Genomic DNA, 72,089 nt, shown 5'->3' with positions numbered 1-72,089 from the left:
CTTTTACACATTCCTGCTTTTCATTCTTTTACCAGATAAAATGTTAGAAATATGCACAAGCTATGTATGTTAGGTTATAGGGTAGGGGTACTTCAGCAGTTGTACAGTTTCCACAAGACTATATTTTAGTATATAACTTTGTAAATTGCAAAAAAACACTCTAAACACCCTAGACTCTAAACACTAAAGGGATTAGCTCAATCTCTTGTTGTTTTCATTTTTTTTCTCTCCATAGGGCATCATTCCTCATCATGTTACTTTCAGTCAAATGGAGTTTATATGAATATATTTCAACCGATGTTTTTCATGTTTATGTAATAGACATGTGAAAACAGTATGAAGCAGCTTTCTCTCAGCATATCAGTAGTAGACAGACAAGGCAATACAACATCCAGGGGCATCACTAGACCTAGCACACTCCAGTGAGGCCCCAGCAAAAAATTGCTGTGCCCCACTGTAATCACAGGAAAAAATGACTACCTAAGCTATAAAGTGTCCTGTTTGACTGGCTAAATTACAGGACATTACATTAACAAACATATTCACTAGACCACATTTCCCGTATCACCCCCAAATTTTTCCTTTGAGCACTTTTATTTTCCATAGTCAGTCTTCTCAATGTGGAGCTAGCAGAAGGACATGGACGTACACAAGTATTTAAAAGTAGATAATAATGTCAACATTTGACAGCGAATAAATGCTAACACTCATCTGAATTCATAACATTTATAGTCTATCAAAAATTCATATTTAAACTGAAAATCAGTGTCATCAGGTTATGCTTGTTACCTTTCATTTCAAAAATATATGTGTAGTTGTTATGTAGGTATATAGTGTGTACCTCCTCTGAGGAGACTGAGTGTACAGACACCTGAACATGGTCAGGGCTGGAATCTGAGAGGGTTTGAAAGAGAGAACAAAGATTTCACATTTGTGTAACAGAGAGCCATATAAGCAGCATATGCCTTTACACATCATGATATCTTCTGTTGTTTTTCCTGCTGTTGCGCTCTGTCTTCACTGATAAGACTAATATAATGCTTACAAAGGTAATACATGTCTGTGTAGGAATGAAATGAATACATCTGTAAGGTAGTATTATTGACATGTAGAACCAGTAGGTGGCAGTATACGCCCTAAAGTCAAAGTACTGTTTTGTTTAATGAGGGTGAGCCATGCCGAGTTCGCCTCTGTTAACAATCTGTTTTGCACATATTAGAGATGTACTAAATGTCTATCACTGGTTTGGTGTAAATTAATAATTATTTGTGCTTTACCGTTGGGACTTTACATCTTAACAGCTGACAGCTAATCAATCTGCATGTGGGTTTTATGGTTCAGGAGTTCAAGTTCAAGAGTTTTACTGTCATGTGCACAGCAGAACAGGCAGCTGCAATGTACAATGAAATTCTTACTTTGCTGTTCCTCCATTCACAGAATATAATCTTAAGAGAATAATAATAAAAAAAAACTCTAAAAACAGTAGTAAAAAAGTAAAAGTACAAGTAAAAATGTACAGTATGTGCAAAGTTGAAATAAAATTAAAGTTAAAGTGTGGCAAATTATGGCATCATCTGTTCACTTTATGCAGTGTCTGTTATCTCTAAGAATGCTGTTATATTATTATAAGCATGTTATTTCTTTAGGATGTAGGTTATTCAAATGTATAGAGGTTGAAATATTTCTAAGCATTTCGTATTTTTTGTGAATTTCAGCACAGGATGTGTTACCTAGTGCAAGACAGTGTAAATCAAAGAGACTAGTAATGCTAGCTATGTAACTCATTTAATCCAAAACAGTTTTTGGTGGAAGCCTAACTCATTTAACACAGCACTGTTTTGTTTTATGAAGATAGAATCTGCTGCCTGTTACGGTGCAAATAAGAGAATTCTGCTAATAAAGCAGCGCCACCAGCTGATTCACCACAGCTTTGTGCTCACTGGTTCCCTTTATTCCATCAGTTCACAACACAGTGCTTTGCTGCAGACCATTTTTCTTGCATAGTATATTTAAGATGTGCTGATGTTTAAATTTAGGGGCCTATGTGGGCTTCAGCTCATGTTTCTTAAAGTAGTTGATGTTGGATTTTGAGGTACATGTATTGGATCATTGTCCTGTTGTAGAAGCCAGGCTTTTTTCAGGCTCAGTTTTGTCACATTTACTTACAGCATTTGTTGATATATATGAGGTTCCATTTTTCCATCTACTCATGCAGTGTTTCCAGTGCCACTGGCTGCTGCCCAACTCTAAAGCATAATGGATCCAACATCATGCTTGTCGGCAGTTGGCAAGGTGTTCTTTTCTGATACGTTTTTCTATTATATCTAATTATATATTAGGTGATTGTGGCCAAATTGTTTTTACCTGATTAGTCCACAGCATTTGTTTCCAAAATGCCTCTGGCTAATCTAGAAGTTCTTTTGCATCCCAACAGACACTGGGCCTCATTTACCAATATCTTCTCAAAACTGCTCCTGAGAAAGTTCCTTGGAAAAAGTGTATCAGATGAATGATGTGCTCTCAAACTGCAGAACTGTTCACAACTTTGTGCTTTTGAATCTGCCGATTCAGTTTTTTTACCTAAGAACAAGTCCCAAATAAGAAAACACTGGTGAAAGTCAGTATCTTTTCTTTTAGTAGGTACCTTTTCACTATACAGCTTCTTTTCTAACTGCTTTCAAACGCTTTCTCTTTGTTTCTTTTTTGTCTTTTTTGCTTACATGATACTGTTTCTCTCTCTTTTCCTCTTTGTTTCATACAGATACAGGCTACTCCTATTCAGAGGTGCAGCAGTTTCCTCCTTCGGCTGAGCAGCATTAATGCAATCAACCCAGAGCTTTCTGGGCATTGAAGTCCCTTATGGAAGTTGCCCTAGACGAGCGCCGCTACTGCCCTCTGCCGGCAGCAGGCGGAACTGATCACCCCTTTACAGTTACGTTAGTTAAGTATGTTTTTCCTCCTGCTGTAAAGCTAGTATTTTGGAGATACTATTTATTCATTATTTTATTTTTTTCATATTCTTGTTACGTTACTTAGGTACTCACAGCAAACTGCCATTGAGTTACCCTCTACTGCAAATCCTTAAAAATATGTAATACTGAAATTCATACTTTTCTATTGAAATTCCATGTATTCTGTCAAAGAGCATGTCACTGTTGTTTCAGCTTTCTTTGTATATTCAATACAAAGAATAATATAATATATTATTATATTGTATCTCTTGCATCTACTTTGCACAAAGGCATGCATGGTCACCCCATGTGAACTATATATAAGTCGCTGTTGTCAGAACAAAATCTTGTATCTCCAGAACGGTAACTTTAGAGGAGAAGGAAAAAAAACCTACTTTACTTTTAATGTAAGTCAATGGAACCAAACTTTTTCCCCAAGTCATTTTAAACTTTCTTTTGGTCCATTCATTGTGAAATTTACAAACAATGTAAAGAGTAATAGATACTTTTAAATTAGGTCAAAAACTGAAAAATGACAAAAAAGGAAATAATTTGTTCCGACAACAGCTTTATGTATAGAGAGAGTTTTAATGTGGAGGTGCTGAGAGTCATAATTAGAATCTAAGTTAACAAGCATGTAAGCATGTACATGTTCAAACAAAGGAGAGGCTATACAGACTTGAACAAGGTAAATGGTGAAACAAACCAAGAACTTAACTACTTACAGAGACCTCACAAGGAGTGGTTACATGCACAGGTACATATGTGAGAGGTAATTAGTCCAACAAATGAACTGCATGTGTAAGGGAGTGGGTGGAGCTGCTGAGCAGGTCCAGGACGAGGGGAGTTTGTGTCAGTTGAAGACAAAATTAGAGTTGTCAAAGTATTGTCAAAGAGATAAATGTAATGAAAAATATTCTTTCCCACCAAAGTGTTTAATGCTACCTCTGTTAAAAACGACTGGAATGTGGAAAACCGTCTGCCACTGGTTGCTTAAACTTGAGTATATTGAGCAAAACCAACCGCACTTTCAATACCTCCCCCCTTTTTTGCATGACCTGCCTATTCTGCATATCCTGTAATGTATATTAGTATGACACATTCTAACTGAATTACTTAGATAAGATCTGATAAAAATGCTTTGAATTTAAAGAAAAAACCCATGGATTCATACATGGATTCATTGCAATTTCAAAAATGTTATTGCCAAAAGAGAAGTATCCGCTCCCGGAATATTGACTGTCCAACACCCAAGTTAATGTTTGTCCCAAAAGAGTACAACGTAATAACAGTGCAAATGATATGTGCTTTTGAGTCAAAATCTGCACTAGCAAGATGATAAGCAATATCATCAATTATTAGCCAGACTGAGCAGAGAAAGTAAAGGAGAATCTGTACGATTCCTGTGATGGTCACCCTCATCTGTGACTGAAGATGTGGAGAGGATCTGCTGCTGTCCTCCATGTTCTTCATGTGTCTCCACAGGTAGAGAACAGTCGCACAGCTTGATGTCAACATCACACAAAGACTGAACAAGAAATAAACTAATCTTGACCAAAAATCAACTCCAACTGCATGTTTTACTGCGTTCTTTTCTTCATATGTGGTTGTGTATGGGGTAATTATCAAGTAACGCACAACAGAAGTAGCGACCCCATACAAAAAGATGAACTTATCAAAGATTAAAGCAGAATATACAAAAAGTCTGATATTTTTTCTCAGCAAGATGAGCAAAGAATGTTTAGCTGGAACAATCTGACAGTAGTAGAACACATTCAGCCAGAGGTACGAGGTGACACTGGTCCTCATGGTAAACAGCAAACACTCTGCTGTAAAATAATACAAACCAACACTGTCAAAGTATGCTGACAATGAGTAGGTAAAGCCACTGATGACAAACAACAGAACGCAAAAATGAAGAGCAGTATTGCACCCAACAAGAGATCCCACTAAAACATTAAGCGGTTGTTTCATTTGTGGTTGTCCCTGCTGTGGAAAGACCATACAGAAGACAAAAAAGATGTCCATAAGAATGCTGACCACAGAAAGAGGCACATTCACTAAGTGGAAAGCTTCAAGACTCATCGAAATAGAACAATTCCAAATTAAAATGTCCATTTTGCTTATTCTGTCTTTCCCAAAGTTGAAAAACTCCTTCCCTCAAATGGGAATAGATAACACTAATAAGAAAACCTTGTCTCTTTGTTATGTCCACTTCAAATATCAGCTGATAGAATGCAAAGCAGTGACATATCACCTGGCTTATAAATGAGTGATACATACTCACTGTATTTTTCCATACAGTGATTAAGACAGATTACTCATCTATAATTATGTGATTAGGATTTTGTGATTTATGGCCTTTTTCTTGGTTACTGAATCATCTAGTGTTTTGATTTAGGAGAAAATGGGCATCTTAGTTGGAAAACCTAAATTTGTGACCTATGAGTCACAGTGTGAAAGGACAAATCCAGGTCTAGATGACAAAAATAACCAGGTATGTGGAGAAAGGGAGCTGACATTCTCCAATTCACTTCAATTCAGCAGTAAACCAAATCAAAGCACAACCCATTACAATCTTTACCTTCTAGTCATTACAGTATATGGATCTGGTCATAATAGGCCTTTATACAGCCTTCCAGTCTACAGCTGATAAAACCAGTCACAGAATTATGGTTATTCTTTCATGTGTTTCTGCCATTTTACTATTTGTAAACTTGTCTCTGCCCCGGCTCCAGCCTTGAATCACTAAAATCACCTGTGTCTTTTAAACCATATCTTATGTTTCCCAGCCTTGTTCTTAGTTTTCTTTTTCCCTGGCTTGGTGTTTCCCTAGCTTTACTGGTTAGGTTTGTGCATTTGTTGTTGTTACAAAAAAACGCCAAAGAACAAACTATTCAATAATCAAATTGATGTACAACAATGAGTACTTTATAATAGAAAAAGAAATGAGCAATTAGCATTTAGTCTTACCTTAAAAATGCAGAACACAGTATATTAGCAATTGTGGTTGACATGTTAACCCTACCACATTCTGCCATACACATGTCATGGCAGATGTCATATGCTGTCAAACTGTCATGAAAGATTATGTCAGGTATTACTGGTAATTGTCATGACACATGTCATAACAGTTAATTAGAGTACACAACAAAAAGTTGGGAAAGGGGCAACAAAAGGATGGAAAAGTAAATGGTACTAATAAAAAACAGCTTAAGGAGCAATTTGTACCTAATTCACATGACCGGGTATAAAAAGAGTGTTTTAGAGAGGCAGAGTCTCTCAGAAGCAAAGATGGGGAGAGGTTGTAAAAAACTACTCTAAATATTTTGAACCAATTTTAGAAAATGTTCCTCAACGTACAATTGTACAAGACGTTGGACATCCCCCCATCTACAGTACTATCATATCAATAATATTATCGATAATATAATACTATCAATAATGTCTTCAAAAGATTCAGAGAATCTGGAGAAATCCCTGTACGCAAGGGACAAGGCTAACAGTCAGTATACAGAAACACCACTAATTACTCTGGGTCCAATCTCATTTAGGATGGACTGAGGCGAAGTGGAGAAGTGTCCTGTGGTTAAATGAATCAAAATTTGAAATTCTTTTTGGAAATAATGGACACTGTATCATCCAGACTAAAGACCTCCCAGTCTGTTAACAACGCACAGCATTCCATACCAATGGTATGGAGTTGCATTAGGGCAGCTAACATATCCAGAAAGGCACAACATATAGTCCCATCCAGACAACATCTCTTTCAGGGAAGGCTTTGCATATTCCAGCAAGACAAAGCTAAACCACAGTGTACTGTATCCATCACAACAGCACGGCTTTGCAGAAGAAGAGTCAGGATGTTGAACTGGCCTGCCTGGAGTACAAACCTTTCACCAATAGAAAACATTTGCCGCATCATGAAACCAAAAGTCTGGCAAAGAGAACCCAGGACTGTTGAGCGGCTAGAATCCTACATCAGACAAGAATGGGACAACAGTGGGTCAGCAATAGGTCTCCTCACTTCCCAGACATTTACAGACTGTTGTTAAAAGAACAGGGATGCTACACAAAGGTAGACACAGCCTTGTCCCAACTTTTTTGAGATGCATTGTTACCAACAAGTTCATGTTTTTCATGAAATGGTAAAATGTCACTTTCAACATCTGATATGTGTTCTGTGTTATATTGTGAATAAAATATGAGTCTATGAGATTTGCAAATCATTGCATTCTGTTTTTATTTAATTTATTTACATTTTACACAGCACCTGAACTTTTTTGGAAGGGGAATTCTTTTAAATAAACAGATTAAAGATCTGAAAATATCAGCTTGGGTGGCTGAAGAAGTAATAATTGTATTTACCAGACTTTACCTTTCCTGTTGTTTTTATTGTTACTGATATGCAGTGACAAATGATATAGTGATGATGTTTCAACATATAACCCCAATAATAATAGTTCAGAAATATAATCGAACACAGGCTACCATGGCTAGGATTTCTATTTATACAGCCTTAGAACCATAACAAACACATATTAAAATGTGAAATGGCAAGGAGTTGTGCTTTAAAAAGCTAACACTGTGAACTACCCATCATGTCATAACTTTGGCTCTTGCTCTCAGAGAATTATAAACTTCCACTTTGTTCAACTTAACTCACATGTAAAAATACATGTTTATACAATCTACAGATCGAACAGATGTACATTTTGTGTACTTTAGCACCTTTCTCACCTGTAAACAGGGTGGAAAAGATGAGACATGAGGCAGTGTGGCTCGTCTGTGCAACAGCTTCTCGAATCTGAGAAGCAGAGTTGCGAGCAGCTGTAATTACCCAACGCCACAGCGCACCCTACAGGGCATCTGCGCAACAGCAATATGGTTTGAGCTATACCAGCAGAAGTTCATAATTTAGTAAAACGAAATATACAAAACCAATCACAAATGTGACCAACACTTTGTGGGTGTCACACATGCACTGCTTCAAAAATGCACCCTCTGAAAAAGACTTAGACGCGCGAGCGATTTCTTCAGCTACACTAAAGCTTTCACAGCTGCTTCGTTTTGAGCCGTAGCTCATATCGTGAACATATTCTGCTGCGATCGCAGTTTGCCTTTAAATTCTTGTACAATTTGTTGCTTTTCTTGAAAGCTAACTTTGGCATACTTAGCTCTGTGTTTGGTATCAAAGTGCCGATGTAAATTGCACTCCTTGACAACTGCCACCGCCTCACAACACAAAAGACATACCGGTTTTTCTCCTTGAAACACAAACATGTATTCGCCTTCCCATCTCTCTTGAAACTGTCTTCCATCGCCATCAATTTTTTCTTTTCCTGGACATTTTGGGATCAATATCTGTAGCTATTTCTTAATTCCACTTGTTGAAAAAAATCACATCGAAGAGTACACACTAATCTAGTGGCTTAATGCCGTCGCTTCACGGGTAACTATTCCGCCACTAATTCTAAAGCGTGCATTGACCTTAAACTACATTTCCCACAATTCATGCCGATTATGTTACCCGTGAAGCGATGGCATTAAGCCACTAGATTGCAGTCAATCAGATCTTTTAAGCTCTTGCGGGCCACGTTTGGCCTTGAGTTTGACACATGTGGTCTATACAAAGCTGTTATTGCCCACTAGCATGTAACTTAAAACACAGGTAAATATGAGAGATTTATGTAGTTTAATTTATGTAGTTAACACTACATAATGCAATCCCATCAAACAATAAACTTTCATAAGACTACATAAGACTACATAAGCTTATTTAGTTTCTGGCAATGAGGAGAGGTGAAGGAGCTGCTTCTCTCTTGCATGTTCCTCAAATGTCTCCACAGATAGACAACTGTCATACAACTTGATACCAGCATTTTTGCCTATGTGGTATTCTCATAATTACTATATATTCATGCAAGTGCAAAGGGTACACTCAGTCCGAACAAATACAAGATTGTGTTGATGATTATAGCAGAATATATGATCATTTTTATGTTTCTCTTTAACCAGACGAAGAACAGATGTTGCACAGAAATAATCTGACAGCAGTAGAAGACGTTCAGCCAGTGGGAGGAAGTGACGCGGCTAATCATGGTATACATCGCAATAAGTGAAGTACAACTTCACACAATACTTGATTTAAAAAAAAAATCACAAGGATGCAGATGTGAGCAGTAATATTTTTGAAAACAAGTGATCCCAGTAAAACTTTGAGAAACTTTGTCAGTCGGCTGTGTTTTTTTCTGTGGAAAAAACATGCAAAAAACAAAAATGATGTTCATAAAAATGCTAAAAACAGTTACAGGGACATTGAATGAAATCCAGCCGAGATCCGAGTCTTGTTTCCTGGGATTGTGAATGAACAAGATTTATATTATATGTTCACCTTATAACTAAAGTTTCTCCCTCCAAAAAAACATCATAGGATGCAAACTGAGTGTAACGTGAAGCGAGGAGGCTGACGCATACGCTGAGATAAGCGAGATTTATTAAGGGCAAATCCAGGGTCATGGTCAGAACAGTCCAGGTTCATATAGCCAACACGTAAAGATCGCGGGACAGACATGACAACAAAGAACACAGAACCTCTAACAAGAATCAAACACTACAAACAACAAAGATCAGCACAGACAAGGGGCAAACACAGGGCTTAAATGCACATGGAAAACGAGGGACAGGTGGAAAACAGGTGGAGATAATCAGAAGAGGAGTAACCAAACAAGGGGCAGGACTAGAAAACCAAAACAAATGCACATGGAAGATCAAAACAAAGGAGCACATGGAGTAGTGGGTGGAGCCAATCATGACACTGAGTGTTGCTCAATCCTAATCCTTTCTTGTATTGGTTGTTGTCTAGCGTCGGTCATATAGGAGAACTAGACAATTGCCTACAGCTGTGCTTGAGTAAGGATGGCCAAATATACCACAATATTTGGTCACATATGAAGGATGTGGAGTATATAATTTTACCAATGTCTGTAAGCACAACAATGGCTGAGGAATGTGTCAGTCATTTTTCAGGCTGATCCTAACTCTGCCATCACCGTTCACTAAAACCCAAGCCTAAGTGACTAATTATATCTTAACAACTGCAAGTAAGCATGGACACACATGACAAGCTTTCAAACTTTACTCTTTATGCTGCCCCTGCCCCTTTTGTCTCAAAATTATTTTGTGTTCATATTTTTTTAGAGTCTGTTATACTAGACTTACTTACTTAAATTTTTTAAAACACCATATTTTTCTCATCTCTGTGTACTGCTACAAGTTCTGCCCCCAGAGTGCTGTAACTATTCTTACAATGGTTTGGGTTCTGCTGTATCAGTTTGAGCTAGAGTCCGATCCTGAAGATCAGGTTGAAGAAGTTGGTAGATCCGCCTTCACAAACTAGACTAGAGCAGGATGTTTCAGAGTGCTATGTTTATACTTTTTTTGCTTACTGTGCATTGTGTGAGAGCGTACTCAGATTCCAAGTAGGTGGGCAATAAGGATTGTGTTACAAGCTGACATCACCTTGCAGAGAAAAGGGCTGGAATTCCAAGTTGGAGTTATTCGCTATGGTGTGTACTTTGAGCTTACTATCTTTACAGACCACTTACATGCACAAAAAGCTGTAAAACACATTAAGGGAAAGGCAAACACCAGAAAAGCATAATGGGTCTCTTTTAATAGGCTCAAATGCTTAATATGCTGCTGTGCAAAACCTCTATAAAGGTTTGTCTGTGTCTGGAATTTTATGAAAGGGCTTCAAATTACCATCCTGCTGTCTTTTTTAACCATAACTGCATAATGTATTACATTGCTCTTAATATGTGTGCTATTGTAATTGGCTGTGTATGATATAATTACTGTTACCACATTATACTGAAGGTGAACAATGAACCCAAATAAAAAAGACTTGTATCAAGGATTAAAGCGACACTGATCCTCATGGTAAACAGTAAACACTCTGTTGTAAGATAATGAAAACCACTACTGTCTAACTTTGACAGAGTGTAGGTAAAATGACTGATAACACCCTCCTAAAAGTAAGTAAGTAAGTGATAATTTTTTTGATCCCACAACCGGGGAAATTCCACCTCCGTATTAACCCATCCGTGAAGTGAAACACCACATACACACCAGTGAACACACACACTAGGGGGGCAGTGAGCACACTTGCCCGGAGCGGTGGGCAGCCCTATCCACGGCGCCCGGGGAGCAGTTGGGGGTTAGGTGTCTTGCTCATGGATAACTCAGTCATGGACTGTCGGCCCTGGGGATCGAACCAGCAACTGTCCGGTCACAGGGCCAGAATAGTTGGTAAAGGAGGTCAATTGCCATGAGGTCCATAGTCATCCAGTAGTTTCTCCACTCCTTTGTCTGCCCATCTTTTAACATCAGTGTCTTATGTATCAGGTGGGAAACTATCACTACAATATATTGTGCTGAAGGCTCAGATTTTTTTTTCTTCTGACTATTTCCAGACTACATACCAAAAATCATCATAAATTCATCAATATCTTTAAAAATCTTTTCTTAAATTTGTTCTTGAGAACGGACCTAATAAAAGGTCTTTATCAGATTCATGGTGTTCTTAAACCACACAACTTGTTCTTACCTTAGAACAAATCTCAAATAAGAAAACACTAGTGAATGTCAGAATCTTCCTAAAAGAGTAAGCGTGTTTTGAGAAGAAATTTCTTCTTAAAAATGGTTGGTGAATGAGGCCCACTAATCTTGTTCAGTAATAATAACTTTTTAGGAGCCATAAGGTGCTTGTTCTAACAAAGGACCATTAACCTTCTTGTTAAAATAACATTTAAACACCAGGCTATTAGCAGTGTTGCAGCTTTGTGTCCTTGAATTTGGGACGTCATTAGTAAGTAGGCCTGAATCTTCAATAAGCCCCTGGGCACAAAGGTCTGGTGGGCCCCTACTTGGCTACCTTATAATAATAATAATAATAATAATAATCTTTATTTGTATAGCACCTTTCATACATACATGCAACTCAAAGTGCTTTACAGAATAAATAAAAAGAAAACAAAGATAAGCAAAACACATTAAAAGAAATAAAGTAATGAAATACAAAATAAAATAATGAAATAAACTGAAAAAGATAAAATGGTGGCCAGGGAATACATTTTTTTATGGTATCTCAATGGCAAAACTAACCACAGTGCTGGGCAAACAAACCTCTTGAATTGTGTTAATGTAAATTTGAATTGTAAAATGTGTTAATGTTGAATATGTTTTCCAAATGTGCTGTGTTAGCACAGTCATCTTTCAATAAGCTACTGTGCTGAAAAACAAAACAAGGTTCTACTCACACTAACAAGAACAGGCTTAACATAAACACAACAACCACAGCAACACTTGCTAAAGCATGCATCCACTTTTCACTAACATTTAAAGACTCAATTAAAATTGGATAGCTGAGAGATGTGCAAAATAAAATTTAAAGAAAAGAACACTGGCAAAAAATAACAAAAAAACAACTATCATAAACTGAAACATATGGGCCAGAAGAAGTGAGAAATTGAAGTAGACACAGTAAGTTTTTTCTTCAATTCAGGCTGACATTTTATTTGTGTTCATGTTAGGTAAATAGGAAACAGATAGGAAAGCTAGTTCAATTAAAAAAAAAACAATAAAAACCCTGAAACCAGTGAATGGAATAGAAAATGAAGCTGATGTTTAGGGAAAATGAGATGAACATCAGGATTATGATAATCTGTAAGGTTGAAATTAGTTTAGTTTTTCCTGCTGTGAGTCAAAACAGCAGTTTAAATTTTGTAAAAATGACTTGCCTCCTAGGCCCCTGGGACAGGTCACCTGGGCCTAGTAATTAGTAATGTTCATGTCAAACTAATAACTGTAGAGGTGTCTCAAATTCACCCAGAAATATATGAAACTGTATAATCCCATCCATACTATGAATTAAACATTTACAAAGAACAATATGTTTAACCAGACAAAACATCAGATGAAACAGTATGGACAAATCTTGATAAACTGTGAGGTTGGAGGATTGTTTGCCAAACATGAACTACTCGCTCTCGGAACACTGACTGAGTAAAACCCATATTAATGGTTGTCCCAAAAAAGTACAATGAGACAATCATACAAGTGATATTACTATTACAGTCAAAATTCCAATGTAAGACTTTAATTAAGTTTTCATTTATTATAACTGCAAATGAGCAGATGACATGAAGGAGAGCCTGTAGTATGATGCCTCTGATGGTTGACTTTATCGGTCTCTGGCGATGAGGAGAGGTGAAGGAGCTGCTGCTCTCCTGCATGTTCCTCAAATGTCTCCATAGATAGACAACTGACAGACAACTTGATATCAGCATCACAGAAAGGCTGAAGGAAAAAAAGCTCAAGCCCATCCACAGTACTCCTTGTGTTGTATCGCTGAGCCCTAACCAGTCTATTTTTGTCACTGTGGTATTCTCATAATTATTTAATATTGACATTGCTGTAAGTGTCGCACTTAGTCCAAACAAACACAAGACTGTGTTGACAATCAAAGCAAAGTATATGACCGTTTTAATGTTCCTCTTCAACCAGATGAAGAATGGATGTTGCACAGAAATAATCTGGCAGCAGTAGAAGACGTTTAGCAAGTGGGAGGAAGTGATGCTGGCCATCATGGTATAAACCACAATGTAGAAAACAAAGTCTTTCACAAAGGTTGACAGGAAAACTGTCAGAGAAATGCAGACATGAGCAGCGATATTGCTTCCAACAAGTATTCCCAGTAAAATTTTAAGAGGTTGTTTTAGTCTCTCTGTTCCTTTCTGTGGAAAGAGCATGCAAAAAACAAAAACAATGCTCAGGATGAAGCTGGAAATAGAAACAGGTACATTCACTGAAGCAAATGCTTCATTACTCATTTCAACACATTCTTCAGATAAAATAGAAGAATCACTGAGAGCCATCTTAGCTATCTTGTCTTCCTGGATTGCCCCTGACCAGTTGTATTTATGTGCTACTGAAAACCAAAGTACCTCCCGGTTAGCAAATTGAGTGGTTCTCTACCACCTCTTTAGTATAAGCTCACAACAGAATCAACCATTACACACTCACAGTGTCTGTGCTCCTGCTTAAACTTTTTGGATTTCCCTGCCATGTTTGTTGATTTATTCTGTTTCTAGTTTCTCTCTATGAATACCCATGTACTCTCTCTTCCTTTTGTGCTCTTTCCATGTACTACATTTCATCTTAAATGAACGACCTATACATGGGCACACAAGTAGTGCAAGCAGCTAACAAAGACCTTTCATCTTTGTATGTAACCTCTTATTTCACTAATTCATCTAAACTTTACTTGATTATTATTATAGCTACACACAGTATTGGCTTTACTGTTAGGCCTGAGTACTGTATGTCAATGTGTTGTTTATGCCATTCATAGAATAGAATATGCCATTCATATGCCATGTTGTTTATGCCTTTGTTCATAGAACTCCAATCATAGTCAGCCTTATTAATATACAGGCATTGAAAGGTGATCTGATCTTAGTTTACTTTATCAACAAACCCGATATGTTACAGTTCTGTGTCTTTACTAAAAAATGGTTTAATATAGTGGTGCACCAACACCACTTTTTCACTTCTGATATGATACTAATGCCTGATCACTGAGTACAGGCCAATATTTCTCAATTTTCTCTAACATTAGCTCAGACTGTAAACACACACTGCTACACAATGATATATGAGTGATTATTGAAAGAAGCCTGGCTTGAGGAGGCTGTTGAGGAAAGTGGCTCCTGTTAGCGTATTTTACATTGTTTTATGATGTGTTATCTGGTGTACTTGTGATATATCAGTGAAACCAGAAGAATTCCAACTGGTATATCGTCTACTATTACTGCCTTTCCAAGAAATACAGGTGTTGCAGATTTTTCTGTGAGCATTTTTACTGGTGCTTGTCAATCCACACCGTCGTTGTGTTGTTAAGTTCCTTCCACTGGCATGCATGCACACATCAGAGCATGTGACCCTCAGAAATTAGTTCATATTTCGAAAGAAGTACTGGTATCCCCATCACCAATACTGTGTTTAAGTACCTGTATCAATGCTATTATGGATACCTTTTAAAGTGGTACGCACCAACTTTATCCAAAAAGGGCCTATATGTAGCTTATACTGGTTAGAATGCAAACTTTCAGCCAAAGCAGCAGAGAATAAGTTTGGTTACTCCTGGTTTAATCAATAAAGGTCACTGATGGAAAACATTTGTGAACTCTTATGTGTGGTGAGTAGTGGAGCCTCCTTTCTCAGCAGTACGCTCCACCTCATTTTCCAAACAAGACTTCTGACTGTTGTACTTCATTGTCAGAGAGATAGGTTTCACTGCCCAATGTGGCCAAGAACTGCCTAATTTGACATTTTGTTGCCTTTTGACTGACATGAAAACTGTCCAAGCATGGACTGTTACTTTTGCTCAGAACAGGCAGTTGTTTTTTTACAAATTTTCAAAGTATGACAAAACAGACTGGCAGGAAACAAAGTAATATGCTCACAGGTAAGCACGCAACATACTACAACTAACAGCAGCAAACAAATGTTATATACAAAAAGTTGGTAAAAAAGATGAGATTCCATTTTTTTTATAAAATGACAATGTCTTGCTTTGAAGGGCTAATTGTAGTCATTGTGCACAGAGCAGGCAACTGTTTGCTACTAGCTAACATAGTCAGACTGATTAAGTAAAAACACGTTCAATTGTTTGCACAGCTTGTACAATCTCCATAGAAAAGCTCTATCAATTGAATAGAATAGGAGCAAAGCTTAAGGACACCATGCCCAATGGTAAGCATCAGCTAGAAGCTCCTCAACACTGGGCAATAGAACCGCATCCTTTGGAGGGAAGGAGCACCACTGAATACCTTTGAGATGAGTTCGAATGGCGTTTTGTAACCCAGACCTACTTATTCAGGTACTTATTCAACATCAGTACCTGACCTCATTAATGCTCATGTGGCTGAATGCAATCAAACCACATGACCTCCTGAAGCACCCATCAGCAGGTCCAGACTTCGCTTTATGACTGAAATATGTATAAGTCTCATCAAAGTTATTGAATAACTTGTTGTATTTGCTGAATAATAAGGCTGTTATCAGCTTAAGTCTTTTAACTTGTAAAGTGAATAATGACATAGTTGTTGTATTTAAATTTATTCACTTTTATTAAACTTCCCTAATCTGCCATTCTGAAATATAGTGTTTAGTGTGTTACAAGCATCCGAGTGTGCTATTATTGTGCTTCTACAATATTCCAATACATCAATACATCCTCTGCAGGGGGTGATGAATGAAACTTAATTCTGTTATGAAAATCCATAACTCATAATAGGCTAAGTGTAATTTTCCATCTGACCTGCATTTCCAATGCAAATTGCTCATGCAAGGCAATGATTAGAAATGGTTGAGATCATTTGAAAGGGCATTTTAGAAAGTTAACACCAGCAAATCAAGACCTTATTATATCCTAAGACTTATTATATAGTAATTGCATATAATGCATTTATGCATTTGGCAGATGCCTTTAAACAGAGTAATTTACAATTTAAACATGTTACAGATGCAGGTGAATATATTATTAGACACCCTAAGACTTGGTGTAATGTAATGTGCTTGCCTGGGCAGGGAATCGGACTCCAAAGGCAAAAAAACTGATTTGTGCCACTTAAGCCTAGTAAAGAAAAAAAAGCCAATAAAAATACACCAGTGTTCCATATGTAATTTTATTCATGTTCAATAATAATCACAATGAGAAATTATCCCAGTAATAATAAGAGTAATAGCAATAATAATAGGCATACAATACAATACAATAGCAACAATAATCGTCATCAGCATCATAAGTTTATTTATATAGCTCCACAGAACAGGAACAGTTCAAAATGCTGTCCAACCCTAAAAATAATATATGCGTAATTGAAGCAAATATGGTGAAAAATAAAGCCCCGTGGTTAAATGTCACCAGACTAATCAGTAAAGAAATAAATAAAAAAAAATAATATAGTCTGGAAGAAAGCAGAGCAGATAAAAATAAATAAATAATTTGGCTGAGAATTGTTTTCTTTGACGGTCACCTATAGTTGTTAAACAATGGCTAAAGTTTAAAGTTTAAAGGTTAATTTATCAATAAAACATTCAATTGATGTGTGAGGTTATATTGATGTATGTTACAGAGGTTTTGAATAGCTCAACCAATCAGATTTCTGAACAGAGCTATGGTTTCTATAAAATTTGGTTTGTTAGACATTCTTTTGATTCTAGTAAATGCATAATGTTCTCTGTGTAATGACTGAAGTAGCTCACAGTTAGAAGCCACTGAGTTATTGTCCTTATTTGCTTGAATAAAATAATTTAGTTAGTAATTTAGTTTATTTAGTAATAAAATAATAAAACAGTTGTATTGTTTGTTGTGTCCATTAGTTATTTTATGTGTAATTGAATATGGCTGTTTATCTTGAACTGGTGTGAAATAAGTAACGTTTGTTCATGCAACCGTGTTGTGGAAATTTGCACCTGTGCTTAAAGTCAGGAAATATCATAGAGTGGTTCCTGGGAGGCAGTACTACAAGTGCAATTTTGGACTGAAGTAGGTATAAAAAGTAAGCTGCATTGTGGATGTGAACAGCCCTGCGACCCTGAGAGAGAAGTGGCTTAGAAAGTGTGTGTGTGGATTTTGAGCACAACTTCCATTGTTGCACCACTCTAACCAGTTTTCTGTCCCCTTTGCTATGGTAACAGTTCCTATTCTTCTGGGAAAGCTTTACTAGAACATTGCTGTGAGGATTTTGCATTCAGCCACAAGAGCATTTGTGAGCATTAGGCAGTGATGTTGAATGATCATTTCTAGATCACAGTGCCGTTCCATCTTATCCGAAAACTCCATTGGTCCAGAGAACACAGTTCCACTGCTCCACACTACATTGCTGGGGTTCTTTATGGCCATCACATGGCCAAAGCTTAACATTTATAATGCTGATTTTAGGCTCAGGCGTGGCTGTTCCGGACCATTATGTTCTGTCAGCAGTGCATTTCTATGGAGAGTCTACAAGCCATGTGTGCACAATCGAATGTCTGTGTTAGCAGTGGGTGCACATTAAAGTTGTTGAATTCACTTCACTTATCACAAAGGGTGTCTGCACAGGTTTGAAAACATAATATTTCTTATATTAAGAGAATAATGACATTGTGACTACCATATTCATTTTTCAGCCTTGTCCATAACCAACTTGCAATTCATCTATTCAGAGCATATGGCTTTTACACACACTCTGAATAGATGTATGATATCTCAGACCTGCTCTCATTACACATGCATACAATTGGTATGTGCCACTAAATCAACACCTCCTCTGCAGGTGCAGTGCTGGTGAGAAACAATTGGTGAAAAAATAACTTTGTGTTTACAATTCAAATTGCTTATGCAACATATCGCGGTACATGAAAATGCTTATCACATGAAAAAGGACTACTGAATCCTGCCCAAGTGAAACTGGAGGAGGATACAAATCTTGGAGTTGTGGTGTCTACAAGGCCTTTCCTGGACATTGATGACACATGGCTTCCGCTGTGCATTGTACAGTCGTAACTTGCATTTGTGGATGTAACTGGTACTTACTGGAACTGAGTCAACTTTAAAAAGAAGCCTCATCATCAGGTAGTCAGTGTATCAAGGTTATTAATGAAATGCATGGATAATTTATTTTATTTTCTGTTGAAAGAGTAATACAATAAATCTTGAGCCAGGGCACAGCATATTTAGGTAGCTTTCCCGTTCTGGCCCTCCATCTCTAGGCTCCTCCTGCATTCTCATTAGTGTTCTCCATTCATACTTTCTTTACACTGTACATTCTAAATTGTCTCTGAAATTGCTCCTAAAATCTTCCTCTGGAAGTTGCAATTTCTACGCTAATACTATATGACTGAAATGTATTTTCTGTCTCTACTCTTGCCAGCTTTTGTCACTTGAGATTTAAAAATGTCTACATGACAACTTGCATATGTTTCAATAAAAATTTGTACAAAACATGTAGAGCTTATGGTTGGCTGAAAAAGCACTACGAATTTAGTGCCATACTGAAAACAGTATCTAGTTTAGAATTTAAATATGTAAATGGAGAATAATTATATCTGTTTTATCACTCAATTATTTTTAAGATTGATTCAGATGGTGTTGTTCAGGAACTTCAAGTAAAATCAGGTTCTTTATTGTAACTTATACAGAGATATACAGTGAGTTCACTACAAAGGGGCAAAATGGCTGCCTATATCCACACTCATGATAAAAGGTGCAGTGGAACACTGGAGCCATTAAAATATATTATTTTGATAACTACTGCATTCTGTCTGGTTTTAGGAAACCCATGCAAAACCAGCCTCCACTAGCTGCTCAAATTTCAGTGAGTGGAATATGCAAACAACAACCACACTTTTAATGTCTCCACTATGGTAGCCTGCTGAGTGAAATCACAACAACATTTTACGAAGCAAACAATACCCAAGAACACGACAACATTAAGGGAGAATGCAAATGCATAAAGGGAGAATGTTAATACATACAAGAGAACAACCAACTCAAACACTCACAGGACTGACCCACTAGGCCACAACACAACAGAATAAACTGAAACAAAACATTTCAAAACTCACTGTGCTCACAGCAGCTCCAGGCCACTTGGTTTTCAGATGGGAGTAGTACTGTTACATTTTTTCAGCCAATGAAACATTAATTTCTGATGTTATTGATCGTCACTGGTGTTACACATAAGAAAGAGACAGAAACAGTCATTTTCATTAATAGCAAATGCATTTGATACAATGGCTCCTGCAGAGCATCAAACTACATGTTGTCAATCATGGAATATCCACTAAAATATGTAATTTAATCCATTTGTATTCTATTTTTTCCACAATTACCTAGAAATAAAGTAGGTCATACCAGTGACTTCAACTAAAAGCTTAATAAAAAATCATGAGCTAAATGAGAAAATTTCTAACAACTGAAAAGACACAGTGGACTTACCCTGTGCTTTTCTTCATATATCCTCAGAAAAAAGGGAAGAAGAAGTCAAGTGATGTCATCAGTGTGCTTTTTATTTCAAAATAAGTAACACCAGTGAAATGACTCCTGGGAACTTTCATTACGTATTTTAGAATATTTATTTGGCATTTGTTTTCTTTATGTCATTTAAATCATATATTTCATCATCATGCATACATTATTGCAGTTAAGTGTAGAAAATATGGCACTAACCCTTTACACATGACTGTGAGGATGAGCACTTCAGTGGTACTTGGAATTCTATATGATTCATTCAAAAAACAATATTGCTAAATTGATGGTTTAAAAAAGTGTAATTGTTAAAATAACTTATTTTTTTATTTTAAAATATAAATAAATTGTAACCCTAACATGTTTTTCAAGTATAATATATCTGTTAATGCTAGGGTCCAAAAATGGACGTTTCCATAGAATGACTCATATACCACTGTCATCATGAAAAAAAGCTATTCCTTTAGAAAAATAAAAATGTGCTTCCCATTGTAAATCTGCTATTATTTAAAAAGCATTTTGGAATGAAAACACTTCTGTTTCTGCATCTGGCAATTACAGCTATTTTTCTTTGCCAGTAGCTGGCAGTAATTGTCACTAATTGTCCAGCATCCATTCAATCTTGTGAGAACATCCCTATGAAATCTTTGGAGTGAAAAACAATTTTGTCCAGCCTAAAAGCATTTTTTTTATTTGTACAGGCGAGTTGGTAAAATTATGCATACATGTACTGAATAATATACACAATTTTCATTGCATAAGAAATGTTTACATGTATTGCCTAGTTGTCTGATTGTTGTGAGTGTTATGCTCGTAGAAACACACATAAGGTCATGCTAGTGTGTATTTTCACGCCTCATGTCTTTTCATGCTAAAATGTAAAACACGCAGCTGCATCAGTGGTGAAACAGAACAGATTTTCAGTTGCTGTTATTACTGATATCGTAAAGTATATTAAATGTTTGGTTTGGTGCTTGACTTACTTGCAGTAACCTTTTTGGTTTTAAGAGTAGTAAGACGTTTGTGTTTATCAGGAGCATCATGTGGTTCTATTAATACTTTGGCATCAGGCACGTCTGTTCTGTTTGTTTTAAAAATGAAATAGGTGTACATGTTGGTTTTAGGCCGTTTGGTTCATTTGTTGTTTCTCCTTTAAAGTGATTCTTATTCCGAAGGGCTGAGTGTGCACGGTGGCAGTGAATCACAGTCATAGATGCACAAAGCTAGGTGTCACATTGTCTGTTCTTGAGGGGATACGTCTGTGCTTCTGCCATGTTATGTGAACAAATTCACTTGTATTGAGAGATAACATTCAATATTCAGAGTACAATATTCTTGAAATAGTAGAATTTTGGACAGTATGTTTTTTTAAACTGCCGCTCTGTTATGGCACTGAATGCAGTCCAACAGCAATGTTGACTGCCCCCAAATGGCTGTACCCAAGGTGGCATCTAGTTATGCATATTCATGGTTGCAGTGTTTAACTTTATAGTAAAAAGACTAAACCAGAACAGTGAGAGGGTGTGTTAACTACACACATCTGAGCACTAGATTGGCATTGTATTCTCCCCTTTTCTGGATAGAGGTTCGTCTCTCTTCTCCTCATGCTTTGCACAGGGTGAGAGGCACCGGGCAGGTGTGGGGATACTCATGAGTCCTTGGCTGGTGGCCGTGCAGTTGGAGTTTGTACCGGTGGACAAGAGGGTCGCCTTAACACAACTTAAAATTGCAGAGAGGAAAACTCTGACTATTGTGTGTGCTTATAATATATATATATATATATATATAATATATACTATATTATAAGAGATACTATATATATGTGTGTGTGTGTGTGTGTGTGTGTGTGTGTACATGTGTGTGTGTGTGTGTGTGTGTGTGTGTGTGTGCGTGTATACATACATAGATACATATACATGATGAATTCCAGTGCACTTTGGGTTTTGTATTAGAAAATGTTTAGGGCTGTTACTGCTAGTAACGTTTGTTATATTCTTTCAAATATTTTAACAATAACTTCTCAAGGCAAAAGCTTTTTTAATATTTTAGAATATTTAATGCTTTATTGCCATGAGGTTATTAAAGACAATACTTTAGCTGCTCAACTTTCTTCTAACTTGAATCAGTGCAACTAGGCATATTCAGGATAGTGGTGGGCAATGTATACTATCATATTTACAAACAGTCTAATGACAATAATGATAAATAAATTCAATGTGTTGATAAATTCTGCCAAGGTGTAATTCTACTTCAGTTAAAGAGAAGTGTTTGAATCTGGAAAACAATGACATGGATTGCAATCACACATTGTGGCCCCATCAAGACATCTCACACATGTACATACTTTACAGAGAGTGGCTCACTTTTACACCTGTTTTTTAAAAAAGATGAAATAATGAAATAATGAAAAATTTAAATAACAGTGCAAATGATATAGCTATCCAGATCAAAATCTAGACTGGAAAAAGTTTTTATCATGTAAACAATATCAATTATTAGCCAAACTGAGCAGAGAAAGTTTGTACAATTCCTGCGATGGTCACTCTCATCTGTGAGTGAAGATGTGGATAGGATCTGCTGCTGTCCTCCACGTTCTTAATGTGTCTCCACAGGTAGAAAAGTCGCACTGCTTAATGTCAACATCACACAAAGACTGGGGAATAAATAAACTAATCTTGACCAAAAATCTAATTGAACTGCATAATCTACAGCACTGTTGTTTATGTATGTGGCCTTGTAAATGTCTTTGCATGGTTTAATTGTTATCATGTAATCCACAACATAAATAAAGAACCCGTACAAAAAGATGAACCTGTCAAGGATTAAAGCAGAATATACGAAAAGTTTGATATTCTTTCTCAGCAAGATGAGCAAAGGATGTTTAGGAACAAGCTGACAGTAGTAGAACACATTCAGACAGAGGTAAGAGGTGACACTGGTCCTCATGGAAAACAGCAAACATTGTGCTGTAAGATAATAAAAACCAGTACAGTCTAACTTTGTCAAAGAATACCTAAAAATACCTAAAAACAAACAAAAGAATGCAAAACTGAAGAGCAGTATTGCAGTCAGAGAAAGAAAATGGAGTGGTTCTCTACCACCTTCTCAGCATGGATTAGTTGATTTCGCAAGCGGTGGCATATGTATCTTACACAGTGTGATGTGGTAAGGCAGGGCATACCCCATCACCAATAAACAACATCCCTTAGATCTTAAAATACATGCCCTTGTGTGTGTGTGTGTGTATATATATATATATATATATATATATATATATATATATATATATATATAGGCTGACTGTATATAGCACTATTGTTTGTTTTTAAATGTAAATCATGCTGGTCAGACCACATGGTGGGGAATGGGATCCCCAAGGGCGGAGCGTATTATATAAAACCTGGGGGTTCCTTGGAAAGAAGGAAGGCTACTTCTCCCCATGACTGCCATCGGAAAACACTAGCTGCCAGTAGTGTTTAGAGAATAGAGTGGGTGAAGTTGTAAGGTGAGATGGGACCCAGCCTCGCGTCTGCTTCTCATGCCGAGACTAAGCCTGACACTTGGTATTCAATGTAAATACTTCATTTTACATTTATTTTCCTTTGTAAAGTTTTTGTTTCATGTTTCACGTTGTGTAAATAAACTACCTGCTAGTGCACTCCACTTTTGGTCCCGTCCATCCTATTGGTCTCCTCACCCCTCGCAGACCTGACCATTAAGCCATACCTAAACCCAAAATCCTCTATTCGAGGGGTAACAACATCACACACAGATTATGGCCAATTATATTTGAGAGGTTTACGCTAAGGCAAAAGAGCCACATTGAGGAAAATATTCCATATGCACTAACATGAATTTTTTTACTAAAATCTTAAGGTTACTGGTTTTCCATTAACAGCTATTTGATGGAAAATGCATTTTATTACCTCATCTTCTGTCCATTTTGTGAGTTTGGACTGTGCCTTTAACAATGGTGGTAGTGTGAGGAAAGACTAAATGAGGGAGGGGAAAGACTCTTGAGAACTTGTGCTGGAGTGAAAAACTATGTTTTCTCATAGTTTTATTACTCAAACAAAATATGACACACCACTTTACTACACATTGGGTGAATTCTGCATTAATGTATTTGGCCAACCTTTATTTTTATGGTTTCCTATAGATAACCTACAGATACATTAATTATTAAGAAACTCTCTGGTGATACTGTTAGCTCTTGTGATCTACCAAGGGTGATACTGATATTCTATGTAACATGAAAAACTTGTCTCATTTTTCTGTTATTTTTTGGTGCTAACACGACTGCTTTTGTTGTTGCTCAGAGATGCCCATCCAACCACATACAAGTGTGTTCCCACCAGGTGAAAAAAGCCTGCCTGTTACTTTTGTTTCCCTGTTTCTGTAAGAAGTACGTAAAATTCAGCTTATATTTGACCTCTCGGTTTTTTGACTTATGACAAAATAACCCGCTTTTCTTAGTATTTTGACTTAGCACGTTAACACTTCTCTAAAAGTGCCTCCAGCTAAATATTTGGAGTCGTGTTTGTGATCCAGAACTAATCATAGAACGTCAGTACCTGGCCTCACTAATGCGCCGACGACATTGCAAAAACATTTGTTTATCCTGGAAGTATAACATTTTAAGTATACACACACACACACACTCTTCTTGAAAAGGTCAATGTGTATAAGCCTCAAATTCTGTCCTGTTACCTCCAACAATTATCTGTAAATAGTCAATGAAAATGACTTCATGTATACATGAATGTATAAGAGACACTGGTTAGGGAAGTTCTATGTCAGAATGACCAATAATTGAGAACCTCTTAAGTGAACTGTAAAGCAAAAAGGAGGGAGCCGATTTTCCTTCTGGGTCGCAGGGGATTACAAACCACTGAAACAAAATTGTCTACAAAAAGACTAAAAAACTGTTATATTCTTAGACAAAATTATGTGTATGGAAGGTGGTCATGAGATATCCTCCAGCCCCAGCAGTGTCTCCATGGCCCCCATACATCCAGCAGTATCTCCAATGATCCATGTGCCTCTAGCAGTGTCTCCAGCTCCCCTCAAGTGCCTGCCACTTTTTTCAGTGCTTCAAGTGCCTCCCAGTATCTCAAGTGTCAGCTGCAATATTTCTAGTGCCCCATGTCTTTTCAGCAATGTTTTGAGTGTCCCAGTAGCCTTCCACAACATCCCCAGTGCCTCATGTATCTCCAGCAGAGGGACCAAAGAAGGATTACATTGTCATGCAATGCAGCACAGCCCTTACAATGAGACAGACTTTTCTGGCTACCATTGGAGTCTCCTGCAGCTCAATTGTGTTCTTCATTACAGAACTACCTACAATATGTACACCATTATAGTGTTTCCTCTGCTTTCAAGGGATAAGGATTGTTATTAACCCATGTATGTGAACAGGTCCTGCCTGGTTTCTCAAGGAAAGTGTCTCAAAAACTGTGCCCAAGTCAGCATATATATATATATATATATATATATATTTGTGCCACTTAAATTTGGTATTGTAGAAGTAGCCTGTGAATAAACATAAATAGATTATAAATAAATAATTCAATTTATTTTTAATTTCAATAATAATCACAGTGAACAATTAACATCCAAGTAATAATAGCACTAATAGCAATAAAAAAAAACATATTCATTGTATCATAATTGTATTTATATAGCACTTTAGATCAGGAACAGGTCAAACTCAAACTCACAGCCTGCCTTGTCTCAGGCAATTAGCTGCCTGGAGGATATTTATAGTTGGATGGAAATTTTCTGCAATTGTATAATAGTAAATGTGAGGTTATGCTCTTGACTGAAGCTCATCACTAAAGTAACTGAAGCAAATGCAGAAAAAAATAATAAAGTAGATAAAATAAATACACTTTTGGCCAAGTGTTGTTTCTTTAAAGAGTAGCCTTCGGTTGTCAAAACAGTGGCCAAAGATAAATCTATTAATATAGAAATAACTTAAAGTGTATAGCAATACTGGTGTATTTTATAGAGGCTTTGGCTCAGCCAGTCAGATTTTAGAGTGGAGTTGTCATTTCTTAAAAACATAGCTTTGTTAGACATTCTTTTGATTCTAAATAATTATATAGTGTTTAGTGTGTAATGATTGAGGTAGTTCACAGTCAGAAGCCACTGAAATGTTTGTCCTTATTTGTTCTGAATAAAATATCAGTCCGTTGTATTGTCTGTTTTGTGCATTAGTTGTGTATGTGTAGCTAAACTTGCCTGTTTATCTTGAACTGCTGTGATATAAAGTGTTTGTACACAAAATCTTGTTGTGGAGATTTGCATCTGTGCTTAAAGTAAAAAGTAAAATGTCATTTTGTGTTTGTGTCTGCATGAAGAATGGATTCTGTGAGGCATGAAAGTGCAATTTTGGACTGAAGTAGGGGGGGGGGGGTTTGAGTGCAACTCCCTTTTTCCTCTTTTTGCTGAAGTAACAGTTTCTACTCTTCTAGTAAAGCTTTACTGGAACATTGCTGTGAGGATTTGACTTGGATTTTGACACGCTGTGAATAGATGTATGATACTTAGATGAATAGATGATATATCTCAGATTTGCTCTCATTATATATGCACACACTTGACCTGTATCACTAAATCAACAGCTCCTCTGCAGGTGCAATGCTGTTGAGAAACAATTGGTGAAAAAAATAACTCTGTGTTTACAATTCAAATTGCTATGTAATGGATCAATTTATGAAAATATTTGCTGTCACATGAAAAAGCACAACTAAATCCAGTCCAAGTGAAACTAGGGGAAGGACACAAATCCTGGAGTTTTGTGGCAACTACAGGGCATTTGCAGTGTTGCAACAGAAATCCGATATTACACCAAGAAAAATTCCCTTTTAAATTGAATACAAGTTATTTTAAAGCTATCAGCCAAAGTATATAGGGAATCTGTAGAACTACGTAGAACTGATTCAATCTTAAAAATGATAGTGTACCATATGTTTTCAGTAGCAGCGCCTGCACTCTCTGATTATGGTGCCATGCTATTGTAACATTTTAGCACTAAAATTAGTATGGACATACTAAGACAGTCTAGCAGCATAAGTTGCTCCAAATGTCTTTCAACATTAATAGTGCTTTCACAGATGTGCAAATTACCCTTGCCTTAAGCACTAACACACCCACTATGTATTCTATGACAGAGCCTGGATTTTCAACTTTATATTGGTAACAATTTGGACGGTCCTTTACTTCTTTGGCCCACAGAACATGATGTCAGTTATTTCTATAAAACTCTGAAAGGTGGACTCATCAGACCACAGTACACTTTTCCACCATGCATCAGTTCATTTTAGATGAGATCAAGCCCAGAGAAGTCAGTAGCTTTTCTGGATGTTGTTGACATATAATTTCCACTGTGCATTGTACAGTCTTAACATATTTGTGGATGTTGCAATCATGTTTTTTGACAATGGTTTCTCAAAGTATTCCAGAGCCCATGGGGTGACATCCATCAAGAAGTATGCAATTTTTAACACAGTGCTGTTTGAGGGGTTGAAGGTCAGAGACATTCAGTTGTGAGCCTGTCTTATTTATTATTCCTTATGGGTTTCATGATTTAAATAATGCTTTCATTTTTGGAAAGAGGCGCATGTCCACTAGCAGATCACTACTGACCTCTAGTGGTGCATTGGAGACACACACACACACACACACACACACACACACACACACACACACACACACACACACACACACACACACACACATATATATACACACATATATATACACGCATATATATATATATATATATATATATATATATATATATATATATATATATATATATATATATATATATATATATATATATATATATATCGGTCCACTGTTGTAGAATCTTTTTTTAATAAACCACACTATTATCACCCTGTAGTTTCTGAAACAAAAGCATACAATAGATCTGCTAGGTTGGCTGTTCAGCCCATATTCTAACTTCTTTTTTTTGACTTGTCAGCGTGTGCCACTTGAGAATGAAACATGCCTACTTGACAATTTCTATATGGATTCATACTTTTGATTGAAGCTAGCACGTCTACTTGTTGGTATGAAACACAAACATTTGTATGGTTGGCTACAGAAGTCCCTGTAACTGAAGCGCTATACTGTCTGACTGGATTATTCAGCAAATGAAATATTTTCATCTAAACATTCACTAGCCAACTTCTAAAGTACAGAAAGCTAGATGGTAAGACATAACTCACCAAACATAACATGTATTAGCTGCAGAAAACTAACTTTTCAGAGGACTTCTCATTACACAGTTGATTTAGATAGTTTGATAAGTACCTAACAAAGAAGCTGTTTGTGTTGCTCCAAAAAATTATTCCATCCGTATGTTTCAAAGAAGTACTTTAAAAAGACTGATCAGCTATCACAAATTAACCTCCATTATTATTTCATGATACATTGCATTACAATGTACTGTGTACTCAGCTAAAACTGAAAATTGTTTGAAATCTCTTCTTTGCCTCACTTCATAAGTCTTTTTAAATACACTGACACAAGAGTGGCATTTCTGCCTTTAATCACGATCAAGAATACAGAATTATCTATTTGTGGCACACCAAAGCAACACATTAAAAGAAAATAACTGCCTATTACAATTTCTTTTTTAAACAGAAACCAACTTTTGACAAAACAGTATTTAATCTTATAAAAACATTAAAAAACAGCTTGTTTGTTTTGTCCTTGATGGGATAGGCCATTCATTTCTTTTTCAAATTGTTACAGATGATGTTGTCCAGGAGGGTCACTTCAATCTTTACTCTGCAAACCTTTCATAGAACAATATGTAACTGTAGTATAAGCATAAGTAATGTGAAAATTATCAGATTTTTGTCAATCATAATATCAGTTCTGTGGTAGTTAAATTGCAGCATATGCCTTACACCAAAAGCTATCCATACCTTAAGAAACAATAAGATGACAAGCCCTTATTAATTCAGTCAAATAATAAATTGAACATCTGAAGACGTTTTTGCCCAGCTTGAACTAATCTCTGCTGGAACAGTGTGTGACTCACACCTATGTAAATGCTTGTCCCAAAAGAGTACAAAGAGATGATGGGGCAGATGATATGTCCACTCCAATCCACATCAACTTCAGGGAATTCATAATTTAGACTTCCAAGTGTTATAATCCAAAATGAGAAGAGGAAGTGAAGGAGTGCCTGTACTGTGATGCCTGTGATGGTCATCTTTATCTGTCTCTGGAGACGGGGTGAGACGAGGCCGCTCTCTTCCACATGCTTCATGTGTCTCCGTAGGTAAACTACAGTTGCGTAGCTCGATGCCAGCATCAGTAGTATCTGTATCTGTAGTGTCTGTTCTTATCAGTTTAATATCTGATACGTCCTGGACGTTAGGGAACCAGCCGGTTCGATCCCCTGGGCTGACAGTCCATGACTGAAGTTCCCTTGAGCAAAGGACCTAACCCCCAGTTGCTCCCCGGGCGCCATGGATAGGGCTGCCCACTGCTCCGAGCTAGTGTGCTCACTGCCCCCTAGTGTGTGTGTTCACTAGTGTGCGTGTATGTGGGTGTTTCACTGCATAGATGCGTTAAATGCAGAGGTCTAATTTCACAGTGTGCAAAACACAGTGACAAATGGTTCAGAATTCTAATTCTAAACAGAGACTGAGCAAATATAAGATTAATGTAAACAAGAAGTCCACAAAGCTTAGCAAATAGCTTATTTGTAGGGTATTCTAGTCCTTCCTGTGTTTCACTGGTGAAATTATTTGCTAGATTCATATTGAATTGTACAATTTTACACAAAATGTCGACAGTCATACCAATCAAACAGAGCAATGCTGTTAAGACCAAGGCAGGGTATATTATGGCTCTTATGTTCCTCTTAAACTAGATAAAGAATGAATGTCGAGAAGGAACAATTTGGCTGAAGTAAAATATATTCTTCCAGTGGCAGGAAGAAACGATAGCCATCATAGTATATATCATAACACTCAAAATCAAAGGACATATTATATATAATATGTACCCATTCTTAATCACATCATTAAAAGCAAACTCATTAACAACAAACAAAAGGCTGTAGAAATTAATAGTAATGTTTTCCCACACAAATGATACCAGTAAAACCTTGAGCGTTTCTTTCAGCTGCTCTGTTCCTTTCTGTGGAAAGACCATAGAGTAGACAAAAACAATTTTCAGAAGAATGCTGACAGCAGAGAGAGGCACACTAACTGAATCGAAAGCTTCACAACTCATTTCAACAGAAAAATATAAAGTGTTATTAAGAACCATGTTGGAGATTTTATCCTTCCAAAACAGCCAGGGGCCAAGAGCATGGCCTGTTAAGCTGTTCTCAGATATAAAAGGTCTAAATTTCCTCTGAAAAAAGCAATGCAAAAAGTTCTGCACTCTTGGAAGGGGTTGGTCTTACTCCCCACACAACAGTGTCACTCCTCCTTTTGTTAGGCAGAGGGAAGAGCATGAGCATGATAATGTCCTAAATCTTTACAACACAGATTATTCATGCTGGTAAGACACACCAGAGATTCTCGATCGCTTTAAGATCGCTTAGACACTGAATCACACTTTCATATTAAACTTAAAATTTTCCCTGTTTATTTGTCATCATGTCTTTTTTTTACCACTGTGTATTTTCTCTACTTTAACCCAAGAGCTCAGATGCTTTGCAAGAAAGTGAGAGACTTTCTAAGTGAAGTGACAAACAGGGGAGGGAAAGTAGGGGAGCTAATGAGCATTGAAATAATTGTTAAACGTATGTGACAGACATGATCTAAGGGACAAGTCCTGGGATCCATTGGCCAGTGATGGCGACTGGTGGAGACTGGAAGAAGCAGACCCCAGCCACAGGGCAATCTGAGGTACTACCCCTCAGATAAGGGGTGGGATGGTCGATATGTCAAAGTCCCACATAAACTCTGGGTCAAGAATGTTGCCTGCAGGCCTCCAGCACTGCTTCTTGGCAATAGACCCCTTCAAGTCCACATGGTACAGAAGGCTGTCTCCACACCATCTGTAGTCGAAGAGGACTTTATGGTATCTGTGTAGGTAGGAGAGTTTCTCTAGTGGTGCATGTAAAGCATTGTGGAGGGCCGTCTTTTCATAGAGGACCACCAGCCTAAGAAAGGAACTTCCCTTCGGATGTTAAATACAAAAATGTGACCAATTTTCACATTTCATATATATAACGGAATCTTGACAGAATCTTGACAGAATCTTGTTTGCAAATTTTCCAGGCCAGCATAATGTTTTAGATGCCCACTAGGATCAATATGTGGTTTTCTCTGCCCCTGAATAGATGCTGTAAGGAGGATGTATATGTGTATAGTGCAGCCACTGATGGAGAGATTATAAGATTTATTAAGAGATGGCTACAGCTTGCACCAGCTAGGGAGAAGGAAAGGAAAAAAAAAAGTTACAATGTAAAAATGTGATGTTTTTTGTTTCTTTCTTTCTTAAATAATTTACAAGTTGTCAGTAGTTCAAATTTAGAAAGATGTCCACATTCTGCACTTTCAGTCGTTTATAACTAACAAATCAATGATAGTTGATATATCAGGTTATAGTTTGTTCACCAAATTCTCTGGAGTTATAAATTTAGGTTAGATTTACATTTTTTGGATGCTTACTTCATAAGAATTCAAGCTGAGAAAATTGACTAGTTTACCTGTTATAATTTTTTCCTTGTTACCATTATACCCAAATGAATGCAAATAGTATCTGCAGTGTGAAACATGCAAATTACCTCACCCAGCAATGGTTTTATTTGAAAAAAATTCATAAATATACAATATCCTGATATATGCCAAAACCGTCAGTAATCTTAATTATACTATGATGTAACTAAAGAGTTTTTAAAGTGCTTAGAAGTTTATATCAGGGCCCAATCAATATGAAAAATCTGTGGCCAATACTAATTTTTATATAAAGTCTCAATTATGGCACTTCTTAAACTCAATTAAACATGCATGTCCTCAAAGTCTTAAATAAAATATTGGAGCCCTGGGGGTGGACCAACCTGGAATGCTTTGAGCTTTTTGAATTTTGTTTATTTCTGCTTTTTTTTATTAGTGATTAGTACTAATTTTATTTTATTATAAATGTGTTTACAAATGTGACACAAGTCTCATTTTGAAATTTGAAGCCATACAGTCCATCTGTGTAAGTTGCTCTAAATCTCAGCATTAACACACTCTACTCTGCAGCTCCATGCCGGCTAATTTAGCCAGCTGGACAAATGGAAAGTTACAAGCTCCGAGTAAAAGCTTGTCTGATTTATGATTGGCTACTGCTCCTGGACCAATAGGACTGAGAGAAAGTGGTTGACGTTATGTGTCTAGTCTCTAGTCTCCCTCTTTTTCCATTTTAATTTGATCTATAGTTCTGTATTTATTTATTTATTTTCTTTTTTGACCAGGCTACAATAACTAATATAACTAACTTGTATAGGACAGGTAGTTCAGTGTAATTTGAGAAGGCTGTTTCCAAAATCTTAGTGGATGGCGTTGATATTGTACAAAGTTTGACAAGTTTTCTGTATAAACGACATTGTACTGTATTGCATTGTACTCACTTAAAAACAAGAGGCAGATCATCCAAGCAACTAAAAAGACAAGAATGTTTCTGATCTCAGATAGGTGCAATTATTGATTGTAACAATTTCTTTTATTTAAAGGCTTTGATTTGACTTTCATTCTGTCAGAAATTAGAAAATCAGAAGATGTTTGATATAATTTTGAGCAATTAAGACAGAACCAGATATGCTGTTATTATTATTTTTTTAAAGACATTTTCATATTTTATAAAGTGGGCATTAGTTGGATTTATTTACTGCTTTAAATATTATGGTGTCATTTTTGTGTATTTTAGTGCCCCACTGGCACAGGCCCACCCCAAAGGTAGTACATTGTTTATTTGTAATGCATGAATATGTAGATGAAGATAATGATTAATTGTTGTTTTTCCATCTCTGACACTGCAATTCAAATCATTTTACAACTGTTATAGATACTGCTACCTAAAAATACCACTGTCCCACTAACACTTGTACATTCTTTTTTACACGTACATTCTTTTTTCTTTTTTACACGTACATTCTTTAACCAAATACAAATGGCATGAGAAATTAAATAAAAACCACAACAAATGTAATATCTAATCAGGAAAATCACAGTTACTTTAATTATATATTGAACATTAAAGTGTTTGTGAAATATGAATTTGCCCTGTAAACTTATAAAATCACATCCATTGCAAAAATGTAATCACAGCAAAAGCTTTACAGTACATTCTATAAATACCTGAAGAAAACTGAAAGGCTACAGGCCTTTATTAATTCTGTGACATGAGAAATTGAGGAGTGTGGAGAAGTGTTTGCCAAGCATGAATTGCTCCCTGCTGGAACAGTGACTAACTAACCATCATGTTAATGGTTGTCCCATAAGAGTACACAGAGATGATGGTGTAGAGGATATGCCCATTCCAGTCCAAAGACACGCGGGAGTATTTAACCATAGTTTCAACTGTTAGAATCCCTTCAGAGCAAAGGAAGTGAAGGAGTGCCTGTACTGTGATGCATGTGATGGTCATCTTTATCTGTCAGGGAGAGACGAGGCCGCTCTCCTCCACATTCTTCATGTGTTTCCACAGGTAGAGAACAGTCGCGTGGCTTGATGCCAGCATCACACAAAGACTGAGGAAAAAAAATCATAGTCTAATCCAGAAGTCCACTAATCTTACCTTCTGGTTTATTTGCAGGGAATTCCAGAGTGCATCTGCTTCATCATCTGGGGCATTAAATGCAAGATCATAATTGACTCCTACAGTTTCATAAGCAACATCTTCAATCATTCCAAACAAATAGAAAATTCCATTTAAGATCAAAGCAGAGTATATGAAGGCTTTTATGTTCCTCTTAATCCACATGAACACAGAATGCTGAAGAGGAACAATCTGGCAGAAGTAAAACATGTTCTTACAATGGCAGGAGGCAACAATAGTCATCATGGTATATAACATTCAACATCAAATCAAGCAGACCATACAATGTGTAGTAATTTCTAAAAACATCTCAGAGAAGACTAATTCATTCAAAACAACCAAAAAGCTGCAAGAATGAATAATAATGTTGCAACCAACAAGTGAACCCAGTGAAAGCTTGAGGGGTTCTCTCAGCAGCTCTGATCCTTGCTGTGGAATGACCATGCAGTAGACAAAAAAGATGTTCAAAAGATGCTGACAGCAGAGAAAGGCACATTCACAGAAGTAAAAGCTTCAGCACTCATTCAATAGTAATATACCAAGAGTTGTTATGAACCATGTTGGATATCTTCTTCTGAATCCCAAATGATTAAGAACATATCATATATTTTATTATTAATTCAGCACCTATTGAGGTGTCATAGATGGTAATGTCTTCTATTTTCTTTGCATAATATTCTGATCAGTTTATGTAAACTACATCTACTGCTGTGCAAATATTTCTTTTCATTGGTATTTCTGATGCAAATTGTTCACATTGGTAAGATACACTGGCGATTTTTAACTACTTTCCGTGGCCTGGAATTTGAATGGGCAACCAGGCATGATACAACAGTTTTGCACTGTCAGTAAGTTTTTCCTGTTTATTCTTTATCATGTAACTCCTGTGTGTTTTTTTATGTATACCTATTAATTTTTATAATTATGGCAATCCATACAGACAAGTGCTAAAAACACAATTTTTGTTTTTCCTTTGTCTTGGTGTCTCAGCAAAGTTCTAATCTATGTAGTGAGTGAGCACCTGGTCAGCTGGTCAGTGGCTAGTGATCAGAGAACATTAATTGAGAATAATTGAGAACATGTTCTTTTGACTCTGAATCTGGCAATCTTTGTTATTAATTTAAGTGTGAAATGAATGTAGTTTAATGTAAACCTTACTGCATACACATTACACAGAATGTGTTTAATGTAAACCTTACTACTTACACATTACACAGAATGTGCACTAGCAGAGCATACTTTGGTCTCAGGACTAACTTTGTTTCTCATATAAAATCACAGCATTTAGTTTGTAAGATAAGATAATCCTTTATTAGTCCCACAACAGGCAAAATTCAGAGAGCTACAGCAGCAAAGGGATGGCAAGGCAAATGGAAAATGAACAAACAAGTTATTAAGCTAATTAATTAGTTAACATGGTTACAGTTTGTTACTTATTACTGTATAAACAATATATAACACTCAAGATAAAAATATAAACTCTATCCTTATCAAAATTACCAATATAAACATTATAGATAAAAAAGCAAAAAATCACTTCTTGTTTTAATTACACAATAAAGATATTCTACGTGTATTGCACATGGATTATTAAACATTCAGTATTGATTATATTGCACAGGGGTATGTGAGCAGATTGTACAACTGAGAAATATTTCAGATTGTGATTGCAGGTATACAAAAATAATTCAAGTAGTGTTCCAATATACTACTCATTTACTCTTGCTTGTGAAATTTCCTTCTTTAGCTCTTTTACTTGTACTTCTCACTGCAGTGGCAGTGCTTGTGCTTAAGTAGAGATTTTATATATCTGTTATTTATCACTTTACATGTACATTCCTGGTTTTTAAAGTGGCATAAATAAATAAAAGTCCCATTATACAGTGAGTTTATAACACATACAATCTATTATCAGAAATGACACTGATTCACTGAAGATGTGAATTGAGATATTGGTAAAAATTCATATCAAATCAATTATAAATTACTCTGTAAACACAGCAAAATAAATTCTACTGGAAAATTAAGTCAGAGCATATTCCTTACACACAGAGCTATACATACCTGAAAGAAGTGTAAGGTAACACACATTTATTAATTCAGTGATATAAAAAATTGCAGAAGTTTTTGCCAAGCATGAACTACTCCCTGTCGGAATGGTGACTGACAAACACCCATGTTAATGGTTGTCCCAAAAGAGTACAAAGAAATGATTGTACAGAGGATAAATCCATCAGAATCCCAATTGTTCCTAGAGAATCTTTCTGCAATTACAACTATTATAATGCCATCTGAGCAGAGAAAGTGAAGGAGCACCTGTACTGTGATGCCTGTGATGGTCATCTTTATCTGTCTCTGGAGACGAGGAGAGACAAGGCCACTCTTCTCCATGTTCTTCATGTGTCTCCACAGGTAGAGAACAGTCGCACAGCTCGAGGCCAACATCACACAAAGACTAAGCAAGAAATAGAGTAATGTAAACCAAACATTTGCTAAGCCTATCGAATAGTTTAATTGCATGGAATTCCACAGCGAATCCTCAGTGTCATTTCTGAGGGTAAATACTACATCATAATCGGATCGCGTAATTTCATAAGCAATGTCTACAGTCAATCCAAACAAATAGAAAATTGCATTTAAGATCAAGGCAGAGTATATTAAGGCTCTTATGTTCCTCTTAAACCAGATCAAGACAGAATGCTGAAGAGGAACAATCTGGCAGAAGTATAGCATGTTCTTGCAGTGGCAGGAGGTAACAATGGTCAGCATGGTATACATCATAACACTCGAAATCAAATTAGATACGATAATTAAGATGTACCAATTCATAAGCAGTAGATTTAAGACAAAGTGATAAAAAACATAGAAAAGGCTGCAGAAATTAATGGTAGTGTTGCACCCAACAAGTGATGCCAGTAAAACCTTCAGAGGTTCTTTCAGTCGCTCTGCTCCTTTGTGTGGAAAGACCATACAGTGGGCAAAAAAAAAGTTCAAAAGAATGCTGACAGCAGAGAGAGGAACATTCAGTGAAGCAAAAGTCTGTGCACTCATTCCAGCGTAGAAATAGACAGAATAGGAGTGGTTATGAATCATGTTGGACAGCTTATCACTCATAAAACACAAGTTACCAGTTGCATGGCCTTTTATACCATCCTCAGATATGAAAGTTACTCCCTCTGAATTTGATACTCCTTCAGAGATGGCAAAGTAAGAGGTTCTCCTCTTTCAGATCAGCAGCTAAATAGTTGTTCTCAGAGTTGTAGCCCCTTCTTTTGGATGGAGGGGTGAGACAGGGTTAGCTCTACTAATATTTTATAACTTGTCACACTCATTGTAGTAGTTTTTGGTCAAGTAGTAACATACTTAATTTTGATGAGCCAAATATAAAATATGTTGCAAAAAAAGTCTCTTGATTACAGTTTTCCATAGAATAAAGTTCTTTTTCCTAGAAATGCTTTTAAAGGGGAAATTCCTCCACTTTTTCAAAGCTTCTGAATAATCCAGTGGTCATGGCGTGAACAAAGTCATTCATGGATTGATGCAAAGTGCTTCATTCTGGATAAACTTACTCAGTCTGAATTATTTACAAGTAGTGGTGATAGAGACCAAATATCTAAAGAGTTTATGTCTCTAAAAGCATCTTCACAAAAAAAAACATCACATAAAATGGTCATGAATGCACTGCCTAATACCTGAAACAGATTCACCACTATTTTTTTCCATATTAAGATGTACATATAACAGTGAACACAATAAACCCAGAAGACGTGTGCAGGTTCACTGGTCATTTTCTACAGTAAATAAAATGGGTGTAATGGTAACAGACAAAGACACACCTGGGGCTAATGATTACACAGCAGAGTTACAGATACAATGGCAGGAAAACAAAAACAGGTAAACAAGAACTTGCAAGGGAAGGAAAACAAAAGCAGACACATACAGAAGCATAGCAAGGATGTTATACCATGTTAATAGATGTCTCAAAATTAATGTCACTCTTGGCATAGATCTGCATATTAAGAGAATGTATCGCTTCTTTTTTGGGGAATGTGGGGGCTGTACTTACTTTCCAGCTGTCATGAATGGAAATGTCTTCAATTTTGATTAGATATTGTAATTGGTTCAGTTTATGAAAACTCCATGTACTGTGTTGTACATATCTTTTACATCTGTATTTGATATGCAAATAACACACATTGGTAAAACACACTCCTCAACCACTTTCAGTGGGCTAGTGTTTGAATCAGCAACTAAGCATAATGCAATGCCTTTATAGTCTCATTAGGTTTTCCCTTTTTACTTTTTGCCATTTTATTTTTTTATTGTGTTAATTCTTTGTCTACTAACACTGAAGAACACAGAACTACTGTCATTATTATTAATCATAGTAGAAGTAAACTGGTAAATATGGATTTTTTAAGTAAAAATATTATTTTTTACTTGTTATTATAAGTTATTATAAGTTTTTGTTTTATATGCTGAATTCAGAAAATTAATAGAAATTGTGCACTAAAATGCCATATCTGTTCTTTGTCAAAATGTGTTAACCTTTTTCACAAAACTTGTAATCTGACCAAAGGTATTCAAACTTTTGGAAACCACTATATGGGTAATCACTTCAGTAAAAAACACACAGAAGCATAGATTTATTTATTACCTCCCATTTGCAAAAAATGTTGCATGAAAATACCTGGCAATTACAGCGTTTGATTCCATTTCTCTTTTTTTTTTATTAATGGTTACAAATAAGGTTAGGACTAGACGCAATCAAATTTATTAGCAGACTATCAGAGCAAATCACAGTCCAGATTCACCTCAAACAGACTACTAATAGTGTATAAAAACTCAAGAAGCAAAACCAAAGCAGACTGTGGGATTCAAACACAGAGAAACAACTCAAGAAACTTCACAAAAGTGGTGAAAAAAGCAGGGGAACTCATTTCAAATCATTCACAGATTGATATAGATGATGCTGTCTAGGAATGCATAAATAATATGGAACATTATTGCTCACTTTACACTTTTTAAAGTGATATAAAATTCAAAAGAAATTACACAAAATTACACAATTCCCTTCATTTCTATCATATTAAAAATGAATGACAAAATATAACATCATATCAGGGCAATGTTAAATCAGTTACTCTGATTAAATATTGAAGAAGCAAAAACGTGTACATGTAAACTGACAAGGAAATGGTCTTGATGGGATATGGCCAGTGATCAGTGATAAATAAACAGTAGACAGGGTGTTTCCTGACACAGAGATGGCTAACCAACATTAGTGTGCAGTGCATATGGTTACCAGCTCTTCCAGGATGGAGAACCTGCTGCTCAATTGAATGTTTTGGAACAAAGGGTGGTGGGCTGAGCACCTACCACCATGCAAACTCCCACCAGCAACACACCAAAGAATTGAACAACTCAATCCCTTTGGTCTCAGACTAAGTCAAAGCCAAAGGTCCTCATGTTGGAATAGGACATAATCCACTTGGCTACACAAGTTACATGGACTTACACTAATATGGAGGATATGAGTTCTCAATTTACCCTAATTTGATGTAGCAACAATATTCTGTCCTTGAGTCTCTGTAATCCTTTGATTCTGGTGGGCAACCAGAGGAGATGAAAGGAGGAATAGCAAGAAAGCTCTAGAACCAGTATTAAAACAAACCTACTTGACTAGTACTGGCTATATTAGACTAGGAAAGGCTAGGCTAGCAGTTTCTCCTGGGCTCCCCACTTTGCTCACTATGCCATATACTTTTCTAATTTACATGAATTCAATTATAAATTTCTCTGTAAACTTTACAAAATTAACTCTGTTGCAGAATGAAATCATATCTTTTACAGTGTAAGCTAATCTTTACTTTGGAAGTAATTCCATGAAAGGTCACAAGTCCTTAATTATTCAGGGATAAGCAGTTGACAGTCTGGAGAAGTTTCTGCCAAATACAAACTGCTCTCTGCCGGAACAGTGACTGACTAACCATCATGTTAATGCTTGTCCCGAAAGAATACACAGAGATAATAGTGCAGATGATATATCCATTCCAATCCAAATCCACATTATAGTATTTTGGTATAATCTGAATTAATATAATCCCATCTGAGCAGAGGAAGTGAAGGAGTGCCTGTACTGTGATGCCTGTGATGGTCATCTTTATCTGTCTCTGAAGACGAGGAGAAACAAGTCCACTCTCCCCCACATTCTTCATGTGTCTCCACAGGTAGAAAACAGTCGCATAGCTTGAGGCCAACATCACACAAAGACTGAGAAAAAAACAGCCTAATCTAGTCCAGAAGTCCACTAATCTTATCTGCCGGTTTATTACTAAGGAATTCCACATCGCATGTCCTACTTCATCTGAGGTGTTATTTAACTGGTAATAATTTAATCGTACAACTGCATAAGCTAATTCTACAATAATCCCAAACAAAAATAAGATTGCATTTAAGATCAAAGCACAGTTTATGATGGCTTGTATGTTCCTCTTCAACCAGATGAAGACATAATGCTGAAGACGAACAATCTGGCAGAAGTAAAACATGTTCTTCCAGTGGCAGGAGGTAATGATGGTCATCATAGTATATATCATAACGGCCAAAATTATATCAAACATAAGATAACATATGTACCAGTTGTCTATCACATTATATAAGACAAACTCACATAGAACAGTGAGGATGCTGGAAGAATGAATAGTAATGTTGCAGGCAATAAGTGATGCCAGTAAAACCTTGAGAGTTCTTTTCATCTGCTCTGCTCCTTGTTGTGGAAAGACCATGCAGTAGATAAAAAAGATGTTCAAAAGAATGCTGATGGCCGAGAGAAGCATGTTCACTTCAGCAAAAACTCTAGCACTCATTGCAAAGTAGGCATAAGAGTAGTTATAAACCATGTTGGATATCTTATCTTTCTGAACCACAAATGAGAGTGTAAACCCTATCTTCAAACAACGCTTCTGCCTTATAATTTAATGTCCGAGAGATGTCATGAATGGAAAGGTCCTCAATCTTGATTACATATTCAAACTAATCGGAGCAATTTATGAAAACTATGTGTTTTGTGATTCTTTCTCATCTGTATTTACAATGCAAATTAAAGAGAGGACACTCTTCAGCCACTTTCAGTGGGCTGGTGTCGACACCAAAGCAGGACAATTTTCACAGTCACTTTGTATGACCTTTTTATTTTTTTTCATATTATTTACAGTGTGTATCTCTTTGTCTAATCCCAGCCAAGAATACAAAAATGATAACTAAATAACACTGAAATCCCAAACAGGTTTTGGTTGTTAACTGTGACAAGTGTGACATACAATTTTAAATTGATATGTAATTATTTTGAGTAAAATAAGACAGTCTAGCTAGATTACTCTGACATGACTAATAGACTCTAGTTGCCCAGCCCAGTATTATCACAACACAAACATAGGGAGACATAATGCAGGAGAAGCGACGGTAGACAATTCCAACTACTTGTTGCACTACAAAGCCCACCTTAATTGGACACAGTTTACTCCAAGCAACACAACCCATCATCAACAACAACAGACCAATAACTAAACCTTTTCTTAGCAGGAGTGTGATGCCTTCTGAGAGACACTTCTCATGGCTGCACCCTCAAGCTCCTCAGGGCAGCATGGTCTATGGTGGATGTCACAATACAAACAGAAGCTTATTTTTATTTGTTACCTGCTAAGTGCAAATTATGTTGCAAGAAAACTACTGCCAATTACAGGTTTTGAGTGATTGACAAACCCATGTTAATGGTTGTCCCAAAAGAGTGCATAGAGACATCCAAATAAGAGAGAATAAGTTTTATAACATAATTTCAATGAACAAAGGAAATGAACATGATTGTTCAATCTTATATGCAAAGATTGTGTGGCTGCATTTTTTCTTTCCAAGCAAGCTAGAGCACATTTGATTCTGCTTGTAAAATCAGTTGGTCTCATTCTTTAAACAATTGATCAGGTGTGCTTCTCTGTTGCAATGAAAACCTGCAGCCACACCAGCCCTTTGTGGATAAGATTAGACAACTTTGGCCTAGAGGTATATGCTATGTTGTAACTTGATCTTACAACTTACTAAGCATTGTCTACAATCATTAAAACATACACTGCACATAAGACAAACAAAGGGTTAAAATGTTTTTTTTTTTTTATTGAGCTAGTCTGCTCCTTGCTATGGAAACTTGCAGTAGATGTTCAAAAGAATACTGACAGCATGTACTGAAGCAAAAGTTTCAGGAATCATTTTAGTAGAGAAAGAAATAAGAGCTTTGAAGAATTGTTTTGGATGTCTGTTGTTGTCTTTCTGAACCACAAATTACTGACAACATGTCCTACATCAGTGGTCATCAGCCCTCCTAACTGAGATCTATCCTGCAGAGTTTTGTTCCAAACTATATCTAACAAAATGCCCCCTTTACCTAAAAGTATACAGCCAATCAAGGGCTTCTGAAAAAATTCATTGGCTGGAGCAGCTGTTGCAGGTTGAAACTGGACTAAGCTTTGCAAGAAAGGAGATCTCCAGACCTAGGGTCAGTGAGCTCTGGTCTTTATGCTATCTTCAGATACTTCCTCCCTCTTAATGTAATACCCCTTGAGAAATAGTGATGTAAGAGTTCCCTACTCTTGGATTGGTGGCTAAATAGTGGTACGCCCCATATATTGACAGAATGTAGCACCTTCTTTGGCACCTTCATACGGGTATGTGCTTATTACCTCTGTGGCTCTCAGATCATGATTAGATATTGCAACAAGTCAGATCAGTTTATGCAAGCTGCATGTACTGTGGTGTATCTGGAGATTCTCACTTTACTTTCTGTGGCCTGATGTTTGAATAAGCAATTACCAAACAATATTTTTACACTCTTACGTAGTTTTTCATGGTCATTTTTTATTTAATCTGTAATTTTTTTTTCAAAAGTGACAATATGCTTTACACTGTGTGCTAAAGAAATTACAGTTTACAGATGTTTGTTAATTCTGTGACAAGAAATTGAATTTTTGCCAAATTTGAACTGCTCTCTGTCGAAACAGTGACTGACTAACCATCATGTTAATGTTTGTTCCAAAAGACTACAAAGAGATGATGTGTAGAGGATATACCCATTCCAACCCAAAGACACATGGGAGTATTTAACTACAGTTTCAACTATTATAATCTCTTCTGTGCAGAGGAAGTGACGGAGCATCTGTACATTTACATTTATGGCATTTGGCTGACGGTCTTATCCAGAGCAACTTACAATTTGATCAATTTACATAGGTAGGCGAAGGACACGGAGGACACGACATCCATGATTTCCAAAAACAATTGGAAATGTGTACTCGTCAGACAACAGACCACTTTTCCACTTTGCGTCAGTCCATCTCAGATGAGCTCGGGCCCAGAGAAGCCGGCGGTGTTTCTGGGTGGTGTTGATATATGGCTTTCGCTTTGCATGGCAGAGTTTTAACCTGTACTTGTAGATGGAGCGACGAACTGTGTTCACTGACAGTGGTTTTCTTAAGTGTTCCTGAGCCCATGTGGTAATATCCATTACAGAATGATGTCGGTTTTTAATGCACTGCCGCCTGAGGGATCGAAGGTCACGGGCATTCAATGTTGGTTTTCTGCCTTGCTGCTTACTTGCAGAGATTTCTCCAGATTCTCTGAATCTTTTGATGATATTATGGACTGCAGATGATGAAACCCATAAATTCTTTGCAATTGCATGTTGAGAAACGTTCTCAACAATGTTGTTCACAAAGTGGTGAACCTCGCCCTATCCTTGCTTGTGAACGACTGAGCCTTTCAGGGATGCACACTTTACACCCAATCATGACACTCACCTGTTTCCAATTAACCTGCTCACCTGTGGAATGTTCCAAAAAGTTGTTTTTTGAGCATTCCTCAACTTTCCCAGTCTTTTGTTGCCCCTGTCCCAACTTCTTTGGAACATATTGCAGGCATCAAATTCAAAATGAGTGAATATTTGCAAAAAACAATAAAGTTTATCTGTTTGAACATTAAATATCTTGTCTTTGTAGTGTATTCAATTGAATATAGATTGAAAAGGATTTGCAAATCATCGTATTCTGTTTTTATTTATGTTTTACACAACGTCCCAACTTCATTGAAATTGGGGTTATAAATCTAAAGCATGAAGTAAGGAATATCTACTGACTGATGTGGCCCCTACATATCCTCCTGCAACATATCCTCCTCAGTCTATTACTGCAAAATCTGATCTGTGGTTAAAGCTTTGACTGAGCTCATTTCAGGTTTGGGATTCCCCATGTGATTCAATCTGATCAAAAGAGAAATTTTACTTTCAGTATGTTTGGCCAAGTACTATAACAGCTCAATGTAAAACACACCCAAGCCAGTGCATCCTACCCACAGATACAGGGAGGACTGGAGCAATCCATTCAACATCCTAGTTATTGTTAGCAGCTAAAAAAAGCTTCTGGTCCTTGGTGCGAAGGCTGGTTTCTCATGTCCAAAAGAAAGTGAATTTAATCACACTGTGCTGCCAGTCGATTTTGGGTATAAGGCTAATACTGGTCAGTCTGTTTTGCAGGGCCTTCAGTTTTGAAGGCTTGCATAACCTAGATAGCATGCTTATACATTTGCCTGCCTTGCAGCATTCAGACTTTATTAATTTGCTCAATGAGTATGAGATGAGGAATGAGCTCAAAGGACACAACATTCGGAATGTGAAATTGAATACATGCTTACACATGATATAGCTGAACCTTCTTTCCTGAGCTGGGTTCCTCATGTTTGTTGGTAAACACACCTGATGGTTTGTTTACATTTTGCAAATTGTGAACAGTGAACTTCTCTCCTACTATGAACCATCATGCCTACTTAGATCACAAGGTGCTGGCTTACTACTGGCACCTAGAATTAATAAAGTTACATCAGGGGGACAGCTTTCTCATACAAAGCCCCCCAGCTCTGGAATAATCTTCCTGTTAATGTTCAGGACTCAGACACAGCCTCAGTTTTTAGGTCTAGGCTAAAAACTTACTTGTATAGTCAAGCATTCGGTAATTAGTCTTGCCTGTTAGATCTAGACCTGCCGGAGTCTCTGCTGCTCTGTTATACTGTAATCTGTGATCAGTCACTCTTTACAGAACTGACTCTGTGTTTTTTTCCTTTCTTTGCCTAGTTGAACAGCTGCCCAACCTGTGGCCCTTCTGCCACTGCTCACCAGCCATTGGCTTGACCACTGCTGTTGCTGCTGCTGCATAATCATAAACTGATCAAATTAGCCACTGCTTTCTTTTTTTCCCCACTTTGTTCTATAATACTTCATAGTAATAATGTTTGCTATCTGGTGTCGACCAGAGGAGGATGGGTTCCCCTTCTGAGTCTTGGTTCCTCTCAAGGTTTCTTCCTCTTCTAGGGAGTTTTTTCTTGCCACTGTTGCCACTGGCTTGCTCATGGGGGCTAACTCCATTTAAGCACTTAATGAACTGTCTTGTGTCTGGGATAGATGGGTTTGCGGTATTCCTGGACAACATTGTGCTTGGGATCACTTGCAGAGTCCAAACTAATGAGGTGGTCTTTGTTTCTGCAGGAGTACCACTGAGATACATGTCATATTGCTGTCACTTTGTCATGTGTCCCTCAAACACCCTCAGATTTTGTTTGTGTTGATGCTGTTTCTTTTTCTGTGTGTCCTAATAACTCAGTACTGTTCCTTCTGATATGTAAGTAATTTAAAATCTATTCCAAAAATTTATTGAATACTTTTGATTTTATTAAGCAATATTTTACTAATTTCTGCTTTTACTCTACTGAAGCTGTGTACTTTGTTCACCCTGCTGCTCCTGACCTACCATGAGTTGTTAGGATAAAACCGTGTCTACATAAACCATATTACTCAGGTTTGGAAGCAACGTCTACTGGATTTGAGAGGCTTGTAAGCTTATGCAAATACAGTTAGTCAACATAAATGTCACTGCTGTCAGAAGAAAACCTCATATCTCCATTTTTGTAATTTTTCAGTTTTTAACATAATTTGGAAATGCATATTGCCCTTTACATTGTATGTAAATTTTATGAACAATGGACCAAAAGAAATGGCCCAAAATGACTTTGGAAAAAAGTCTGGTTCCATTGATGAACATTACAAGTAAAGTAGGTTTTTTTTTCCTTCTACTGTAAAGCTACCATTTTGGAGATACAAGGTTTTCTTCCGACAGCAGTGATATGCCTGCATCTGTTTCAATGATTTAAGTTAGTATTTTAAACCTTTACTAAACATATTGTATTCCTACAGCCATCCATCTGCTGCCTCTAGTTCTTGACTTATAAGAACTTACAGCTTGTCCCATTTAATTTATTTATAGTAACATTTCTAGTGTCACTCTTTGGATTGTTAGTACATATTTCTTCACATATATAACTACATCTTTAGCACAAGATATTACTAATATTATGTATTTGAAACAACAGCTCACCTGCTTTGCTTTTTTCCTCTGGCTGTTGCTCTTTTAGGATCATTTATAAGCTAACTAATTTATGAAGAATCCACAGTCACAAGCTGCAGGTGACAATAACATTGACCAGAGATCTCCACATCTGTCAAGTGCTGAGTATATTTAACATTGACAGGTAGGGATCAGATGATCATTCCCTGTCTGCCTCTCTCTCACACACATGTTGTATGCATGCACTCACTGGACACTTTTTATACACTAGTACATGCCTTTATTACTTCTAGGCTAGACTACTATAACACACTACTGTCAGGATGTACAAGCAGGAATCTGAGCAAACTTCAACCAGTCCAAAATGCTGCAGCCAGGGTCCTCACTAAAACTAGAAAATTTGATCAAATCAGTCCAGTGATATCGTCACTTCATTGACTGCCTGTTAAATTCCATATTGTTTATAAAATTCTTTTATTGACATATAAAGCCCTACATACTTCCTATTACGAGCCATCACGGCTACTCAGATCCCAGAGTGCTGGCTTATTAATAGTTCCTAGAATGCATAAGGCTGCAGCTGGGGGAAGAGCTTTTTCTTATAAGCCCCCAAACTCTGGAATGACCTTCCAAAAAAAGGTTCGGGACTAAGACACTGTCTCAATCTTTAAAACTAGGCTGAAAACTCACTTGTTCAGTTTAGCTTTTGGTAGGTAATGTTCCCCATTAGATAAAGGCAGTAGATCCAGGGGTCCATGGACACAGGGAATTATAGTAAACTGATACTATTTTGATACTCTACTAGCACTATCTGAAACATGCTGCTAACACTGTGTTTACACTGTTTTACTTAAGTTTTACTATTTCAGTAACTGCTGTGTCTATATATGTCATCTGACTGTGTGAGTCACAGATCACAGCATGTTAAATATCTCTGCACCTTATTCCACTACCTCATGTCCAGAAATGTGTGCTGTGTCGGTGCTGCACTATCCTGTCTGTTTACTGTGCCTAATGTCTGTTTAATTTATCGTATTTATTATATTGGTTCTAGCTGAATTTTTTTGTTTGAACACTATGTCTGCACATTCGCACTTTGTACTTTTATTCCTTGTTGCTCCGTGTTCCTGGAGGAATGTAATTTCACTCCACTGTGTATTTGTACATAGATGGAATGACAATAAAAGCCTCTTGACTTGACTTGACTTGACTTAAAGAGAAGGAACGAAAAATAAGTAAATTGGACTGTGAGTGGAAAGTGGAATTTCGTCTAGTACTCTGCTTTACCATGGATGAACTGCCAAGAAACAGCTGAACAAAACAACAGTGGACCACCAGCTGTTCATATTTGGCCTTGGGCTCTTCGGTAAGTCAGGAGCGGGAAAAATATGGCTATGATGAGATAGGAAAGGCCATTACTGGACGAAATGATGACACAGGTATACAAACTCTGGTTACTAAACGCAGTTCCTCTCCACACTGCCAGATACGCACTAAGGGGAACACCCATTAGCTCTGTTAAGAATAGAATGGGAAAACATAGAAAAGTAACTTTCACAGATGACCTGCACCTGATTCCCAGAGCACCCAACCACAATGATGAAATGTTGTGGATGCTGGTGTTGTATTAATGGTTTGCATCATAATGTTATTAGAACGTTACTCACACAGCGTTCACAGTTAGACAAAAACTAGCATTATGGAAACGTTTAAAATAATGTTCCTACAACTAAACATCCCCCAGGTCCCACTGACAACCGCGAGAGCCAGCTGGAAGATGGGGTCCAAACCCCGAGCAAAGAGAGTGGGGAGAGGGAAACAGCGAGTGAGCAAGGGGCTCAATGGACGCCACCTCTGGTCCCACAGCTTGCCCACCTGGATCATACGAACAGAGCACTGCCAAGAGGCTGGGCACAAGGCACAGACCATAAAAAGAAAAAGTCTTTTCACACATACATAATATTAAATTAATGTAATGTAAATTGTTTTTGAAACTCACAAGTGAAACCATTTATCTTTAGCTACAGCAGAGCAAACACTTCTTTGCAGTGTAAGTATATGCAGAACTAAGCGGCTACAGTTTGTACCATCAGTAAATTCAGTGAATTATAATAGCAGTGATCACTAATGATTTATTCAAACCTAACTTCTGTAAAGTTTGTAAGCACTGATGACTCTATAGTGCCATTGCTGAAGGTAACTGTTATAACACTTGGAAGAGCTTCACTGATGTGAAGTTCAGATATAATTAACTTACAACTTATGAGGTCTTATATTACAGAATCTCTGATTATACCACTTATTATGCTAACCTTGAAACAAGAAAATGTGGTTCCGGTTACTTGCAACAGCTGGCCTTTTCACCTGTGTAGACATACAAAACACAAGGACAATGGGCAGTGAGGTAATGGTACAGTCACAGATAAATAGATGTACTTTACCCATCCCCAGAAGGGATTTTTAGTGCTACAGTAGCAAACACCAGTTTCAGAATGTGCATATATTTACAAAAAGCTATGAAGCTGACAAGTTAAAACACTAAATATCTTGTCATTGTGCTGTTTTCATTTAAACACAGGTCAAAATGGATTCACAAATCACTGCTTTCTGTTTTTTTTTGCATTTCATATACCATCCCAACATTTTGTAGCAGAGGTGTGTACAATATCCAGAGTTACGTCTAGTGAGGGATAAAACAGAACTTGTGTACACTGGTGCTCAGATCTCAGACTTATCTATAGGCTTAAGTGCTGCTCAGACAGTTCAGTGTGTGGTGGAGTCACCCACTCAGAGGTGTGTCTCAGTTATCTATGATTCAGACTTTGAACAAAAATGCTTTTCTCTTTTGCAATAACCACTCCAAAAGGAATAGCATGTGATTTACAACTTTGGACAATGTGAAATACAAACAAAACTACAGAAAGCCATTTTGGGCAATATGTAATGTATAAATATATAAAATGTAATATATAAATAAATAGTGCAGAACATGACAGAGCCTACAGTGATATAAAGCACAACAATATATAAGAATCAAGTTTTGGGCTGACAAAAACAAACTCTTTATGGTGACTTTATGGTCATGAGCATCATGAGACAGGAATCTGTGAAAACTTCATATTTGACTATCCATGATAATCAGTTGTATGCTACAGATGCAGTAAATAATATAAATGTGAAATTTTAAAAAGGGGAATGGTAGTGATACAATCTTGTGTCTAGTAGTCTGCAGAAACATACACAGAAATGCACAAAGTTTTGTACTGTGTGACTATTCTGTAAGGACATATTCTGTAAGGATGAAGGGAAACCACATCTTTCCTTTCTGTATCTCCAAGAACAAATGATCTTAATGTTTACTGCACTTTTAAGCTGATCAAGAAAGACTATAATAGCTGTGTAATGATAAACTACTTTAACTTTATTACACATATGTAATAGGAGTTGCATGAGAAATTTGACTTGAAGAACAAGCTAATTATTTTAATCCTACATCAACACCAGAGCTATTGTGTTAGACTGTGTGAGTTCTGTTTAGATTCTTGTGGGTAAAATTCAGGGCTCTTCCACACTGTCCATTACAGCACTGCGACTGAGAAATAATCCAGACTGCTGAACAACACCCATAAGCCCAATAACCTGTGTAAAAATTCAATGGTATGTTTAGTTTTACCAGCTGATCTTGATCGCATGATGCTGCCATCCAGTGGTAGTGTGTACACTGTAGCATGGTGCCAAGTAAAACGATTCAATCAACAACATGATAGAAAAGTGGCCTCATTATAATAGTTAAGACAAATTATTGATGAAGCAATGTATGGCTTTCAATTGATATTAACATTAGAATTCAAATCCTAGTGCTTCTTTACATGTAATGTGCTATATAAAAAATACAGTCTTATTTATGTCATGTAACTAATACAGGTGTTAACTATAATGTAGTTGCTATTGTTCATGTCTAATTCTTATACGATTCAAACATTGAGCTTTATAAATTGATATTTAACAAACATTACCAGTAGGGCTGTCTTCTTGTGTAAGAGATAACACTGAAATCATATTATACCGGTTTTATGTTGTATCTAAATGCAGATGCAGCAGAAACTGGATTCTATATGTTAGTGGACTGTAGATGTGGTTCTGAAGAATGTTTACCATTTAACATTTATTCTTATTTATTCTAACATATTATAATTACGGATCACTAAACACTCAAATAAAACATTGCAGTAATGTCAAAATGTCATGCTGCCATGCTTTGTAATAGTATTTATTAGCACCTAGATTTTGATTGCAATATTCATAAAACATTAATAAAAAGTGTTATAAACATGTTGAAATGGCTGCAAGCCAACAAGCTATTTGCATAGTATTGCGAAAACCTTCAATTTTTTGGCTAGATCTTTGAGTCATGAGTGCTATTAAACTGGAAAGCATTTGAAAAAACATTGTTTTCCAAATTACTCAAAAGGATGAATCTTCTAGAAATAAGCAACTCATATGTAGAAACAAAAGGACATGCGGTTCTCCTTTGAGAGCAAGTCTACCAAACTGATTACAATTTATACAATCTAGATAAAATTACTACACTTTAAAAAGAATCTCTCAAAATGGGTCATATCTGGGCTGAATTTGCATTTGTGAAGTATTGGGACGTCCAGTGTTAATCTGATAAACGATTGTGATTCATTTACATGAAGTGGGTCTTTTGCTGGGGTTCTCAATCCCAGCCGTTCTACACCATTAAGCACAGATACATAAACAATCTGAGGAAAACAATGCTGGCCACATAGAATTATTTCCAAGTTTCTATAAAGGACATTAGAGAAACAGTTTCCCATTCCATATGCAGAATACAGCAAAACAGAAGGAGTATTGAGAGTCCCTGCTAGCATGCAAACGCAAACCATAGCCTTTGTTTTTGAAATGATGAAAAAATTCCCAAATGACAGTGAATTACAGTGAAAGAATTCAAAAACATTCATAAACCTTTATTTTTGGTTTTCATCTAAGTGCGTTTTGAATATTGGTGAATTTTGGCATTGGCTTCAGTCAAGCAATTTCATCTCAGTGCACCACAAAAATAAAGTATCACTATTTCACTCGTACAAGTATTTGAAGGTTTTGCCATGCATTAACTATTCACTGTCTGAATATTAACTGACGAGCACCCAAGATCAAGACTGAACAAAAGGTGCACAAAGAGATAACAGTGCAAATACATGGCGTTCTGGATCAAATTTACTACGTAACTGAATTCGAAGGGGTCCATCACATGTTAACCAGATTGAGCATATGATGTGAAGAACAGCATGTATGATGCCGGTGATGGTTGCTCTCATGTGTCTTTGGAGATGAAGAGAGGAGAAGGAACTACTGCTCTCCTCCATGCTCTTCAAGTGTCTCCACAGGTAGAGAATAGTCATACCGCTTGATGCTGACATCACACAAAGACTAAGCAAGTAATAGGCTAATCTTAACCAATAATGTACATTAAGTATACTGGACAGCACAACAAGCTCTGTGTCTGTGGCATTCTGTTGTGTGCCTGTGAGACTTGACTTTGTATCACTGGTACTGTAACAACAATGCAGCACTTCAGAATAATATAAAATGTTGCTGATGAAACTGGACAAAAAGAAGAGTTTTTCAGTGACCAGAGCAGAGTAGGCAAAGGCTCTAATGTTTCTCTTCAACCAGATGAAGAATGAATGCTGAGCTAGAACAATCTGGCAGCAGTAATACACAATCAACCAAATGTGGGAGGTCACATGGGCCCTCATGGTAAACAGCATAAGTTCTTGTATGACATGGTAAAACATAAACTGTGTTGAATATGATGTGAAGATGAAGCCATTGTGAACAAAAACAAGAACACATGCATGAATAGCAATACTGCACCCAACCAGTCAGTGATCCAAATAAAATACTGAGAGGTTGTTTCAGCTGCTCCGACTCATGGTATGGGAAAATCATGCATAATCACTGTAGCAAAAACGTTTGAAGCTCATTCCAATAACATCAACCCCAGAGTCATTCTGAGCTTTCTGAATTAGAATTCTTTAATAGTCCATTTTATATGTTCTTTGCTGGTAAGATGGTGCCTGTTTCTTAAAAACAATACATGCCCTGAGAAATAAAACGGGTTTTCTATCAGCTCCTCTGCATAGATTGTTTGATTGATTATACTAAACACTGATATGCCCCTTCTATTAAATGGAATCAGACCAGGTTATGTTGGTAATTGTACATCCTTCTAAATGCTGGTTGCCTGCGTGAATTTTTACCTGTATTTGAATAAAAAGTACCTTGATAATTTTTTCAGCTGACCATATATTCATTTGTCACATTGCCACAATACAATATCAGCAGCACACTGTGAATTTAGAACTGCTGAAAGGCACTGGCCATCTCAAATCGGCGCACTGTCCATCTTATACTCACATGTATGATGTCTGAGATGTGAGTGAGTGCCCTGAGGAGACAGGATTGTCACTGTAATTACTTTGTTCATATTAGCATTTGTCACAATCAGTGAAGGGAATAACCTTTGAGTACTGCCTAACGATAAAGTAGGAAAATAGATCTGAGCTGCTGTAGACTGTATGAGTCGTTTCAACAAAACAAATGGTTTTTAAAATTATTACCATATCACATTCATAAAACCTGTTTTTCAACAAAGTGGTAGTTTATATACCATCTTAAGACACATGTTGTCCATGTCATGCAAAAAAAAATGGACCTACAGAAAAGGTGAAAAAGTACTTGGAAAAAAATCTTTTTACATTGACTTCAATTACAAGTTAAGCATGTTTCCATTTTGAAGACCAGTTTTTGTTCCAATAGCTATGATATATTGTAAGGTAGCACATTAAAATAGTAGTTATGATGAAAAATCATAATCATTGATCATGTTTTAAAGTGATGGGTCTCTATCACTCATAGTCCTATAAACAAATTTCCTTTACATCCAGTGCTTCCTTTTTAAATGTTACAGTGAGGTGAGGAATCAGGTGTTGAATAGCCTAATGTAATTCATCTCACTGCTTCCTGCAGGTTCCATTGCATCTGGATTTACAATGCAAATTACACAAACTGCTAGGAAAAACACATGAAGGTCATTTTGGGCTGCCTGTTGGACTAAGTGAACCAAAAAAACCCACAACCTTTTTTTTATTCAGTACAACAAAACATGTTCCTATAAACTGTCGGTACAAATACTGTTAATACAAAGATCATGCAGTGTGTTTCTGTGCTTAGACAAGTCAAAATTTATAATTCTGTTGATCCAACACATAAACTGGAACTTGATAAGTGAATGAGACTGGTTATTTTAAAATACTGATAATCTAGAATATGTCAGAAAACTATGTCTGGACCGTACTTCAGACTGAAGCCCGAACAAAGAGCTGTAAACCATTTTTCTCTTCAATTTTCCTCAAGGTATATTTGAGTGAAGTAGACAGTTTTATTTTTGAATGCTCACAACGACCTTTGGAGTTAAATATGAAATTATTGATACGAGGCAAAAGTGACGAGTCTTCTTTTATTTCTTGAAATGTATGAAAACGTGTAATTCTTTGGCACAAAGCACTTTTAGTGTAGTGATACATGACAGCAGGACAACTGCACATTTTTAGGACTTGTATAAAGAAATGTAACAGAATTGTCTTTGCGTATTATCATCTAACAAATTCTTTGTGACTTCCAGAGAAGAATTGGCTTAAGTAAAGTCAATTACAGTGATACAGACCTTGTGTTTGGTTGGCTTGCCTGCAGTAATTTCACTTTACCATCTGTTTTGCCTCCAAGTATCATAATTCTTCTTTGGGTGATGTGTTGCTCTTGACACTGAGTTACAAAAAGTTTTCTCAGATGTTATACATGTGAAAATCTAAATCTGCGATCAACTTACATTTACCTGACACTCTTATCCAGAGTGACTTACAATTTGATCATTTTACACAAGTAGGCGAAGGTGGTGTTAGGAATCTTGCCCAAGGACTCTCATTGGCATAGTGTAGGGTGCTTACCCAGGTGGGTGATTAAACCCTAGTCTACAGCGTAGAAGGCAGATGTAGTGTTAACCACTACACTAACCAACCACTAATAAACGAGTTCAGTGCTGTGAAACATTTACATGTGTTGTCCCCTTCATTACATTACAACATTCTAAAAGGGCAGTCCTACTTCATCACCTTGCCTCACATGCCAACATATCTTTCAATTATGACCTTTCTACAATGTTGATAGCATCTACATACAGAACATTCAGAGAATGGTACCTAAAGGATTTACTAAAGCTATTCTCACAGCATACGAAGGGCTGAAACAGAAACACCTTTGCTATTTATACATGTGCAAAAGCAATTTCAGTATTTATAAACTGAAGTGTGTAGTAACAATGACAAAACATAAATTCACATCAGATTTCTAAGCCTAGCACACGACTGTACACCCAAAATGTTCAGAAAAAAATGTTCTTGAAAAAATACAATCAAAATAGCTGTTAACCCCTTACAATCGCAGGCTTATTACATACTAAGTCTTATCATTCAGTAACTACAGGGACTTCAATGCAAACTGGCTGAGCTATTCTTGGGTTACAGATATATACGATAAAATTAAAGGCTTGCTGGTGGGCCCTGACCATTTAAGATGTTAGGTTATTAATTTTTCATTGTCTTATTAAAATCATGAATAGAAAATTACTCAACACCAAAATATAGCCTAATATCCAAATTTTAAGCATTTAAAGCATCTGCACTTTCCTTTTATCACAGTTCCCAGTCTTTTTGTGACACTTGCTTTCAGTTTTTGAAAGAAATCTGCAGGGATATTTTGTCAAACCGTCCATTACTGATATTACTGGGGGTGCTGGAGCCTATACCAGCGGTCATCGGGCGGAAGGCAGGATACACCCTGGACAGGTCGCCAGCTGTCCAGCTTCTTAACAGCCTCATATCCTTTCAGACTCATAGTGTTCAGTTGTCTTCTCACAGTGGAAGAATGAACAGAAACACCTGTGGATTTTTTCAGATCTGAAGCAAGAGTGGAGCTTGACATTGCCTCCAAGATGAAAACTTTAAGTTCTTTTTATCTGATGGTGACAGCTTTGGTGGTCTATTATCTTCTATCTGATATCCTCAAAATTACTTCCTGAAAAATGAATAATGTACCTAACGGCAGTTTGGAAATTAAATAACTGAAGAGTGGTCTCTGTGGTCTCTGTATATATATAGGAATTGTGGACTTGATGTGAGAGTGTGAAGTGTTACTCATTCAGATTAGAACTCTGGAGAAATTTTTCCCACAGACGAATCACCCGCTGCCTAAACGTTGTTTGACCAACACACACGTTAATGGTTGTTGCAAAAGAGTACAAGGAAATAACAGTGCAAAAAATATGACGATCCATATCAAAAAAGATTGGCAATTTAACTCTAAGGAGTGCGTCTAGTGTCATCCAGGTTGAACATATGAAGTAAAGGAGAGCCTGTATGATGCCTGTGATGGTCACTCTCATCTGTTTCCGCAGATGAGGAGAAGACAAGGAGCTGCTGCTGTTCTTCTCCATGCTCTTTACGTGTCTCCACAGATAGAGAGTAGTCGCACAGCTCGCTGCTGACATGGCACAAAGATTGAGCAAAGTTAAACCTAATCTTATCCAGAAGTTTATCAGCACCATGTTAGACAATAAAATGCTTGTTGCAAATGTTCTGTTCTGAGTTGCGTCTGTGTTGTTGACACCTGCAGTATATTTAAAACATTCAGTAAAGAACACAGCATTATCTGAAATATTTATGATGAATCCAAACAAATTGTAGGTTTTGTCCAGGATCAAAGCAAAGTATGTGAAGACTCTAATATTCTTCTTCAACCAGATGGAAACAGAATGCTGAGCAGGAACAATCTGGCTGTAGTAGAACACATTCAACCAAAGAGAGCAAGTTACACTGGCCCTTACAGAGAATAGCACCAGATCTAGGACAATGTAAGTGAATGAAATATTTCCTACAGAAAAAGAAAAAAAGACAAAATCCCTTAAAGCCCAAAGAAGACTGCAGACGTGAAGAACAGTGTTAAATCCAAACAGCGATCCCAGTAAAACTTTAAGGGGTTGCTTCAGCCGTTCTGACCCTTGATCAGGAAATGCCATACAGTAAAGTAAATAAATGTTCAGAATGACGCTGACTACAGAGAGAGGCACAATCACTGCAGCAAAAAACATGGGACTCATTTCAATGACCAAAACTGAAGTAGTATTAGGAGACATTTTGCCTGGTTTCTACAGGTGCCTTCCTCTTGAAGCAAAAAGTGCAGAGCTAGATCAAATAGAGAAATCCTCAGGGTCAATGTCAGCCTTTTCGATTAAGTTTTCCTGAACGCCAGATGTTCGTGTGTCCATCATATATGCACTCTACTAGTAAGGAGGTGCCTCGTTCTCAATGACAACACACCCCAGATTTGGCTAATTGTTTGGTTTTCTTCAGATTTTTCAGTATGGTTCATTTCAGTGATACAAAACTTAATATTGTGGTAAGCATAAGATTCTGAGCATGCTGGTAATCAAGCTGGTAGTGAATGAGCATTGCAACAGTTTTCACACGTTGCATAGAAACATGTTTTTGTGAGTAAATCTGAGTGAGTTGGCAAAAGGTGTAAAACTATCCAACTATATTTGAACTATCCACTGTGGATAACAGGATGTCACTCATTAACTTCATGAGATTTGAGTTGGGGCTTGGTCTTCTCCACATTGGTGAAATGGCAGTGAAGAGTGAGTGGCTGCAATTCCTTTGGGTTTGTATTACTAGCAATCTCTCATAGTCCTCCCAGACTGTCAGAAATGCCACAATAGTTCTTAGATTTTCTGAAAAGCCTGAAGGAAGGTTATCTGTAAACCTCTGTTTCCTTAGCAAATACATACTAGATGCATACTAACTTACTATACTATGGTCTGGTTTGGTGTTAGTTAGCAGCTCCACTGACTTTAACCCTAAAACTGGGTTAGCAGGTGATGAAAATGACCAGGTATCTTTTATATTATATTTGAGTCAATATTTCTACATGTTTTCTGCTGCTTGGAACCTACAAACAAAAAGTATATGCAAACTCTGGAAGTAAATTGATTTTAAACAATAACAACAACTAGTACAGTGGGAAGTTTAGGAATGAGACCAGGCCAGTGCATGTCGTTAACCAAGAATTTATTTGCATCTGATTGAAAATTCTCAGAGTCTGATGTCTGCTTGCAAACAATGTCATGCAATTCCAATTTTATGAGCACACATTGTGTTTAACGGTTGGCTTATATATACCACTCATCCCAGCTGCTCATGAAAAATTTGTATGAGAGATTCATTATGGTTTCATTATGCATGAGGAAAAAACAACAGTAAATCCACACCTCCTTATTGGATGCAACACTGAGATGTAAATTTGGTGATTACATAATGTAGCTCATCTCACTGAGTTATGAAAACTTTGCAGTGTATTCGTTTTCATTGTGTATTTACAATGCAAATTGCTGACACTGCTAAGAAACACAAGTGATTTAGGATACTCTGAGTGCGCAGGACAGGACTTATTTTTTTCCCTCAAAGAGTTTCTAACATCAATGGTATATAAACCCTATTCACTACACAACGTAAATTCAAATACATGCTTAGTCCAGTCATGAAGTTCAGAACTAAAGTGAGATTTAAGAATTATGTGAACAGGGTACGTTGTGCAAATCATTGTGATTAAACTTTAAGTGAAAAGGCTTGTAGGAGGAGCTGAGTGATGCTACACACATACACAAAAAACAGGCAGTCAGTGTATGTTCACTACCTGCCTCGCTCTGGCAATTCAAAACAAAAAAATCCAGTAATCCTGTTTGAGGGTCAGTTGTGCAAACGTATGCACTCCATAAGTAAAAGACTTCAAGCTGTCATCCAAAAGAAGGAATATGCAACAAAGTTCTGACCTAAACAGCATACTAACACAAATGACAGATCCTAATGTTGCCCCTGGTTTTTGAGTACTTTATTCATCTTAGTTAAGTTTTAAATTCATTCTTTGAACAACTTTAAGTTTCAGTTAGTAAATCTGGTTGTTATTGCTGTGATGATTTTAACTTTTCTAATTTAAGGTGTAGACAAGATATTTGTATCTTGGAAAGTACAAAACAAACCATCCATCCATCCATCCATCCATCATCTTCCGCTTCTCCGGGGTTCGGGTCGCGGGGGCAGCATCCTGAGCAATGAAGCCCAGACCTCCCTATCCCCAGCCACTTCCACTAGCTCCCTGGGAGGGATTCCGAGGCGCTCCCAGGCCAGCTGGGCGATATAGTCACGCCAGCGTGTCCTGGGTCTTCCCCGGGGTCTCCTCCCCGGTGGACTTGCCTGTGACACCTCCCAAGGGAGGCGTCCAGGAGGCATCCTAACAAGATGCCCGAACCACCTCAACTGGCTCCTCTCGACGTGAAGAAGCAGCGGCTCTACTCCGAGTCCCTCTCGGATGACCGAACTTCTCACCCTATCTCTAAGGGAGAGTCCAGCCACCCTGCGGAGGAAACTCATTTCAGCCGCTTGTATTCGCGATCTCGTTCTTTCGGTCATTACCCAAAGCTCATGACCATAGGTGAGGGTGGGAACATAGATCGACCAGTAAATCGAGAGCCTTGCCTTATGGCTCAGCTCTTTCTTTACCACAACAGACCGGTAAAGAGCCCGCATCACTGCTGACCCAGCACCAATCCGCCTGTCAATCTCCCGCTCCCTTGTACCATCACTCGTGAACAAGACCCCGAGATACTTAAACTCCTCCACTTGAGGCAAGAGCTCATCCCCGACCCAGAGAGGGCTCTCCACCCTTTCCCGCGTGAGAACCATGGCCTCGGATTTGGAGGTACTGATCCTCATCCCGGCCGCTTCACACTCGGCTGCAAACCGATCCAGTGAAAGCTGAAGTTCACGGCCTGATGTCCCCAATAGGACCACATCATCTGCGAACAGCAGCGATGTGACCCTGAGGTCACCAAACCGGACACCCTCCATCCCCTGACTGCGCCTAGAAATTCTATCCATAAAAATTATGAATAGAATCGGTGACAAAGGGCAGCCCTGACGGAGTCCAACTCTCACTGGGAAAAAGTCTGACTTACTGCCGGCCATGCGAACCAAGCTCCTGCTTTGTTTGTACAGGGCCTGAATGGCTCGTAGCAAAGAGCCATGTACCCCGTACTCCCGAAGCACCTCCCACAGAATACCCCGGGGAACACAGTCGAATGCCTTCTCCAAATCCACAAAGCACATGTGGACTGGTTGGGCAAACTCCCATGAACCCTCGAGAATCCTGGAGAGGGTAAAGAGTTGGTCCAGTGTTCCACGACCAGGGCGGAACCCGCACTGCTCCTCCTGGATCCGAGGTTCGACTATAAGCCGGACTCTCTTCTCCAGTACCCTTGCATAGACCTTACCAGGGAGGCTGAGGAGTGTGATTCCCCTGTAGTTGGAACACACCCTCCGGTCCCCCTTTTTAAAAAGAGGCACCACCACCCCAGTCTGCCAATCAAGTGGCACCACCCCCGATGTCCACGCAATGTTGAAAAGGCGTGTCAGCCAAGACAGCCCCACAACATCCAGAGCCTTGAGGAACTCGGGACAGATCTCATCCACCCCTGCAGCCCTGCCGCCAAGGAGCTTTTTAACTACCTTAGCGACTTCGGCCTCAGTAATGGACAAGCCTATTCCTGTGTCCCCAGACTCTGCCTCCTCACTGGAGAACGTGTCGGTGGGATTGAGAAGGTCCTCAAAGTATTCCTTCCACCGCCCAATGACGTCTTCAGTCGAAGTCAGCAGCACACCATCTCCACTATATACAGTGCTAGTGGCACACTGCTTTCCCCTTCTGAGTCGCCTGACGGTTTGCCAGAATCTTTTCGGAGCCGACTTAAAGTCACTTTCCAAGGCCTCACCGAACTCTTCCCACACCCGGGTTTTTGCCTTGGCAACGACTGAAGCCGCAGATCGCTTGGCCTGTCGATACCTGTCAGCTGCCTCTGGTGTCCTACAGGCCAACCATGTCCGGTAGGACTCCTTCTTCAGCTTGACGGCATCTCTCACCTGGGGTGTCCACCACCGGGTTCGAGGATTACCGCCCCGACAGGCACCAACTACCTTGCGACCACAGCTACAGTCAGCCGCTTCAACAATGGAGGAGCGGAACATGGCCCATTCTGAGTCAATGTCCCCCACCTCCCCCGATATCTGGTCAAAGTTCTGACGGAGGTGTGAGTTGAAGATCAATCTGACAGGTTCTTCTGCCAGACGTTCCCAGCAAACCCTCACTATACGTTTGGGTTTGCCTGGTCTGACTGGCATCTTCCCCCACCACCTGATCCAACTCACCACCAGGTGGTGATCAGTTGACAGCTCAGCTCCTCTCTTTACCCGAGTGTCCAGTACACATGGCCGCAAGTCCGCTGACACGACTACAAAGTCAATCATTGAACTGCGGCCTAGGGTGTCCTGGTGCCATGTGCACTTATGGACATCCTTGTGTTCAAACATGGTGTTCGTTATGGACAAACTGTGGTTTGCACAGAAGTCCAAAAACTGAACACCACTCGGGTTCAGATCAGAGAGGCCATTCCTCCCAATCACACCCCTCCAGGTCTTACTGTCATTGCCCACGTGAGCGTTGAAGTCCCCCAGTAGGACAATCGAGTCTCCAGGAGGAGCACTTTCAAGCACCCCTTCCAAGGACTCTATGAAGGCTGGGTATTCTGAACTGCTGTTCGGTGCATAAGCGCAGACAACAGTCAGGACCCGTTCCCCAACCCGAAGGCGTAGGGAAGCTACCCTCTCGTCCACCGGGGAAAACCCCAACATACAGGCGCCGAGTCGAGGGGCTATGAGAAAGCCCACACCTGCCCGCCGCCTCTCACCATGGGCAACTCCAGAAAAGAAAAAAGTCCAGCCCCTCTCTAGGAGATTGGACCCAGAGCCCAAGCTGTGTGTTGAGGTGAGCCCGACTATATCTAGCCGGTATCTCTCGACCTCGCGCACCAACTCAGGCTCCTTCCCCGCCAGTGAGGTAACGTTCCAAGTTCCAAAAGCCAGTTTCAGCAACCGAGGATCAGAACGCCAAGGCCCACGCCTTCGGACACTGCCCGATCCATAATGCACCGCACCCCTACTACTGCCCCTCCCATCGGTGGTGGGTCGATGGGAGGGGGACTCATGTAGCTCCTTCGGGCTGGGCCCGGCCGGGCACCATGAGTGAATGCCCGGCCACCAGACGCTCGCTGGCGAGCCCCTCCCCCAGGCCTGGCTCCAGGGTGGGGCCCCGGTAACCCTGATCCGGGCAGGGTACACGAGTCCTGCTTTGTTGTCCTCATAGGGGTGGTTATGGATCACACTTTGTCTGGCCTGTCACCTAGGACCAGTTTGCCATGGGAGACCCTACCAGGAGCTTTTGCTCCAGACAACATAGCTCCTAGGGTCCTTCAAGCACACAAACCTCTCCACCACGATAAGGTGGTGATCCATGGAGAGGCAAAACAAACCAGACATGTTATATTCAGAAAGTGCCCCAAAGCAGCTTTGGAGAACTGCAGCTTGTAATTGGAAAAAGTTATTTTCTGTAATCTCAGTGGGAGATTAATCAAAAGCAATATGAAAAAAAGAAAACCATAAAGCACTAGATCACGTGTGCCTTGCACTCCTTCTACCTAGAATCAGTAATGACTGGTAGTCACTCTTGTCACAAGTATGAAAATGATCTGTAACGTCCTATATCAGCTTCCATGTGGATTTACATTGGAAATTGATCAGATCTGACAAAATGGTTGAAGGATTTTACTGCACATATGGGCTAATCGCCTCAGTCCGTAGCCAGCCCTATGCACAACCGCCTGATTTGTTAATGTGCTCACCATGCTTAACAAAGAAAGGAGCAATGAGTGAAATGAAGTGGTGATGTGCAGGGTTGAAACACTACAGCAGATACTGAACCTTTTTGTATACAAATCTAAGCACCTCTGCTTAGTGCATACTTTATTTGTACAATGATACCACCCAGTGGCAATGATTATCAAATATGTTTCGATAACATTTTTTACTGCACAAAAATATATAAAACAAAATATCCACTCTATCCCTATGTTCTGTGATGCTTTGAGTGACTTATATTCAGAATGCCTGATGAAGCATAAACAGAAAGTTTAAATGGTAATAACATCCTAGCATGATAGAATCTATAAATTGTTCTGATTTTGTCTTGAGATGCTTGAATAGTTTTGTGCCAAAGTTTGTAATCTTCAATAGAAACCTGAACCTGCATGATGTTTTTAAGAGTCTACACCACTTACTTGAACTTTAACTTTATTCATATTGAGAGCCAGAACTGCAAAGTGTGTCCCAATTCATAGCAAAGGTTAATGTAGAAATGCATTAAATCACTTAACTTCTAATGACCCTGGTATATTCAACATTTTTTGTTTGTTAGTGCCAAGCTAGCAGGGATACCTTATACACTATATTGGATTTTGATGTGGTAACAGATACGCAAATAATGTATTCTTTAATTTGTAAGTTGCTGTATTAGTTTAAGTCCTTTAATGGCTCAAAGTCTGTCTTTTGTGGAGAATCAGACTGTTAATTAGCTTTGTGCTGACCTGCTCATCCTGCTCTTTAAAGAGCATAATATATCTGGATATAAAGAGAATGAAAAGTCTTAACCAGTTAAATAGAATCTATTACCAGCAACCAATGATGTTCAACTCGATGTTAGTCATCTGGTTGAATTTTATGGGCATGTATTTTAAAGATTCTTATTCTTACCATACTTTCATCTTCACTAAGCTGTAGCTACAGTTGCCACCTGCACTTTGTCCTGGAGTATCTGAAAATACTGTATGAGACCTAAAATGCTACCCAGATACCAAAAGGTAAGCACACTTTATTAATTTGCTAAAAATTGTAATCAATGGCATTTCCCTTCCCAATTGGATATTTCAGTCGTACTCTTTGACACTTAACAGGTCATGTGAAAAACAGGGCAAATTAGTTTTACAGCTTTCGAAAAATACTGTACTTGAATGCATTTTAGCTACTAAACATGTCTCTGCATTAATCATGTGTTAAACATTCAAAGCCACTCAGGTTTTATACAACTTTTCTGGACTGCCCTCGTTGCCAGAGGTGGGTAACAATGCATCAAAATTTGTTTAACCCCTTAAATGGCCAGGACCTCCTGGCAACCCCAAAGTTTTATTACACACTTCTAAGAATAGCTTAGCCAGTTTGCACTGAAGTACCTGTAGTTACTAAATACAAAACTTTAGTATGTAATGAGGTGGGAATTAAAGGGTTAATATGCAAAGTCATTAAAAGTGTTTGTGACCCTGAATATTAGTGGTTCATATTTTGTGTAAGTTAAAGGAATTTAACCCTTATGTTTTTTATTCTTTCATTTGGATTGCCATGAATTTCCAAAGGGAGCCAGGCACTTTTCCTTAAGTGTAAGCCAGTGATTAAGTGTTGGTGATTAAGCCTATTCCTTTCTTGTTTGAAAGGATTAGCCTTAATCCCTATCCAGGAAACCAATCTTATGATTTTTGTAGTGAAAACCTGCTATATTATGAATTTCAAAATTAACATGCAAAGAAAGTCAAACATATCTGCTTCTTCCACTGTTCTTCCAATGTAGAACACAAAACCTAAGAATAGTACATATACTATTAGGCACAATTTGCCTCATAATATCTAATGAAATCACACAGGAAAAATGAGAATATGGGCTTCTGTCCACTCTCAGAGTTGATGATTGTTCCAAGAGACAGTAATGGCATATTTGCATGATCTGTCAATTATGGCAAAAAAAAAAAAAAAATCACACTACTTGTCTAACCAAAACAAGGTGTTCATAAAATTTACTCATTATTTTCATTAAAAGCTGGAATGTTCTCATTTTCTCTGCAGACTTAATTATCTAATAGTGATGCAACCTTGTGAAAAAGCATACCTATGTGCATGAGTGTTATACGTGAAGTGCATAGAGAATACTAAAAGTATTTTTTATTTCATGTATTTCATTGAAATACACCCAAAATACCTCTCCATGGATCACCACCTTATCATGGTGGAGGGGTTTGCGTGCTTGAATGATCCTAGAAGCTATGGTGTCTGGAGCAAAAGCTCCTGATAGGGTCTCCCATGGCAAACTGGTCCTAGGTGACAGGTCAGACAAAGTGTGATCCAAAATTCCCCCTATGAAAATAATTAAAAAACAGGACTTGAGTACCCTGCCCGGAACAGGGTTCCCGGGGCCCCACCCTGGAGCCAGGCCTGGGGGAGGGGCTCACCAGCGAGTGTCTGGCAAAAAAGTGCAACAATTTTTTTTACTCATGATGCCCGGCTGGGCCCAGCCGAAGAGGTTACATGAGTCCCCTCTCCCATCGACCCAACACCAATGGGAAGGGCAGTAGTAGGGGTTCGGTGCTTTGTGGATCGGGCAGTGTCCGAAGGCGTGGGCCTTGGCGTTCTGATCCTCGGTTGCTGAAACTGGCTTTTGAAACTTGGAATGTTACCTCACTGGCGGGGAAGGAGCCTGAGTTGGTGCGCGAGGTTGAGAGATACTGGCTAGATACAGTCGGGCTCACCTCAACACACAGCTTGGGCTCTGGGTCCAATCTCATTGAGAGGGGCTGGACTTTATTCTTTTCTGAGGTTGCCCATGGTGAGAGGCGGCGGGCAGGTGTGGGCTTTCTCATAGCCCCTCGACTCGGCGCCTGTATGTTGGGGTTTTCTCTGGTGGACGAGAGGGTAGTTTCCCTACGCCTTCGGGTTGGGGAACGGGTCCTGACTGCTGTCTGTGCTTATACCCAGCCTTCGTAGAGTCCTTGGGAAGGACGCTTGAAAGTGCTCCTCCTGGAGACTCTATTGTCCTACTGGGGGACTTCAACGCTCACGTGGGCAATGACAGTGCGACCTGGAGGGGTGTGATTGGGAGGAATGGCCTCTCTGATCTGAACCCGAGTGGTGTTCAGTTTTTGGACTTCTGTGCAAACCACAGTTTGTCCATCACGAACACCATGTTTGAACACAAGGATGTCCATAAGTGCACATGGCACCAGGACACCCTAGGCCACAGTTCAATGATTGACTTTGTAGTCGTGTCATCGGACTTGCGGCCATGTGTTTTGGACACTCGGGTAAAGAGAGGAGCTGAGCTGTCAACTGATCACCACCTGGTGGTGAGTTGGATCAGGTAGTGGGGGAAGATGCCGGGCAAACCCAAACGTATAGTGAGGATTTGCTGGGAACGTCTGGCTGAAGAACCTGTCAGATTGATCTTCAACTCACACTTCCATCAGAATTTTGACCAGATATCGGGGGAGGTGGGGGACATTGACTCAGAATGGGCCACGTTCTGCTCCTCCATTGTTGAAGTGGCTGACTGTAGCTGTGGCCGCAAGGTAGTTGGTGCCTGTCGGGGTGGTAATACTCGAACCCGGTGGTGGACACCCCAGGTGAGAGACGCCGTCAAGCTGAAGAAGGAGTCCTATCGGGCATGGTTGGCCTGTGGGACACCAGAGGCAGCTGACAGGTATCGACAGGCCAAGCGATCTGCGGCTTCAGTCGTCGCCAAAGTAAAAGCCCAGGTGTGGGAGGAGTTTGGTGAGGCCTTGGAAAGTGACTAAGTCGGCTCCGAAAAGATTCTGGCAAACCATCAGGCAACTCAGAAGGGGAAAGCAGTGCGCCACTAGCACTGTATATAGTGGAGATGGTGTGCTGCTGACTTCGACTGAAGACGTCATTGGGCGGTGCAAGGGATACTTTGAGGACCTTCTCAATCCCACCGACACGTTCTCCAGTGAGGAGGCAGAGTCTGGAGACAGGGGAATAGGCTCGTCCATTACTGAGGCTGAAGTCATTAAGGTAGTTAAAAAGCTCCTTGGTGGCAAGGCTCCAGGGGTGGATGAGATCCGTTCCGAGTTCCTCAAGGCTCTGGATGTTGTGGGGCTGTCTTGGCTGACACGCCTTTTCAACATTGCGTGGACATCGGTCACGAGAATCGAACCCAGGCCCTCCTCACTGTGAGGCTCAATACGTCAATACACACACAATAAATAACACTGAAGTGTAACAGTAGACTTACATAGTATACTTATAATATATTTCAAGTGTAATAACAGTTATGTCCCATACACATGCCATCATACACATATGAACTTAAGTGACATCCCATTCTTAATCCATAGCCCCTCCTTTGCAGCTATAAACTCTTCTGGGAAGGCTTTCCACAAGGTTTAGGAGTGTATTCATGAGAATTTTTGACCATTCTTCAAAAAGCGCATTTGTGGGTCAGACACTGATGTTGGACAAAAAGGCCTGGCTCGCAGTCTCTGCTTTAATTCATCCCAAAGGTGTTCTATCGGGCTGAGGTCAGGACTCTGTGCAGCCAGTCAAGTTCTTCCACACCAAACTCGCTCATCCATGTCTTTATGGACCTTGCTTTGTGCACTGGTGTGCAGTCATGTTGGAACAGGAAGGGGCCAAACTGTTCCCACAAAGTTGGGAGCATGAAATTGTCTACAATCTCTTGGTCTGCTGAAGCATTAAGAGTTCCTTTCACTGGAACTAAGGGGCCGAGCCCAAATCAAGTACCGTTCTCCTGGCAATCGCCAAACCCAGACTCATCCATCGAATTGCCAGACGGAGAAGCGTGATTCGTCACTCCAGAGAACATGTCTCCCCACTGCTCTAGAGTCCAGTGGCGGTGCTTTACACCACTGCATTCAACGCTTTGCGTTGCGCTTGGTGATGTAATGCTTGGATGCAGCTGCTTGGCCATGGAAACCCATTCCATGAAGCTCTCTGCGCTGTTCTTGAGCTAACCTGAAGGCTACATGAAGTTTGGAGGTCTGTAGTGATTGACTCTGCAGAAAGTTGGCGACCTCTGTGCACTACGTGCCCTTTGCTAACCCCGCTGTTATTTTATGTGGCCTACCACTTCATGGCTGAGTTGCTGTCATTCCCAATCGCTTCCACTCTGTTATAATACCACTGAAAGTTCAACTGAGGAATATTTAGTAGCAAGGAAATTTCACAACTGGACTTGTTGCACAGGTGGCATCCTATCACTGTACCACGCTGGAATTCACTGAGCTCCTGAGAGCGACCCATTCTTTCACAAATGTTTGTAGAAGCAGTCTGCATGCCTAGGTGCTTGGTTTTACCTGTGGCAATGGAAGTAATTGGAACACCTGAATTCAATGATTTGGATGGCTGACAATACTTTTGGCAATATAGTGTATACAGTGGGTTGCAAAAGTATTCATACCCCTTGAACTTTTCCATATTTTGTCACATTACAACCACAAACATAAATATATTTCACTGGAATTTAATGTGAAAGACCAACACAAAGTGGTATACAATAGTGAAGTGGAAAGAAAATTATACATGAATCAAAACATTTTTTACAAATAAAAAACTAATAAGTGCGACGTGCAAAAGTATTCAGCCCCCCTGAGTCAATACTTTGTGGAGCCACCTTTTGCTGCAATTACAGCTGCAAGTCTTTTAGGGTATGTCTCCACCAGCTTTGCACATCTAGTGACTGAAATTCTTGCCCATTCCTCCTTGCAAAACAGCTCAAGCTCAGTCAGATTGGATGGAGAGCGTTTGTGAACAGCAGTTTTGAGATCTTGCCACAAATTCTCAATTGGGTTTAGGTCTGGACTCTGACTGGGCCATTCTAACACATGAATATTCTTTTTTTTAAACCACTCCATTGTAGCTCTGGCTTTATGTTTAGGGTCGTTGTCCTGCTGGAAGGTGAACCTCTGCCCCAGTCTCAAATCTTTTGCTGACTCCAACAGGTTTTCTTCCAAGATTGCCCTGTATTTGGCTCCATCCATCTTCCCATCAACTTTGACCAACTTCCCGGTCCCTGCTGAAGAGAAGCACCCCCAGAGCATGATGCTGCCACCACCATATTTGACAGTGGGGATGGTGTTTTCAGAGTGATGTGCAGTGTTATTTCTCCGCCACGCATAGCGTTTTGCATTGTGGCCAAAAAGTTCTATTTTGGTCTCGTCTGACCAAAGCACCTTCTTCCACATGTTTGCTGTGTCCTCAACATGGCTTCTGGCAAACTGCAAACGGGACTTCTTATGGTTTTCTTTTAACAATGGCTTTCTCCTTGCCACTCTTCCATAAAGACCACATTTGTGTAGTGCACGACTAATTGTTGTCCTGTGGACAGTTTCCCCCACCTGAGCTGTGGCTCTCTGCATTTCATCCAGAGTCACCATGGGCCTCTTGGCTGCCTTTCTGATCAGTGATCTCCTTGTTCGGCCTGTAAGTTTAGGTGGACGGCCTTGTCTTGGCAGGTTTACTGTGGTGCCATACTCTTTCCATTTCCGGATGATGGATTGAACAGTGCTCCGTGAGATGTTCAAAGCTTGGGAAATCTTTTTATAACCTAAGCCTGCTTTAAACTTCTCCAAAACCATATTCCTAACCTGTCTGGTGTGTTCTTTGGACTTCATGATGCTGTTTGCTCCCCAATATTCTCTTAACCAACATCTGAGGCCATCACGGAGCAGCTGTATTTGTACTGAGATTAGATTACACACAGGTGGACCCTTTTGAGTCATTAGCAGTCATCAGGCAACTTCTGAATGCAATTGGTTGCACTCAGGGAAAAGGGGGCTGAATATTTTTGCACGTCGCACTTATTAGTTTTTTATTTGTAAAAAATGTTTTGATTCATGTATAATTTTCTTTCCACTTCACAATTGTATACCACTTTGTGTTGGTCTTTCACATTAAATTCCAGTGAAATATATTTATGTTTGTGGTTGTAATGTGACAAAATATGGAAAAGTTCAAGGGGTATGAATACTTTTGCAACCCACTGTATCTCTAAAATGGCAACCTTACAGGAGAAGGCAAACACATTATTTACTTTGAATACAAGCTAATGTAAAGAGTCTTATTCCAAGTAACTATGGATCATTTCTCCTGGTCCACTCATCATGAAATTTTCACACAATGTAAAGAGTCGCCACTGTGGTCATATATAAAACAAGATATAGTGATTTGGGGATTAGCTAAGGCCAAAATAAAGACATTACAGTACCTAAAAAAAGAAAAAAGGGACAAAAGAGCAAGGTAGAAAGGTTGCCAACACTAAGTCACAACTCATATTTGCATTCTGTTAAATAGATGAGAAATATCTGGCATAGCATTTAGTATGATGTCACAGACATGCTGCTTAAACTTTCAGCACCTCCAGCGTAAAATGTTTTTCTGCATCTCTCACTCTGGGGATTTGTCACAACATTGGAAGAGAGAAGGAGAAAGAAGCGCAAACATACCATGCAAAGTGACCCGTACTTCCTGGGACATAAATTAGAAGGAGAATCACCCTTTGCCTTCAACTTCAATCCTGGAATGCTGCCATGCAAGTCTTAAACTGTGTGTGGCATGATACTGGATCACTCTTCAGGAAGAAAAGCCTTCAGTTCTAGGAGAGGAATGAAGGAGTTGGACAACAGTATGTACGGGAAGATTATTTTTGAATCACGTTGCATACTGAATTATTATCCTTGAATATGGAAACGTTATGAAGAGCATCACTTCCACCTGGTTTTATAAAATGTTCTCTGGCTGTTATTTGATCATATAGAGCAATTAGCAGATCTAGTGATGGCTGCAAAGTACCCATATGGAAACAACACAGTGTTTACCAGCATCTTTGAGGATGTTTTGAAAAGTTCCAAATGAAATATGTTGATCGCTTTCATAGCTGACACATATTGCTATGCATCATCTGTGGTTAAGCTACTTCAGGCTCCTTTGTCATGTAGTGTTTCTGTTATTTTGTCCTCTCACTGTGCATTTATGTTTAGGTTTGTGTTTATTCATATTAGATTCATAGGGACAATGCACAATGCGCTTTTGTAAATTCTTAGTTACAATGACATGTTTTGTTAAGACTAAAAAAATATTTAGTTGAGCTAACATGAGTTGTACTTAGAAGTACAACTAGTCTTAACAAACAAACACACATTTTCTGAACCACTTATTCTTCTGGGTCACGGGGGGAGTTGGAGCCTTCCCCAGCAGTCATTGGGTAGAAGGCAGGATACACCCTGGACAGGTCACCAGCCCATCGTAGGGCAGACAGACAGACACATATAGTGTTCAAAATAATAGCAGTGTGTTCAAAAACATGACTTAAGCACAAAATCTTTACAATAGTTTTTATTTCCATGCATTGGGAACATTGCACACTGTTTTCTAAATCAAAACATGAAGAGAAAAATATATAATTTTGAACTACTTTACAAAAAATAACAAAAAATGAACATTAGGATGTTCAAAAAATAGCAGTGTCTGCATTTGTCTTTACAAACTCAAAATAGCATTCCTGTGAATAACCTGATATTTAGTTGTACAGCCACAGTTTTGTAGAACTGCTTCACATCTATGTTGCATAGAGTCAACCAACTTCTGGCACCTGTCAACTGGTATTCCAGTCCAGGATACTTTGACTACATCCCACAATTCATTTGCATTTCTTGGTTTTGTCTCAAAAACGGCATTTTTGATGTCACCCCACAAGTGTTCTATCGGATTAAGGTCCGGGGATTGGGCTGGCCTCTCCATAATTTCAATTTTGTTGACTGGAACCAAGAATTTGCTCGTTTACTGGTGTGTTTAGGGTCGTTATCTTGTTGAAACACCCATTTCAAGAGCATTTCCTCTTCAGCATAAGGCAACATGGCCTCTTCCAAGTATTTTGACATATGCAAATTGGCCCATGATCTCTGGTATGTGGTAAATACGCACGGCACCATAGTAAGAGAAAAACATACCCATATCATGATGCTTGCACCACCATGCTTCACTGTCTTCAGAGTGTACTGTGACTTGAATTCAGAGATGGGGGGTCGTCTGACGAACTGTCTGCGGTCCTTGGACCCAAAAAGAACAATTTTACTTTCAGTCCACAAAATGTTTCTCCATTTCTCTTTAGGCCAGTCGATGTGTTCTTTGGCAAATTGTATCCGCTTCAGTACATGTCTTTTTTTCAACAGTGGGACTTTGCAGGGACTTTTGCTAATAGATTAGCTTCACACAGGCGTCTTCTGTCACAGGTAACTTGAAACTGTCTTTGATCATCCTGGAGCTGATCATTGGCTGAGCCTTTGCCATTCTGGCTATTCTTCGATCCATTCGAATGGTAGTCTTCCGTTTTCTTCCACGTCTCTCTGGTTTAGCATTCCGTTCTAAAGCACTGGAGATCATTTTAGCTGAACAGTCTATCATTGTCTGCACTTCTTTATGAGTTTTACCCTCTCCAATCAACCTTTTAATCAAAGTACACTGTTCTTCTCAACAATGTCTCAAACGACCCATATTTCTCAGGCTTTCAAGGAGAATCGCATGTACAACATGTGCTGGCTTCATCCTTAAATAAGGGCCACCTGATTCACACCTGTTTCCTCACAGAATGATTGACCTCACTAATTGAACTCTGCACTGCTATTATTTTGAACACACCCCTTTCACTTAATTATTCAAATACACAGACTCAAGAGCATGCATATCATGAATGCTGAGTCTGTTGTTTTTCTAAGAATCTACTGCAACAACTGGTAAATTGTTTGTCATGTGGTAATATAATTTATACCAAAAACAGTGATTAATCTGGTTAGTCATATTGGACTGCTACTATTTTGAACACAACTCACACACATTCACACCTAGGGGCAATTTAGCATGTCCAACTGGCCTGACTGCATGTCTTTGGACTGTGGGAACA

The 72,089-nt window shown here is 38.5% G+C and overlaps 4 protein-coding genes and 4 pseudogenes across 4 annotated transcripts; all 8 read right to left on the bottom strand.

Annotated features, from left to right (window-relative positions):
• Nucleotides 1–4,151: 4,151 nt before the first annotated feature.
• On the bottom strand, nucleotides 4,152–5,069 carry LOC108423848. Its single transcript, XM_017691451.2, has one exon. It carries the CDS (start codon nucleotides 5,067–5,069, stop codon nucleotides 4,152–4,154), a length of 918 nt encoding a protein of 305 aa, XP_017546940.2.
• Nucleotides 5,070–22,440: 17,371 nt separating this feature from the next.
• LOC119263596 lies at nucleotides 22,441–23,230 on the bottom strand (annotated as a pseudogene).
• Nucleotides 23,231–29,008: 5,778 nt separating this feature from the next.
• On the bottom strand, nucleotides 29,009–30,330 carry LOC119263595 (annotated as a pseudogene).
• A 597-nt stretch (nucleotides 30,331–30,927) lies between these two features.
• On the bottom strand, nucleotides 30,928–34,375 carry LOC119263593 (annotated as a pseudogene).
• A 1,535-nt stretch (nucleotides 34,376–35,910) lies between these two features.
• On the bottom strand, nucleotides 35,911–36,909 carry LOC119263592. Its single transcript, XM_037539150.1, has one exon. The coding sequence runs from the start codon at nucleotides 36,907–36,909 to the stop codon at nucleotides 35,911–35,913; it is 999 nt and encodes a 332-aa protein (XP_037395047.1).
• A 2,810-nt stretch (nucleotides 36,910–39,719) lies between these two features.
• LOC119263591 (taste receptor type 2 member 114-like) lies at nucleotides 39,720–40,718 on the bottom strand. The gene has a single exon (XM_037539149.1). The coding sequence runs from the start codon at nucleotides 40,716–40,718 to the stop codon at nucleotides 39,720–39,722; it is 999 nt and encodes a 332-aa protein (XP_037395046.1).
• A 7,264-nt stretch (nucleotides 40,719–47,982) lies between these two features.
• LOC119263590 (taste receptor type 2 member 107-like) lies at nucleotides 47,983–52,229 on the bottom strand. Its single transcript, XM_037539147.1, is given in 4 exon segments — nucleotides 47,983–48,160; nucleotides 51,537–51,755; nucleotides 51,816–52,165; nucleotides 52,167–52,229. Coding segments are annotated over 4 exon segments (810 nt in total).
• Nucleotides 52,230–55,696: 3,467 nt separating this feature from the next.
• Nucleotides 55,697–72,089, bottom strand: part of LOC119263589 — a 24,474-nt pseudogene continuing 8,081 nt past the window's right edge.

This window comes from Pygocentrus nattereri, chromosome 6 (genome assembly GCF_015220715.1).
Source record: "Pygocentrus nattereri isolate fPygNat1 chromosome 6, fPygNat1.pri, whole genome shotgun sequence".
Lineage (NCBI taxonomy): Eukaryota > Metazoa > Chordata > Actinopteri > Characiformes > Serrasalmidae > Pygocentrus > Pygocentrus nattereri.
This window is presented reverse-complemented; position numbering and strand designations above follow the sequence as displayed.

Excerpts from the sequence above, each read along its gene's own strand:
- LOC119263592 (XM_037539150.1), bottom strand. The coding sequence starts at position 36,909 with ATGATTCATAACCACTCCTATTCTGTCTATTTCTACGCTGGAATGAGT.
- LOC119263591 (XM_037539149.1), bottom strand. The coding sequence starts at position 40,718 with ATGGTTTATAACTACTCTTATGCCTACTTTGCAATGAGTGCTAGAGTT.
- LOC108423848 (XM_017691451.2), bottom strand. The coding sequence starts at position 5,069 with ATGGACATTTTAATTTGGAATTGTTCTATTTCGATGAGTCTTGAAGCT.